The sequence below is a fragment of the Eublepharis macularius genome, chromosome 2 (assembly GCF_028583425.1).
Source record: "Eublepharis macularius isolate TG4126 chromosome 2, MPM_Emac_v1.0, whole genome shotgun sequence".
NCBI classification, from domain to species: domain Eukaryota; kingdom Metazoa; phylum Chordata; class Lepidosauria; order Squamata; family Eublepharidae; genus Eublepharis; species Eublepharis macularius.
In genome coordinates, this window is record NC_072791.1 from 49165273 (window position 1) to 49237361 (window position 72089).

General features: G+C 43.7%; 1 protein-coding gene across 2 annotated transcripts; it reads left to right on the forward strand.

Moving 5' to 3' along the window:
* The first annotated feature begins 23137 nt into the window (after nucleotides 1–23137).
* Nucleotides 23138–56995, forward strand: MBIP (MAP3K12 binding inhibitory protein 1). 2 transcript variants are annotated; one of them, XM_054973007.1, is made up of 9 exons: nucleotides 23138–23296; nucleotides 37021–37137; nucleotides 38819–39040; nucleotides 39139–39235; nucleotides 40031–40096; nucleotides 45990–46142; nucleotides 51869–51966; nucleotides 54021–54059; nucleotides 55413–56995. In XM_054973007.1, the coding sequence occupies exons 1-9, from the start codon at nucleotides 23168–23170 to the stop codon at nucleotides 55515–55517; spliced, it is 1026 nt and encodes a 341-aa protein (XP_054828982.1). In that variant the 5' UTR covers nucleotides 23138–23167; the 3' UTR covers nucleotides 55518–56995. The 2 variants fall into 2 exon arrangements, with proteins under 2 accessions (XP_054828982.1, XP_054828983.1); XM_054973008.1 differs by having other exon boundaries at nucleotides 51869–51970; nucleotides 55413–55514.
* The last annotated feature ends 15094 nt before the right edge of the window (nucleotides 56996–72089 follow it).

Consider the following 72089-nt stretch of genomic DNA (forward strand, 5'->3'; position numbering starts at 1 on the left):
TGACCCAAAGTGATGTCATTGTGCAGTCCTGAGTTCTACCACTGAGTTCCACCACCTCTTTTCCCAGAAAAAAAGCCCTGGACAGGATAAATTAAAAGTAGTTAGAAGAGCATGTGCTTTTAGAGTTGCCAGGGCTGGCAACAGATGGGGGACTTTTCAGGTGCAGGGGCTTGCCTGTAACATCATTATATCACCAGCAATGAGCTGACAATTCACCCAAAAGTTATACCAGTCCATCACCAAGGATGCTCAAGCAGTTCTGTGAGTTTTGCCAAATGTTAGAGCATCTCCGGTGACACACTGACATCACTTTGGGCACATGGAGACTGATGTCAGCACATTAGGATGCTGCCAGTCGCCCCTCCCTTTTCCTACTTATTTGTCTCCTTCTGCCCAGCTGAGCAGCAGTGGGAAGCGCCCAAAGGTGGCAAGGGAGACTCCGCTGCCAGTGGGAACCTGGTGTCATAATGACAGATGTGCTGCAGTGTAGGACCTGAGAGCTCTGAGAACAGAACATGACATGACAGGCCCCCACAACAAACTTATTTAAGTCTAATGATTTCTGTTTCTTAATTTCAGGCCCCTGATGTCAACTTCCTACTTTCACCCTTCTCAGGATAGTGGTTCTTGTCCTCCCCCCTCCTCCATTTTAACCTCACAACAACTACATGAAGTAGATTCAACTGAGGTACAGTGACTGAGCTAAAGTAACCCAATGAGATTTATGGCTGAGTCAATATCAGAACCAGTCCTTGTCCAACAGTCTAGCCAACGCTCCACAAACTCCTCTTTTTTGAGGCTTGAGGTAGGTGATGCCAGTGCTATCTATGTATGTCCTCAACTGGTTGGAATGCAGGCATCAGTCTTCATTACATTTTAAAAAATTAGGCAAAAATCTTAATATTTAAATTCAGCATGAAGTATTGAATAATAGAGGGTTTGGGGGGCATACTTTTAAGCTATAATGAAGTTGTACATGTTTGATACTATGGCTGTTTCCACACGACTCACCTTCAATTGGAACGCCACGGAACATTGAGAACCCCACCCCCCCGGAAGATAGAGAAAACGCTATCTTCCACAATTTTTTCGCAACGTTCCACGGCGGTCCGATTGAAGGTGAGTAGTGTGGAAACGGCCTATGTTATTTAATTATTAGTGAAAATCAGTTTCTACTGAAAATCCAAAAGGGACTGAAAGGAACTCCTGGTTTGTATTCTGAGGTTATGGTTTTGTAATGGTTTTATACCAAAAAGCAAATTCCCAGTGGAAAGGGGGGGTTTGTGGTGAGAGTTTACTGCATTAGAACACAGGCAAAATGTATTCACCATACAAAGCCTTCCTAATTGGAGATCCCTAGGATGACCGGGCTCATTTTATACTTGCAGAGATCTCCTACTGTGCATTATATTCTCTCTTAATAATGTCTGATAGCAACACATTATTACCAAAAGAAATTCCAAGAAGGTAATTAATTTACAGTGGTTTAACAATCATTGCAAGGGAGTCAATAACCATCATTTATTATCACAATGAGTCATCTCATCAGTTAATTGAAATAGGACCTTTCTGCCAGTAGGCCTGTGACATGTTGAATAATATACATATATAGATCAATATCAATTTGCCCTTATGGAAAGGCCAAAGGTCCAGATTCAGCAACAGAGTACTGCCTATAGTATTGCCAAGTAACCAGGAAAAAGCCCAACCAGATCAGTGTTTTGTTTTGATTTTGTTCCCAGGCCAATTACCAAAAAAGTTAAAGTTGTTTGTTTCCTAATTTATTAACTGTACTGAGGTTGCCAGACCACAGCCAGCAACCCTTGGGAGAAATGGAGGGGGAGGGGGTCCGATGTGCCTGCGTTGCACTGGCACACTGATGTCATTAGATGCTCTAGAATTTACAAAAATGCTGTGGTTTTGTAAATTCTAGAGCATCTATGGCGCAATGCCTGAAGTGCCAGCAGGCACAACAGCAGAATGCCAGGAGGTCTCCAACTATAACTGGAGGCCTGGCATCTAGGGTTGCCAGGCTAAGGTTGGCAACCAGCTGGAGACTTGGGGGGGTGTTATGGAGAGCATGACGACCACTGCATCCCTATGTCACTTCTTGGAAAATCCCAGAAGTGACATGGGGTAGTGTGACAATTAGCTCCTGGCCCTATATCGCAACTGTCCTCTCCTACATGGAAATTAGTGGTGGTGATGGAATGCCCTCAACTCAGACTTGACTTATGGCAACCCCTGATGAGATTTTCATGGCAAGAGACTAACAGACGTGGTTTACCATTGCCTGCCTCTGCAACCCTGGTCTTTGTTGGAGGTCTCCCATCCAATACTAACCAAGAGTTGACCCTGCTTAGCTTCTGAGATCTGACGAGATCAGGCTCACCTGGGCTATCCAGGTCAGGGCGTTATCCTCTTATATACTTCTAAATTCACTGAAGTCAATGGCTTTAGGAAGGTATAATTCTGTTTAGGACTGCACAGATAATTTACCTGTTTTGAGACCATTTGATCTTTGTATTGAAAATACTTCATGCCAACATATTTAACAATGTGTTGTTAAATATTATACCAAGCAATATTACAAAAATACATAGTGAATTATTTAAGTACATAGTGACAAAGGTGAGAGTAATATTTGCAGCAAAATGGAAGGCAGAAAGATGTCAAAATCTGAAGGAATGGAAGAACAAATTATATGAATATGCAACAATGGCAAAACTAACATCTTATATACATAATAGACTGATCTCAGAATTTCAAGAAAAATTGAAAGTAGTTTTTGACCATTCACTTAAAAATCAAGAATAAGTAAGAATAAATTTAAGTTTAAATTAGAAGAGAAAGCAAAGAAATCAGCAATATATGTTTGTAATATATGTTTGTAACAAAACCACTATTAGTTATGAAGACAGACGGTAAAGATAGAATAGAGATATTTAAACAGAAGCGAGTTCTATATAGATATGTTTGATTTGAATGATTTTGCTTTATGTTTATGCTTAAATGTATATGTTTAGTTTGTTTTATAGTTTTTTTTGTTGTGTATGTTAGATGACATTTATGTTTTATTTAGATATACGTACTAGTAAATGATAGATATATGATTTAGGTGATTGTATGATCACATTTTTGAGTTTATTAACTGAAATAAAATTTAATTTTTTAAAAAGAAAATACTTCATACCAAATAAAGGAATGTTGATTTTAGATATTTTTATAGATTACAAATATTCTGTGAAGACTGTACAATTAATTTTGTTGCTCACTTAGAAAAAATGCTTTCTACATGTGTTATACGAATGGTATCTAGGCTATCATTTTTTAAAATACGGGGATATATATATTCAGTTTCATCCTGGATAAAAGTTGGAAATCAATCTTTTTTTTAAAAAAACTTGCATTACATAAGAGAGCACAGTGCAGACTGGCATTCCTTGGAATACACATTGTCAAGCCACCTACACCCCAAATTGCAGGAGCCAGTTGGAGAGAGTTTATCCAAGATTCAGCCCAGGTTTTACAAAGTCAATGCATTCAGGAGCGACCTGATGGCTGGAAAGTGGCCAACCTAATGTCATTATTTAAGATAGGATCTGGGAACACTTCAGGAAATTACAGACCATTTAGTTTTGATTCCTTTGTAGCAGGGGGGAAGGTCTTAAAAAGCATTTTAGGAGATTAAATGGAGACATTTAGAAAAGCACAGCTTGATTAAGGGTAGCCAATGCAGTCTCAGGAATGAAGGGGTCATGCTTCACTAACTTCTGGATTTCTTTAAGTGTAAGGGTAAAAAGCGAAATGAAGTAGATTCCATAGACTTAAAAAAAAGTTTCAGAGAACAATAAAGAGATGTAGGATATTTGTGCATTTAAAAGCTACACAGATATGTTTAGAGGGCCATAAGGAATTATATTAAAAAAGAGCAATTTGGTATTCTAGAAAAACAGCCATATATTTTAAAATGATAGCGTTAGAGAATAGAATGTTATTAAGACTGTGTTAGTTGTGTAACTGATGCCTGTATGATTTTAAATTAACCATAATATGTTTAAGGAGCAAAGAATTTTATAATAGATCCTTATTTTATTCAATGTTAGAGTGATTCTGTGTGTAGTTTACAATGTCTGTCACTTATCCAAGGATGTATAGAGATTCTGGGCTAAAATTTGAAATCATAACCCAGTTTAAAAGTCCGTCCAATCCTAAAGTCTGCCACACCTGAAGAATCATGCCATAGTCAAGCAAATTATATGATAAAGGGACACATCTTTAAAAAATCTCATAAACAGCAAAGGAAACCTTGTTTACTGCTAGAAAACCACACTGAAATGTCATTTTAATTGCATTATCACTTTATACCAGTTCTGATTACCTAGAAATGAATCAAGATGGGTAGCCGTGTTAGTCTGTCTGTAGCAGTAGAAAAGAGCAAGAGTCAAGTAGCACCTATAAGACTAACAAAATTTGTGGTAGGGTATGAGATTTCGTGAGTCACAACTCACTTCTTCAGAGACTTCTTCAGATCCAGGGTATTCAATCAGATAGTATCCAGCATGGACATCATTTCCCAAAAGCTTCGATGGATAATGCCCGGGCATTATCCATCAACGCTTTGGGGAGATGACGTCCATGCTAAAGGATCCCCTGAGGAAGCTCTGCAAAACGGGCCACCTGCTAGCAGCCTGTTGGGGCTAACTTTGATTGTCACAGCTTCTTCTGGACCTGGGGTGACTTACAAAAAACAAAATTTATACCCCCTCCCTTTCCCCCCCTTTTGTTGACTTCCAACAGTTTTCCAACCCCTTGTCCTTTTTCCCTTACTCATTTTAAATTTATTCTATCTGTCAAACGTAAACTTTCACTTTCTTCTAAGCTTATCTATATAACACAGTGCTCCTTCTGTCTTCCTACTTACTTTAACAACTAAATAATACATAACTAAATAATACATTCTTGGCATATTTTCTTTTGATAATAATCATTTAGCTAATTTTGGTACTCTGTACTCTATTTTATAATCTCATCTTCAATATGGGACAAACAATTTATCCCTCATTTAGCATAATTTTAGATACTTCTATAAACAGTACATTCAATATAAGTCAACCAATTTAACTTATACTCTATATATTACTTTTTCTACATATCTTATCTTCATACTGTTTTAATTATATAATTGGAAAAATTAAAGGAAACTGATTGTAATGTACAATTTAATGACATCTAATCCAATAAAAAAATTTTATAAAAAAAAAACAAAAAAAAACAACAACAAAATTTATACAATTGTTACCAGGACTCTCTTATATGAAATAGTTACTTTCCTCACCTCAGTTCCAGGCTATAGTGTTGGTAATCTGCAGTTAAAGAACTTTGTTACATTGTACCTCTTTAGGAATATACATTGTAAATAGGATTATAATTATTGTTATTTAATGCTATTTGGTAAATCTTGGCTGTCATTCATCCATGTGATTTATTTATTTATTTAATATGTAATATTTCGATACTGTTTTTTATTGTACTTAGCACTTTGCACTTTAAAAAATTGTTTTCTATATAACAGTGTTATTATTGTATACCATGGGGGTATCCCCTTTGTTTCTGTCATTTAGACTGTGGTAGGTTCTCTTGTTTTGTTTACTAGCCTACCCAGAACAGAACGATAATAAAACAGGGTTTGTTCAGAAGCCCTGGATCCAAAATGGAAACGGAAATTTCTTCAGTGCACACCTTTAATAATAATAATGATAAAAAAAACTCTTAAAGAACCATAGGAACCAAAATGACCCAAATAACTTTTATATGTGTTTTCTGTGTGCTTCCCTAAATGCTGGGAGACAAATCTGTGGGAGGAATTCTTTGAACAAGAAACCACATTTTGGGCGATAAGCGTACTAACAGTGAGAAGAGAGGACTAAAGACAAACACCTTGCACCTCTTTGAGGGTGTTTTTAAGTTTTAACTGTTAACAGCTTTTCTTGTGTTATGTTTTTATAGTTTATTTTGTAAGGTGCCTTGGGCATCTGCTCCGGAAAGTCAGCATAGAAACGTTCTTCATAAACAAAGACACACCTCCAATTCCCACAACCTCTACTACAATTCTGAATGTACTTCTCAGATAACTTGAATTTTACAAGAGGATAAAAGTTTTATCCATAATAGAGAAGTTCAAGAATCTCACATATGGATGACAATTCTCATATTTAGCAACACTCTCTGTGCCTGCCTTGAGGCCTACAAAGAGTGGAGGAATCATGTTTTTACCTTTTCTTCTCTGCAGCATCTTTGGACTAATGTAGAGGGCCACATTAGCCCTCTACCTCACATGCCCAAGGCTTCCAAAACTGGTGAAGTGTGGGAAAAACACTACTCCTTCCCTTTGAACAAAGGATATCTTAAGCAATATTTTTGCCAAGATGTACATGATCATTGATCAACAGGAAAGGGGAGGGGGAGGACATGTGAGAACCAGTGGGCTGCATTAGTCAAGAATACTGAGATTTGGATGGAGGGGAACTCGGTTCAAACATAAAGTTCACTGGGTGATCTGAGGCCAGTTATCGTCTCGCAGCCTAACCTATTTAAAAGAATTGTTATAAGGATAGAATTGAGAGAATTATGCATATAACCCTGAGCTCTTTGGAGAAAGGGTGGGATAAAATTTTAATAGATATCCTCCAGAAGGAGATTAAGAATCACATGACATACAGTGAGATTTTCAACTGAAGGTGCTTTGATGTACCTTTGAAACACAGAATAAACTGTAAGTTTACAGTACATATGATAGCTTTTAAAACAAAGTACATGATTGTATATTATTGTGCTCTTGGGTCAAAGAAAGTCTGAGCATGTGCCTTTTACGCTGTTCACTTAATGAAAATTACTGTGTATTATGCAGGCAGATATAATTTGTTCAGCAATGAATTCTGATTCTTAGATGCCCTTTAAAGTAACCTGTAGTATGTAGGCATTTGGAATACTGCTTGAATGGGAAAAATAGAAGTTCTTTCATGTTATCACAGAATAATCTTGAAATCATGGCTCAGCTCAGAAAATAAAGCCACTGTTTGTTCTTATAAATACGCTCACAAAGTTATTAAAGAATTGGATTGAGATTCACAACATGATATTCTTTCAGTTTGCAACACACATTGCCTATACAGATTCCCTAAATATTACCTATAAAATATTTTTATACATTTCTATAACATTCCCCCCACAAGTGACATGAGACACATGAAATAAAAGAGATAATGATTCATTTTTAAAGTTTGTATATCACCTTTTTGTCTTAATTGGCACTTATGGTGGCTCGGAGTCATGTGATACAACCAAAACAGTAAAAATCAACAATGACATTCAACCACCACAGCAGTAACATTTAAAGACACAGCATAGAATTTAAAGACCACATGTACGTGGAATTAGGCACCATGGAAAGAAAGGAAAGAAAGAACACCAAAGGCTCAAATGTGACAGATTTTTGCTGGGTGCCTAAAAGATGAAAAATACAGTACCAAGTAAATATACCTTGGGAAAGAGTTTCATAAACAAGGAACAGCCACAGAAATGTACCTCTTTCCAACAGATACCACCAGAAGGTAAGAGCATGAGAAAGGTCTTCAATGATGAATTCAATGGATTAGCAGATTTATATAGGAAAAAATAGTCCTACACAACGGTCCCAGACCATTTAGGTCCTTAAAGGTCAACACTAGCATTCTGAATTGTACCCATAAACAAACTGGGAGCCAGTGAAGATCCCTGAACAAGAATCTTCAGTGCACTGTCTCCCTTTTAGCATCATGGCCAGTTTGGTGTAGTGGTTAAGAGCAGCGGGACTCTAATCTGGAGAACCGGTTTGATTCCCTACTCCTGAAGCCAGCTGAGGGACCTTGGGTCAGTCACAGCTCTTCCAGAGCTCTCTCAGTCCCACTCACCTCATAGGGTGATTGTTGTGGTGATAATAATAGCATACTTTGTAAAACACTCTGAGTGGGCGTTAAGTTGTCCTGAAGGGCGGTATATACATCGAATGTTGTTGTTATTATGGCTGGACCAGTTAAATGTTAGCTGAGTGTAAACAGAGCAGAAGTTACGCTGTGCTGATGAAAGAGGCAAAAAGTTTATTTGAGGAAATACATACTTGATAGTGAAGAGGGAGAGATAGGGATAGAGTCCTTGCTATCTGACTACATCTTGCAGAGAGAGTGAATAAAGCAGGAGAGAGAAGAAGCAGGATATTGCCCTGTTTAGCCCAATAGGAGACAAGACACGGAAATGACCCCCAGGAAACGAGATGCTGCTCTCACTATCCTAACTAAGTGTTCCTTGCTGCCCCCTGCATAGAAGGCACTTCCTCCCTTCTTGCTGCTGAGTACACCAGACATTGCTATTTTCAACATTAAACTCTCTTTCTTTTTCTCCAACATGATTTTACTACCCACCCCCTAACACTCACTGACAAATTTTTGATGGGACATGACAAATTTTGGTGGGACACTGCCCCTTTTTGCACCACCATAGCTAAGGGCCTGAGAGGAAGGCAATTGCAAACCTCTGCTTTTCATTTGCCTTGAAAGCCCCTTGGTGTGTGGTGTCAAGTTGTGACTTAAGGCTAAAGTCACAACTTGACAGCACACACATATATAGATCATCTTTTCAAACATGTGCTACCTCAGGCATACGAACCAAAGTTTGTACAAGGAGCTGCAACACGTGGATGCCTCTTGTGTATTAATAGTGCTAAAGATCCAGAGGAGTTGGCCGTATTAGTCTGTAGCAGCAAAATAGTAAAGAGTCCAGTAGCACCTTTAAGACTAACCAACTTTACTGTAGCATATGCTTTTGAGAACCACAGTTTTCTTCATCAGATGCACAGTTTTCTTCATCAGATGCAACTTGACAGCACACACATATATAGATCATCTTTTCAAACATGTGCTACCTCAGGCATACCAACCAAAGTCTGCATCTGATGAAGAGAACTGTGGTTCTCACAAGCTTATGTTACAGTAAGGTTGGTTAGTCTTAAAGGTGCTACTGGACTCTTACTATAAGTGCTAAAGAAACAGCCTGAAATTGCATGGCATTTAATCTGAAGTCCAATTCAGGTAAGATGCAAGCAATTAGATCCACCAAATGTTTAACAGCCATCACACTGGGCTGCTGAGGGCTCTAGATAAATTACATCCATGGGAGCTAGGGGCCTACATCCAAAGGCTTCTTCATCTAACCCAGAAAAGCTATGGTAGATGATACTGAGCAAGTACAACAGTAGGAAAGAAGAAGTATTGAGGTGCTGCACTTTGAACGTAAGATTGTCCAGAAGAGATATGTACATAGCATATCAAGGAAAGGATGACAGAGATAGGTGCTCATCTTACTGGACATTTGGCACCTGATATCCTTCTTGAACTTGTGGACAGAGTCATGCTTTCTGAATTCTTCTAGCAATCTGAAAAACAAGTTTATAGTATGGCTAATTGCTCTGTCTGGCAATGCTGAGAATAAAAGTTTCTTGGACTTCCTGAAACTGCAGAGAGAGAACTTTGTAGGGGAAGAGTCTGGAGAGGATTTAACTATGCTTGAATTATGCCCATAAATTATGTTACCATTCCAATATAATAAATTTTAGAAACAAGTGTTTTTCTTGAGCTCAGTTATTTATGTCAGAGGATGCACTCATCTAAGAGGGTCTCCCCTTCTGCTTGTGCTCTACATCCAGATAACTGAGCATTGGGTGCAGCTGGGCTCTTAGTCCTCCTGAGTCTGACTGCTGTACCCACACCAGAGGGTGATATGCAACAGCACGGTGGTTGTTGCGGGGATAAAATGGAGAAAGAGAAAACAATGTTGTAAGTTGTTTTGGATCCCCAATGGGAATAGAAGCAGGGTATAAATATCCAAATAAATTAAACTGTATGAACATACAGCTGTGCCATAAGGTACAGAGATGTAAGATATATTTAGTTCCTCAATAAATCTTGAATTAGTTTCTTTACACCTTTATGCTGAATATGGAGCTTTCTGCTACCATTCAAGAGCCCCAGGGTCTCATCCTTTACAGCAGGTGTTTTAAGACACCTGGCATTCTACACAGTGAGAGCTGTTCACTGAGCACAGTGCAGTAATTTTGCCACAGTCCCACAAATGCAGCTGAAGGAATTGCTCATTCATAACATCATATGGGGGAGAGAAAAAAACCCTGAAAAGTGTAAAGATCATGAAATTGCTCACTTTCATCAGGAAGGCACACATTCAGCAAATACATTTTCTTTCAGCTTTAAAAACCTCCAAGCAACTGTGCCTGCTCTAACACCAGAAAAGTAGCAAATATGAAACAAAGAGGTAATACTCGAGTTAGCTTCAGCAGCACTTCTGTCATTTGGAAGGTGATCGATTGAACTGGGTACAGAACTTTAAACATCAACACTCTAGGTAATTGAGGATCCTAATACACTGATTGCAAAACACAAAACTGTCTAGTCACCTGCATGCTCTGGAACATATTGTGATATTGGTCTGTTGACTGCTCCATGTTGGACAGCCTCAGCTGATTTTGGCCCTGTTTCTTCCATATTGTAGGAGCTTTGTAGTGCTGCCAACATGTAGTGCTTAGACAAAGATTCCTCTGCCCTCCCACACAAAACCACACAAGATGCTTGATTAGAACTGGGCCCTTTTCACACTGCTTACCTTGACTCGCAACGACGCGGAACATCACGCTAAAAATGCGGAACATCGCATTTTCTCGCATGAGATTTGGTGCGTTGTTACTGTCTCTAACTGCTCATTGCTGAGTGTGCTCCATGGATCCCCCCCCCCCCGGAGGGGGTAATCTAGATCCCTGGAATTTTGTACCCCTAGTCCCTTCCTCTTGTAAGTCCCAAACCTTGGCTCTGTATAGGTCCCATATGATCTGGATGGATGGCAAAGTAGATCAGAACATTAGAACAAGTAGAACATTTGTCCCACTGGATCTCCTTGTCTGTTCAGCAAAGATGTATGAGAAGGTAGTAGTTCCTCCTTCTTAGCAGGAAGTTCCTTGATTATGGTTCTTGAAAGGATGACTAATAGATAGTTACCATAATTCCAAGGTCTTTTGGTTCCATCCCATTCCAGAAGCTGGTGGATATGATTGTGCGGATTGCACTGATCTTTGTCTCCTGTCTCTAACAACCCAGATTCCTTAGCTTTGGTGCTTACTTGGTTTCCAGCTAAGATTAGGTAGTTAAAGCTACATATATCCAAGGCTGAGATAAAGCCATCTGGAGGCTTAATGACCTGTAGGTTACTACATATTATATATCTAATTGCAAAGTGCTTAGTGCTCCCCACATGCTTAAACTGTATTTGGGAACAAAAGACGTTTCTCTGCAACCTCCCCTAGGGTTGCAGAAAAATCTCAGACCCTGGAAAAAAATCTTGGGGGCTTTAAACTTGCGCCCCTCCCCAATCATTCACTCAATACATGGACAAATGGAGGCAATCAGCAGCACCACTGGCACCCGGCGGGGCGGGGGGATGCCATGTTGGCAGCAACAGGGAGCAAGTGCTGCACCCCTCCCCTCTGTGGACAACTAGACAGCCCCACACACAAACTGCGCAGGGGGCTCCAAATGACCAGGCCAGGTTGCAAGTCACATGGAAGGCTGTTTGGGAAGGGGGAAAGGTTTGGGGGAGGAGCCGCCCTGAGCCCATCTGTGGGGAGGGCAGGGTATAAATCGAATAAAATAAATAAATAACAAGGAATGGTAGGTAGGTGAGGAGGGTAGAGAGAAAGAGGGAAGGTTGTTTGTAGGGGGTGTGTAGGAAGGGGAGAAGAAGAGGCAGGTGATCTAGAGCAGCACCCTGATTTTGCATCCCGGGGTCAAGAGTGACAGCTCAATCCTAGTTAAAAGACTGTCAAGGGAAAGAGAAAGGGACAGTATTGGCCTCCCTGGGCCCACAGTGGCTCCATCCTCCTAGGGAATATATCGGTTCCTCTTTGGCTGGCTGGCTGTAAATGCATCCTGGCCAGGCCTTGATGACTGCCTGGGCCACAGCTAGATCGAGCCCAAATTCCCTACTCTTCTGGCCTAGTCCTCGGTTTTTCTGCCTGCCATTCCAGACTGGGACTCCTACAGACTCTGGTCTCGTTCTGCTAGGAGGCATGCCTCTAGCAGCCTGCTCTCCCCCTGCCTACACATGCCCTAGCACTCCCACCAAAAGCAGAGCGTACAGAGGAATTCAATGAGCGGCTTTTAACACTAATGCATTGCTAGCTGTGAGGGTCCCATTCCTGGCTGACAGGCTGGCATTGGGCCCCTACCCCTGGTGTGAGGAGCAGTCTGACTTGCTGGTGCTGCCCTCCAGTATGGGAAGACCAAAGTGCTTTCCTTGGCTTTCCTCTGCACCTTGTGTGACTGTCAGAAGGCAGCACAGTAACTTGAAGATGGCTCGTCTCAGGTCCTTACTGGTTAGGGTATAAATGATGGGATTCAGTAAAGAGTTCATCATAGCCAAGCCCAGGAAATAATCTGCCTTGTATAACAGGCTGCAACCTTGGGTCTGGCATGCTACATCCAGCAGTAGGAGAAGAAACAGGGGGAGCCAGCAGGCAATGAATGTGCCCACCACCACGGTCACCGTTTTCAACACAGGGAACAGTGACAATGGCGAGGAAGCCAGTGAACCCACCAAGCCTTTCCAGAATGCTCGCCCCCCACCATGAATTTCATGCTCCCCCCCCTCCTGTAAACATATGAAGCTGCTTTATACTAACTCAGGCTGCATCCACATAGGTGATTTTTCTGGCTGTTGGAAGTGGGATATTTTCCAGCTCTCCCACAGCACTGGGGTGCTTCTGCGTACCACTCAGGTTTCTCTTGACTTTCTGTGATCTTTCCCAAACTTGCTTTGCTGAATGAAGGCTCTCAGCAAAGACAGTGAGCAGGAAGGACTGCATTTTCCCAGTCCTGTCCACACAGCAGCAATTTCCCCCCTTTTAAAGTTTAAAAAATATATATCAGCAATTAGCATATGGATAGCAGTATTACTGGTTTTAAAAAAACTTTGAACCCTCCCCCCACGCCTCCCACCCCCGCCCACACACACATAGCACAGGAGAAGGGAGAAATAGTCACCATGGGGACTAGGGCAGAAAAAGTGTGGTGAAAGCCTCCATCTGGAGGCCCTATTGCCCTTGCATTGCATCTAGAGTTGCCAGCTTCCAGGTGGACCTGGAGATCTCCAGACTACACGGACTAGCTCCCCTGAAGAAAATGGCTGTTTTGCAGGTTGGATTCTATGGCATTATATCCTGCTGAGGTCTCTCACCCCAAACCCCGACCTCCCCAAGCTCCATCCTCAAATCTCCAGAAATTTCCCCACCCAGAGTTGGCAGCTCATGTGGACAAGAGCTCAGACTTTCGGTCTATCCAGCTCAGCATGGCCTGTTCTAACTGGCTGCAACTTTCTAGGGTTCCAAGCAGCGATCCCTGCCAAATCATGTTAGGAGACTTAGGAGGTTGTAATAACAGACAGAGTGTGTACAGGAAGCATTTCCCTCACTCCAAATGAGCTTCACAATGACTCATTCATTCATTTAAAGATTTATATCCTGCCTTTCAGCCCAATTAGGGCAATGTCACCGATGTCACACTTTGCCCCCTTTTCCCTAGCCCTCCTGCCAGTTGCCAGGTATGGCCTGGCAACCTTAACTTTGATACAGTACCATATTACTCTTTTTAAATTAGTAAACACTACTAAGGAGGAACTAACTTCCTGAAGAAGGGCATTTCATAGCCTGAGTTAGGCTTGCCTGGTGCCTGCAAATGGCTGGCAATCTCATGGCAATTTTTGCTTCTGCCCCTTGATCACCAGCTGATTGTTGGGAGGAGACAGCCAAAGAAAATGGGCTCTCACTTGGGGCCCGAGTCGATGACATTACTTCCAGCGTGATCTGGAAGTGACAACATAGCACTAGAGCCAAGTCTTTATCACTTTTTGCTATGTAAGTACCACCCCCCTCGCTCCCACTTGTTTGCCAGGGGAGACCCAACACCAAAAAAGCCCTATCACGCAGAGCCCCCCAATAGAAGGGTAATGCATAAATCAGGTAATACTGGATGATCTCAGAGTCTGGGTAGTTTCATATTTTATAGGGCAAGCCTTCTTGGGGGTTGTATCTTCCTGCTCTTTAAATCTAAATATACAGGTTGCCAGATCTCACTGCGGGAAAAATTACCATTGGGCAAATGGCATGGGGTCACTTCTGGTGAAAACCAAGAAGTAACATCAGTTATTTCTAAACCATAGAGTTTTGGGCAATTCCTAGAGAGGTATAATGGCACTGAGAGTGCCTCTCATCATGACATCATAGCACACACAATGCCAGTGTCTTTTTGGCAATAAGGATTGCCAGGAGGAGGCCTAGCAGCCCTAACTTGAACTGCCACCTACACTTGCTATTTAAGGGCAAAAACTCTTACATGATCATTGGTACTTTATTATATAACTTAACTATTTAATTAATAAGGTCAAAGAGAAGATAGGGGATATTAAACAGAGGGAGGAGGCTTTAAGTCATAGACAAATAGATATTTTATTTTCTACCAGAGACTTTTAATTCTCTACTTAAGACGACTTCACGTGGGGACCTGCAAGGACTTATGGGGACCATCTCATTTCCTTGCCCCACCATGTTTCTTTCTGATCCTTGCCCTCCATAGCCTCTCCCCACTTTCCTGTTTCCCTCTCTTCAGCTCACCCACCTTTGTCTGTCCTCCTGTCTTCACCTTCCCCCTCTTCCCTCCCCAGCAGCCTCTCCCCTGTGGCCTAATTGCATGGTGCTGGTTGAGCCAGGCCCAGAGTAAGAACTTGCTGGGGGTACTTCACTTTCCCTTGTATCCAGGATCCCCTGCTCCCAGCCTCCTTCCCCTGCCACCACTCACCTGGCCAGCAGGGGAAAAGGTGTGGAAATGAGCTTCCCATGGTGCGCTCCTGGTGCGGCACAATGTCCCAGGAGTGATAGCCTCCTGCTGGGAGCATAAGGGGACCTGGCAACCCTACCTTTACCCAGGCTATTTCCTCTTTCCCTCCTCTTTGCTGCTTCCATATGCTTACCTTTCTCTATGTCCTTCTGTCCTTCAAACCCATTAAACAACTTACCTTATATCTGCCCCCTATCTTCATCTATGTCTATTTATTTTCTTCATTTATATACTGCCTTTCTCCACAATGGAGACCCAAAGCATCTTACATCATTCTCCTTGCCTCTGTATTATCCTCACAACAACCCTGAGAGGTAGGTTAGGCAGAGAGTGTGTGACCGGATCAAAGTCTCCCAGTAAGCTTCCTTTAGATCATACTCTGCGACTCTAACCACTACACTACACTAGCTTGGGGGAGCTGCTGTTCAACAGTAGCAAGCAGCTTGGCCTGGGTGAGTCAGGCAATTCATGCAGCATCAAGGCACCTGGTGATTGCTTCTGGGCCTGGCTCCGATGAGTCTTCCCTCAAAGGCCCAAACAGCCCTGGAAAAGCCTCCTCCCCTTGGCTTTTACTGACAGAAAGCAAGCCTGGAATACTGGCTGATCTGTCATGGTTGCCTAGCAACAGTCACTGAGGGCATCTGGTTAAAGCTACAGGTACTCTTTTTATCATTTTGTTTTTTTAAAAAAACCATATATATATAATATATGGTTTTTTAAAAAACCATATATATAAATATAAACCACACACACACACTTATTTAAGATTTCAGATTTTTCTGCAAACCTGGGGCATTTTGTAAGTGTGTAGGAAGATCTGTCTTGTCCATTCATGGCTCCAGTCTCCAGATCAGGGCCATTCGACTATTCGTATATAAAATACTTTTTTTTTTATTAGTTATAAAGCATTGTTGCATGCAGTGCAGGATTTATACACCAGCTAAATAAATTACAATTTGGGGATCAGATGAGGAGGGTCCCCCCCCCCTAAATACAAAGAAACCCTTTAAAAAACTAAATCACTATGGGGGGTAATGTTATTGGGCCACTTAAACTTGACATAGTTTGGGGGTCTCAGCATGTCTTAATCCAGCTTTAGTCACTTGCCTGAAACCCATGGAAACAAGACACAGGAAAGTATGAAAGGCCACAGCATTTTACCTCAGCAAACAGATTTCCAGTGTGATGCTTGAAGGGCTCACCAATCAGCTGCAGTGACCCAAAACCACAGCTAGTATAAATGTAGAGTGTGACTGTGAATTGTCTAATAAGCCTTGCCAAATCTCCCAGTAGCCTTCAGTCCCTGTCTCTCATGTTTGGAAGATCCAAGACAATCTTAAAATAGAGGGAACTGCAGATCTTCCACTACGGCCTCTTCAGTTTTTGTTAAGTGAGCTGGAATGGTGCTCACTCTCCTTCTCCAAATAGGCCTATCATCTAAAAGTATTTACATAAGACTCTCTGCATTATATTCCAACCTCTGCAATGCTAGTATTAACTACTAACATCTGCCAAGTCTGACTAGCAAGTGCTTTACAGTGTCAATTCATCCGAAAGCAAAAAAAAAATAAAACTTAGAGCTGCAGCGTCCTTCTTATTGCTCAGGAGAAGTATCAGCACTCGTATGACACCTTACGGAAATTAGTACCCACATTCAAAGAAAAGCTTTTGTTATTTTCCCCCCTGAGTATTATGTGGACTTTATTGAGATGACTGCATCTGACACCTGCTGTAATATAAATGCAGCTATAATTAGCCAACTGATGCTCACTGCAGTTTAGGTCGAATCCCTTCTGTGGGAATTATGCTTTAAAATATTCAGAACTCCAAGTGGCTCTCATTACATTTAATTTTTACTTAGAATTAGGTGGTCCAAGAAAAAAATTTAGGATTGTAATAGCCCCCCGCTGAATGCCACACAGCAAAGTGAAAACCCATAGATTTTTTTCCTCCTGCAAATAAAAAAAAATGAGAACAGCAGACTACACTACAGCCTTCCATTGAAGTCTGGCTTTGCTTAATTGTAGTTTTAGCACTCATCAGTCTCTCCTCTTCAGAGCAGAGCTACAAAAATTGCCTGAATAGCCAAAGAAAAGTTTCCCACAGTCACTGGCCACAGAAAAACACCATTGTCCCTCCTCACAGTTTGATGGACAACATTTCTATAAATGGGTAGTCAGTCCATCAATAGCACCCTTGCTGAAAAGGCAAAAGAAGAGAACAGATTCTGCCAATATCTGACAAAGCATGTTAACACATAATCAGGCATTCACTAGCCAGGCAGCTGCCCCTGGGACCTTCATAACACAGGTGCCTTTAAGCCATTTCCTATTCACATATAAAGGAAACAAGCAGGCGATACCTGGGAAAGGAGCAGTCTATTATGGCCTGTCAGAGGTCCATCTTTTGGGCTGCATGCATAAAAATAAAAAGGATATAAAGGGAACTTCAAATTGAACTGTTGTGCTGTAAAAACGGTATAGCATTCAAAAACCCCATCATAACTTCAACTTATTCTTTTGGAAGGAAAAGTATTTGAGAATCCTAAACTCTCATCCTGAGGAACCAAGCTCTCATTCCAGGAACCACGTTTCTTGGGAGGAAACATATTTGAGCAATCCTAAACTCTCATCCTGACAGTACTGAAGTCAGGTCACTTGATCTGCTTGCACTGTGAAACATTCAACCTGTTTCCAGATTGTAATTTGGCCTTCCTTGGTTTAACCCACTTGAGAAATCAAGACATACCTAACAATTCACAAAACCAGTTCAATATATGCCAACCTGGTAAACAAAACGTCGATGTTGATTGAATTGCACATGTAGAAAATGGTTATCTGAATCATTTTGGCTGGTCCAGTGAAGAACCCAACAGACTTAACTTGCTGCTACAGGAGTCCAGTGGCACTTTACAGACTTAAGTTTTTGGTGAATCTAGAGCTCTCTTTATTAGATGCATGAAGCGTACATCCCTTAAGCAGACACATTTTGGAATTGGATGTCCCCATTAATCCTCAGGGATTAATCTAATGTTATCTGTCATCACTATAAAAGGCCAGAAGCCTGCCATAGAAAATCTGGACATTTTAGTGAGTTAGGATGTACTATACAAATGGGGTCACAGGCATAAACTTACTTAACCTGCTTCATAGGGTTGTGAGGATAGTATGGAGACTGAGAAAAAAAATCAGGTCTGCATTTCCTTGAAGGAAGAACAGGATAAAGGTATGATAAACAAACAGATTATGACCCGCCCCCCTCAACCTTCTCCACAAGGAACCTGATCTGATGCATATTCACTCAGAACTGCAATATGTTCAATAAGTGTATTCCAAACTACAGGTGCACATAGGGGTTGCAAACAACCATGCAACATATAGGAGGTGAAAGGCCAGAATGAAACAACATGCACAAATAGGGTTGCCAGCTCCAGCCACCTGCTGAGGGCAGGGAATATACTCAAATATATCTGAGGGCAGATGTATTCGAGTATATCTGGATGTATCTGTCTTATTCAGATATATTCAAATAAACTGGTATTTACATTCCTGAACAATCCATATATTCCAGAATATCTGGGAACTGCATTTTAAAAGTTGTTGCCGCAGAGTGTTTCTCGCCTTCGCAGATTCCCCAGTTGGCAGGAGGAGGGGGGAGAGGCAGCACCACAATAGGTGAATCTCTGCCAGTGTTGTTTGCCTGCCATATGCCATTGCCAGGTCTGGCTGGCTGCCTTGGCACTACTGGCTTGCCAGGTTGGGTGCTGGGATTTTCTGGGTTGATGTTGGTTCTGTTGGGCTTGCAGTGGCCTGAGTTCCACCTGACATATGTGAATGACACTGGTTCTGTTGGGTCTTCTTTAGTTTGGGTCTGAGTCATGGGGCCCAGTGAGGCTGAGGTCTCCTCGGAGGAAGAGGAGCCTTGTGTAACCAGCCAAGCCAGCCCTGATGCAGCTGAAGCCGGTAATCAGGAGGAACAGCTGCTGGCAGATCAAAGTCCAAGGCCAGCAGCTGAGCCAGCAGCCCCAACACCCTGCAGCCAAAACACCACTGGTGACGCCCAGCCAGCAGTTACCCAAAGCCCTCAGTCAGCAGCTGAGCCAGCAGCACCCATGCCCTCCTGTTCCACCACCACTAGTGAAGCACTGCCAAGGACGTCCAAACCTCCAGCTTCACCCAGAGAGCTCCGTAGACAAAAGCAGCGGGGGGAGCTGCAAGAGAGGCGGCACAGTGCACGCCTCCTGGCCAGACACCAGCTGCTTGTGGAGAGCGATGAAGAAGTAAGCACAGGATAGCTCCCAAGCAGCTGGCTGTCAGCCCAGCCTGTCTATAAAACCCTGCCACAGACAACCAGGAGGTGTGGAAGCAACATGTTGGACACCTGTTCCTGCTGTGACCATGCTGCTGAACTGTGCTCTGCCCTTGTCTTGCTGTGTGACCACCAGACTGTGCCTTGACCCTGCTTCTGGATAGCTCTTGCTCTGACTGGTAACTGACCTACGGACCTCTTGACCTGCTTCTGGATTCTGGACTTGAAACTCTCACCTGGCTTTGAACTCGTGCACTGACCTTGGACTGGACTTGGACTATCCTGCCTGTGCTGACCGGGCCCACAACAGTCTGCTAGTATTCTCTGGGTTGATGTTGGTTCTGTTGAGCTTAGTTGGTTTTGTTTACATTGGGAGGCTTTTGGTCAGTGGTTGTTGCTGTGTGTTTCTATAAGGCTTCCTGCATCCCGGAGAAAGCCTTGGATTCTCCCCCCACCTCCCATATACTAGTATTTTTGGACCTGAATATACAGAATACCAAATATATATATTCTGGATACTGGAATCTGAAAAATGCATTTTTTAAATGTACACAGCTTAGTAACCATGTATACTTTTACTGAGCTACACCCTCTCCCAAACTACCCCAGGCAGCAGAAAGACATGCATGTATACAGTGACTCCCCCACCTTCAACAACTTCCTAGATCTGGTTATGAAAACCTTTAATGTTCATAAATGGTTTACAATGTGGTAACAATGGAATTGTGGTCGCTCTGTCAGGAATCCATTTGTGTGGACAAGGTTGTCATTTCTGGGTTGGAGAATTCCTAGGGATTTGTGGGCAGAGCCTGGGGAGGGTGGAGCTTTTTGAGAGGATGGAGCTAAACAGGAATTTGATGCCATGGTGTCAGGCATGCCAAGCTGCTGCCTGGCACCCTAAGGAGAATTTGGGAGGTGGGGACAGGAATGCTGATGTCACAGTGGCACGACATCGTGTCCAGCAAAAAACCAAAAGAGACATCATGATGTCAGAGAGACACTAGAATTCAGAAACACTTTATAGCTGCCAATTTTTCCACGGCCAGCCTTTGAGGCACTGGTAGATAAGAGGGGCTGCCCAGCAGATTTCCTGCCATCACAGGTAGTCTCCTGTCCACTCTCCAAAGCTGCCATTTTCTCCATAATTGTTCTCTGTGGTCTGGAAGTTGGCAATCCTATGTGTGGACGTAGAATAGGGATGTCCATTCTATTTCTGAATTGAAACAGTGCTCAAAATTCCCAGTTTAGTTTCAGAAGAGATATTTTAGTTTAGTTTCAGATTAGGATCTGAAACCAAACAGGACATTTTGGATGCTGTTTCAAATTGGAAATATCCAAATGTACAACCTAGAACAGAGGTCTTCAACATGGGTATCATGGCACTTGCCAACTCCTTTCCTGGCATCTGCCAAATATTTTTAGAAAGTGGGCAAGGCCAAGAGGCACTTTTGCCCAGCAGAGTTTCTGGTTAGCCACTGCAGATCTGATTGGCTATGGAGATTTTTTTTAAGTTGGTTTGGCAGCTGGTGCCACCATAGTACTTGAATACAATAAGTTGTTTATGTAAGAAAATATTTTTAAACAATATGTTCACTTTAAAAGGCATCCTGTTAAACAGAGCTTCTTACTGAAATGTTGAAGAGTTAGAGCTATTAGAGTTATGCATAATCTCACTCCTTGTCATTTTGTGGTTGGTGCCATCTCCTGCAGTACACTTTTTTTGTTTGTGTCCACCACCCTGTAAAGGTGCCCACAGACTCAAAAAGGTTGCAGCTCCTTGCCCAACCAGTGGGAGCTTTGGGGGTGGGGACATGGGGTGTGTGGGGTATTGATGATGACATTGGCAACATCGGTGTAGTCATGTCACTTCTGGATACATGGAAGTGGCAATGGGTTCTAGGAGTCTCTAGAAACTCTATGGTAAAAATACAGCTACCAGTTTTGGGTTGTACCTGGAGGTGACATACCAGCACAGAGGCCAGCAGCATTGTTATTTTTATTTTTCTCCTGCTACTGCTTAGAATGGTGGCAGGCTACAGCAGCAATCAGCAGATGGCCTGGCAACCCTACTTACATAAATTGAAATCAACAGAGAAAGACAAGTTAAGTTTGATTCTAAACATGTTTACTTGAAAACAAATGTTGCTGAGCTCCTTGGAGGAGAAGAATAAGGTAAAAATACAACAGATACACAGATAGTATATAGGCACTTTCTTGCTAATATGTAGGCATAGGATTTTTTGTTTTGTTTTAAAAATTCAAAATAAAGTGCTTCCTCTAAATTTTTTTGCGTTCATGCTGCTGAGAGCTGTTTTTTTCATTTGCCTCTGCTTCTGGCATAAGGATAAAAAGATGAGTCATTCGATAAAGTACTGTACATACTTCCAATAAATCAGTACATGCAGCAGACAAACAATAAGTAGGGACTCAAAGAAGTTCTAATGTCTGTCTGAAGAAAAAACAGGACTGCATCTTTCCTGAATGTCAAATATCCTCACCAGAGAGCAATTAAAGGATGTTTATTTCTCTAACTTCTTGCCGCTATTTTGATTGATAATGTTATTAGTTTTAAGAGAGATTTTAAGACTGCATTTTATTTTTAATTTAAGGGTAATTTAAGATTAGAAGCTTGTCAGGAGTGTGTGCTGTGTTGTGTACACTTAGCATTTTACGAGTATTCATCACTACACTTCTCATCACTACATGATGATACAAATTCTGAGAAATCTCCAAGTGCCTGCATCTGACAAAGAGAGCTGTGGTTCTCAAAAGCTTATGCTACAGTAGAGTCGGTTAGTCTTAAAGGTGCTACTGGACTCTTTACCATGGTGCAAAAATATCCAAGGCACAGATTGTCATGTTCTTGTCTGTGAATGGAGAGTATCAAATCTGTTAGATAGAAACAACTAATTTTTTTTACGTGGAATCCCATGTAACAATCCAGAGGATCCATCAGGATCTGTGCCTTTTAGTTCCATGTTTTTGCACCATGGTGATGCCATGGCATGATGGATCCATGATTTTTATAGTGCTCTCTATCAACTATAAGAGCTCGAGTTTCATGGCGGATTGGTTTGAGAAGTAACAAATCATATGAATTCTTGAAGGTCCTTGACTTGGTGCCATGTTTTTGTACCACTGGAGGGTCACAAAGTGCTTGACCTATTTTTTTATGGTTCAATATATGGACCTGGCTGTCGTGTGCAATTTGATACTGGATTTGAGGGCACTTTAAAAAAAAAAAAGTGGAGGATCACAGTAGATGCCTTATTCCGCCGTCCTGCCCTTAAATACAGGTTTCTCTATCGCTGGATTGTATCGCCTTAATCGATGTCCATATACTGTTGATTTTATTGCGTGTATAGTGATTGTTTTATAAATGTTGCTTGCTAAGGCTTTGAGACAATGCAGTACATTTTATGATTATGATTTCATTGCACGATTTGCATGTATTAGTTTTGTCCTATAAACCATAGGATGAAACTTGTTCGAAGACAGCGGGACATAAATGTTTACATTAAGTAAGATGGGGGAAACAAACGTGTAGAGGCGACAACACCATATTCGACCATGCTTTCCTCTGCTCGATGCTGTTCCACACCCTCAAATCTCGAAAGCCGGCCAAGTTGCCCCTGGACATGCAGTCCGGTCGACTTCCCGCAGCAAAGCGCTCGATCAGAAAAGGCCGTTCAGAAGTCCCACCCCCTTCGGCCCGTAGGCCGGGCAGGCTGCAGCAGATTGGCCACTTCCACCGTCAGTCTTCCTTGTGAACGGGAAGGACGACGCGTCTCCGAACGCGTCATCTTCAGACGACGAGGCCGAGGGGCGGGGGCGTGGTCCAGGCGAGCGGGAATAGGTCCTGGTTGGCTGTCATGGCCTCCGTCGCCGGCGCGGGAGAGCTTGGCTCGGCTGCGCCGATCGTGTCGGGGGACCCTACGGAAAAAGCGACCCTCGATATCTTGGAAGGCTCCCTTCGATCGCTGCCCAGATTGGTGGGGCAGGTCAGTGAGAGACGAGGGAAGTCGGCTCCTTGGGGAAGAAGCAGCTGTATGGGTCGCGGAGGAAGCCTCGGCAGTGGCGGGGAAGATAGGAAGAGGGGGTTTGGGGCAGGCGCCCGCGGTCAGAGGAGGGAGCGGGCCCAGGTTCTTTCCAGCGAGGAGGCACCGGGATAAGGGCAATTATCGGGAAAGTTTTTCATTCCCACTTCGTTGACCAAAGACCGTACAGTGTTTCAAATGCCTCTTCTGTTTGCTGCCTCACGCTCTGGCTGGATTTCGGAGTCTTGTGTAAATAGTCTGAAATGTAAATTTTGTTTTAAAAAAGCGCACAAATAAACACATCCCAGTAAATCTGGCTTCGAGGTACCACAGGGCTCTTTTGCTCTTCTTTGTTTAGCTGCAACTTGACTATCGCTATCACCTTCTGAGTAAACAAAATGTAAATGCCTACTGCGATTACCTGGCATCTAACTTTCGATTCTAAGCGTGCATCTTGGAAGCCACTACCATTGCTGTCAGTGGCAATGACATCGGAAGTTCACAGGTTAATAGTATCATTCAAAACAAAGTTAGGCACTTCTAAAGCTGTTGACTTCAGTGGATTTAGAAGAATGCAACACTGCTTAGGACAACACTGTAAATGAAAGTTCTGTGAAAATCCAGGGGATTCATTTTCAAGGAAGGTGATTTGCATTTGAGTGTTAACTCTGTGCTGTTTCATGTTTGGTTTAGGCCAGTGATACTCAGTGCCTCTAGAACCACATGTACCTCTTTGACATGCCACCTGTGGCTCTTCTAAGCACCATTCCCCAATGTGGAGTCTAACCTATGTTTCAGGAAAGTAGTCTCTTGCCTAGTGAGGAATGTGGTTGGCAGTTGGTTCCCACCTTGAAGCAGCTGCTGTGAGAGGAACAGAAAAGCTACAAGCCTCCCTGAGGTGCAGATCTCATGCTAGGCAGGGATGTAAATGTGGGGATTTGAGTTGACAGTAATTGAGTGTGGCTCTCTGTGTCTAGCAGAGTGAGTACTACTGGTTTAGGCTTTTATACCATAGTTTTGACAGGTGCATTTGCTACCTTGTTCTTTTTGTGTTAAACTTATTCCCACATATTCCCAAATGTCCCACATATTCCCACATACTCCCAAATGTGTGAAAATAATAAAGAGCTATTATTCCACCCTTGGTCTCTTAACCTTGTGGTTATCATGGGCATTGGGGCTGTCAAATACACAATGCTTTAATGTATTGTCGAAGGCTTTCACGGCCGGAGAACGATGGTTGTTGTGGGTTTTCCGGGCTGTATTGCCATGGTCTTGGCATTGTAGTTCCTGACGTTTCGCCAGCAGCTGTGGCTGGCATCTTCAGAGGTGTAGCACCAAAAGACAGAGATCTCTCAGAGAGATCTCACTGAGAGATCTCTGTCTTTTGGTGCTACACCTCTGAAGATGCCAGCCACAGCTGCTGGCGAAACGTCAGGAACTACATGCCAAGACTACGGCAATACAGCCCGGAAAACCCACAACAACCAACACAATGCTTTATCAGAATATAAAGCAATAGCTAGCTGAAATTTTTTGCAGGCTGTAATTAAGGAAGAAAAATTCCACGCAGATCTAAACATAACATTTATACAAATGTTTCAAGATTTGTCTGTTAATATACTTGAAAGTATACAGCTTGCCTTTGGAAAGGGCTAAGAATCATTTACGTTAAGGATTAGAGTATGATGGCACTCTACAAAATAACAATACCGTTAAACTTGGCAAAGTGTGATAAAGATGGTTCCATCCCCAGTTTTCCAGTGTATCTTCAAGCCTATACATGTCTTTCAATTAAAGATAAGCACATATTGATCTAGGAGTATGTTTGTCTCTAGCGACATTGCTGCTAAAATATGAGAGCTGATAAAGTATATACACTCTATAAGCTCTTGTCCAAACTTTAAAAACTAAGTTGAAAAGTCAGAGAGGACGGGAACAGAAGATTAAACCCTTTACAGTGTGGAAAAGATTACTTTCAGTGACAGATAATTACAAGAGTGTGTAGTTTTGAGAAGTGGTCTGATCAAGGAACTTTGAGGAGACAGCATTGGTCACGGTGATAAACAATATGATGTTTGCCAGGCACATCTAGTGGGTTGGCATCAGACAAATGAAAACTAGTGCAGTTAGTACCAGTGATAGAACTCCAATGGATAAAAGTTTAAATTTAGATCTAGGAACTCAAGTCCTCATCTCTACCTTGGATTTTTTGTGTCGCTGGCTATGTTATACAGAGAGCAATCCTAAACAGGTCTATTCAAAAGTAGGTCCCATTTTAGGCAGTGGGGCTTAATCTGAGGAGTGTTCCTAGAACTTCACCCACTGTCTTCCATGTCTAAAATGGCATTACTAAATCTTGTGTAAACTGTAAAATTACTCCATAAAATATTTGTCCACAACAAGAAGAAAAATAATTTAGAGCAGGCCTTGAAGAATTTTCTTTGCCTCTAGGAACCAGGTCAAAATTTTAGGAACCAGTCTAATTTTTCATCCTTAAAGGTTTTGTATTTTTATGAATAAATTTTCTAATTATTACTACCATAAAGCTTAATCATAAACTCTTCACAGTTTGTCATTATTTTATTAAAGCTATGACAAAAGTGATCTAGTATAAGGTTAATCCTGGTTGTTACCACCATGACAATATCATTGAATATTGGAGCCAGTATAGAAAGCACCTGGTTAAGAGGTGAACTCATCTACCCTGACTGACTGGTGTAAAGTTAAGCTTACATATAAACTCGCAATGGAATGAACTTTTTACACATTTGGTTGGTTCTGTGTCATGCTATAAAACATTTTGATGAAAAATAAACGGTTGGGTTCAGCCAATCTTTTCTATCAATCTCAGCCAATTCCTCTACTTATTACAGCCCCCATTCCACATGACTTTGGTCCATGTATTCCCAAACATAGCCTTTTTGGTGGTCAAAGGGAATCGCTTCCCTTTTTCACCAATGGAAAAACATGCTAGATTTAACCTTTCGTACTTTCACAGATATTGCTGAGAGATGCTACAGTAAAATCATTGCTGATAATACCAGGCACCACAGTGAAATGTCTAAACACCATGATAACCTGGGATTTGTCAAGCCCAGATTTAGAGAAACATTTATAGTAATGTAGTTCTGGGTCTGGAAGATGTGCCTGTTTAAATTTGACAGTATCCGAAACCTAACTTAATATATTGTGTAGATATACCTTGGTTGCATACTATATAACCTGAACTGATTTAGGGTGAAGAAAAATCTTAATATATATAGATATTGTTTTCATTTAGATTTTTAAATATATATATAATACATGTAGCAAATAGATAGTATGTCCTGTACCCAGTGCCCATAGCCCCTTTCCTTTTATAAAGTGCCTTCCTAAACCATTCTGTATAGTATAGTCTTGTTTTAAAAAACCTAATGACTCTGTTTTACATAGTTTGCAATATGATAGAAGTGTGGGAGCTGCCCTGTCCTCCTTCAGCAGGCCATTCCACAAGGTGGGGGCCACAACAGAAAATGCACGTGTATGGGTTGCTGTTGACCTTGCTGGTTTGCTGGATGGCTTCTGCAGAAGGCCCTGAACAGATGAGTGAAGCTGTCATAGAACATAGAGAGGTGATCCTGCAGATTTTTTAAAAAATTCTTCCTTGGGGCCCAAGGTGGCTTATATCATTCTCCTCTATCATCACAACAACCCTGTGAGATAGGTTAGGGTGAGAGTGTGTGACTGGCCCAAGATCATCCAGCAAGTTTCCGTGGCCAAGTGGGGGTTCAAAGCAGGTTCTCTCAGTTCCAGTCCAACACTCTAACCACTAAACCACACTGGCTCCAAGTCCATGTGGGGCTTTGTATGTGATAGCGAGTACTTTGAAATGAACCCAGTAACTGAGGGTCAGCCAATGGAGTGACTGCAGAATGGATATAATGCATTCTCTGCCTAGCTCTTGATAACTGAGCCATTGGAGTCTCTGAGTTGACTTCAAAAGCAGACCTATGTATAGTGCATCACAATAGTCACTGTGTTTCTATGGCATGGATCCAGTTGCATTTGATTTAGGGCCAACTCGAAGCCTCCACAATCTGTTCAATACCTCTGGTTAGCCCCTACCAGAAGTGCACACAGAGTATCTTCTCTCAAGCTCTCAGTAAATAACTGAGAATTTGAAGGAAATCTTGTTTGTCCTGCTTTCAAGTAGGCAAAACTACTGTTTACTCCAAACTTCAGTTTGACATGGGTCCTCTCTTCTCTATCCACAAGTCAAGGACTTACGGGGAGGGTCAGGAAAGTCTCTGGCTGAGATGAAGTAGGCAGGAATGGCATGGAGACTCCTACTACTTCTGTTCATTCCACAGTACATGATATAGGACACATTGTCCACGGCTTCTGAGTGTGCTAGATAGCTCAGTGGAAGGGAATAATGGCTTCCTCAAACTAAATGGTTAAGCCAAACTAAAATCTGTGGATTCCTGGCCAAAACTTTTATCTCTGTCTTGATGGAGCGTGAATAGGACCTGTAACAATATTAAGATCATGCTTATATAAGTACACCCCAATCTTAATGCATTTTGGAAGCTGTAGGTTGTATCCAGTGAACAGATTTTTCCTGCTCTAGCCCTCCATGCCCCCCATCCCCCCAAAAACTGGCTCAGGAGATCCCCAGGAATAGCCCTGGGGAGGACGTAACGGCTTGCCTTGAGAAGGGTGAAATTGGTGACGATCCTCTTCTGCTCTCCACCAGAAGTACAGTCCCGCTGGCAGAAACAGATGTTGAATACAGCTCCATGTTTTTTTTTTTAAAAATGGGACCTTTGAGTCTGTTTACTTGGAAGCAAGTCTAATTAAACTCAGTTCCTATTCAGAGAGAGTGGGACAGCATCCACTTGACATGCAAAAAGTTCCGGGATCAATCTTTGGCATCTCCATTTCAAAGGATCAGATAGCTGGAGATGTGAATGGTGATGTGAGACTTTGGCTAGCCACTACAAGTCTGAGTGGACATTATGGGTTAGATCAATAATTTGATTCTGTATAAGGCAGTTTCTTGTGTGTCCATGTGTATTTGGAAAAGCGTATTGGAGGATTGCAGTGTGGCTGATGCAGAAAGCTGCCACTCTGCATACCAGGCTTCAAATGAGCTGAGCAAAAGCATCTCTGTTTGTTTCAGTGTTGACAGATTTTTGATTACAGAAGTTTTCGAGATTGTAAAAGAATGAACATTCACACTAAAGCCCCTGCATCTATACCAGCATCTTAACCTATTTTTGATCTTTCTTAGTATAATGGAGGCTTTCTTTAAAAGCTACAAACATAGAATGGGAGACAGATCTGGAATACCTATAATCTTCTATTCTGTATTCAGTCAGTATTGCAGAATATATTGCACACATTACCATGGCCGTTCATGCTGGATGCAGGACAAGGGTGTACACTCTTGAACCATCTTTGTGGGAGGTACATCAGGATTGAAAACTAAACTGTGAAAACAAATAATTATTTTAACTCAGTGGACTACTGTAAGTTCCCTTACACTTCTTTTCTATTAAATGCAATAATTTTGGGCTTATAAAATTGATTTCTGCAATGAAAAGGGGAGAAATCATAGAATCATAGAGTTGGAAGGGGCCATACAGACCATCTAGTCCAACCCCCTGCCCAGTGCAGGATCAGCCTAAAGCATCTCTGACAAGTATTCATCCAGCCTCATCTTGAAAACTGCCAGTGAGGGGGAGCTCACCACCTCCCTAGGCAGCTGATTCCACTTTTGAACTACTCTGACGGTGAAAAAGTTTTTCCTAATATCCAGTCGGTACCTTTGTGCATGTAGTTTTAGCCCATTGCTTCGCGTCCTACCCTCTGCTGCCAACTGGAACAGCTCTTTGCCCTCCTCCAAATGACAGCCTTTCAAATATTTAAAGAGAGCAATCATGTCCCCCCTCAACCTCCTCTTCTCCAAACTAAACATTCCCAAGGCCCTCAGCCTTTCCTCGTAGGGCTCAGTCTCCAGACCCCTGATCATCCTCGTCGCTCTCCTCTGCACCCTCTCAATTTTGTCCACATCCTTTTTGAAGTGAGGCCTCCAGAACTGCACACAATACTCCAGGTGTGGCCTGACCAAGGCAGTATAGAGAGGGGCTATGACCTCCTGCGATTTCGATGCTATGGCCCCTTTGATACAACCCAGGATTGAATTAGCCTTTTTTGCCACTGCATCACACTGACTGCTCATATTCAGTTTACAGTCCACTCTTACCCCAAGATCGCTTTCACATATACTACTGCCCAGAAGTATATCCCCCATCCAGTATTTGTGCTTCTCATTTTTGTGGCCCAGATGTAATACTGTGCACTTGTCTTTGTTGAATTGCATCCTATTCACAGCTGCCCACTTCTCCAGTGTATTCAGGTCTTGTTGAATTTTAATTCTATCTTCTTGGGTGTTTGCTACCCCTCCCAATTTGGTATCATCAGCAAATTTAATGAGCAGCCCTTCCACTCCTTCATCCAGATCATTGATAAAAATATTGAAAAGTACCGGGCCCAAAACCGAGCCCTGCGGCACCCCACTGGACACCTCCCTCCAATCTGATGAAACGCCATTGACCACCACTCTTTGAGTGCGGTCCTCCAACCAGTTCCCTATCCACCGAACTGTTCTACAGTCTACTCCACAGTCTTCCAGTTTGCCCATCAGAATGTCATGGGGGACCTTATCAAAAGCTTTACTGAAATCCAGATCAAAAAGAGTCCAGTAGCACCTTTAAGACTAACCAATTTTATTTTAGCATAAGCTTTCGAGAATCAAGTTCTCTTCGTCAGATGCCTGATACAGAGACTGTATCAGGCATCTGACGAAGAGAACTTGATTCTCGAAAGCTTATGCTAAAATAAAATTGGTTAGTCTTAAAGGTGCTACTGGACTCTTTTTGATTTTGCTACCACAGACTAACACGGCTAACTTCTCTGCATCTATGAAATCCAGATAAATCACATCAACAGAGTTCCCCTGATCCAGTAAGCTGGTCACTCGATCAAAGAAGGAAACCACGTTGGTCTGGCAGGATCTGTTAGGAACAAAACCATGCTGACTTCCCCGGATCACTGAGCAGTCCTTCAGATGCTTACAGATTGATCCCTTTAAAATCTGTTCTAATATCTTCCCAGCAACAGACGTCAGACTGACCGGCCTGTAGTTTCCCGGGTCATCCTTCCTCCCTTTCTTAAAGATTGGGATAACATTCGCTCTTCTCCAATCTTGTGGCACATCCCCAGTCCTCCAGGAGGCCTTGAAGATGATGGACAGGGGTTCTGCAAGTTCTCTGGAAAGTTCTTTCAGCACTCTTGGGTGCACCCTATCCGGCCCAGGGGATTTGTATTCATCCAGTGCAGCCAGATGCCTCTCCACTACCTCTCTGTCAATGTCAATTAGCCACTCAGGTGTCCTGCCACATTTTCTACTATCTCTAGATGTGCCTGAGTTCTTCAGGGAGAAAACAGAGGCAAAAAAGTCATTAAGCCTGTCTGCTTTTTCTCTGTCCTGCATCAGAATTTCTCCATCTACTCCCAACAGTGGTCCAATTGCCTCTTTTACCTTGCATTTGCTTCTCTCATATCTGTAGAAGTTTTTCTTGTTGTAGCGAGCCCTCCTGGCCAGACCCAGCTCGTACTGAGCTTTGGCCTCTCTGATGGCTGATCTGCAGTACCTAGTAACCCTCATATACTCCTCTTTAGAGGTCTGTCCTTCTCTCCATTTCCTGAACATTTCCTTTTTCTCCCTTAGCTTATTCTGGAGCTCTCTGTGCATCCACATCGGTTTCTTGGAGCCCTTACCATGTTTCCGTCTTGCTGGGATAGTGAAGGCTTGAGCTTGCAAAAGCTCATGTTTGAGAATGGCCCACCCTTCACTCGCTCCTTTTCCTTCCAGCACACTCCCCCACGGAATGACTCTCATCAAGCCTCTGAGTTCATCGAAGTTGGCCCTACGAAAATCTAACCTACGAGTCTGGCTACGAACTTCCTTGGCTCCCCACAGCAACTGGAATTCAAGAAAGACATGGTCACTTCCCCCTAAGGTCCTCACCACCTTCACCTCATCTACTAATTCTTCCCTGTTGGTTAATATCAAGTCTAGTATAGCCGAATCCCTTGTAGCTTCCTCCACCTTTTGAAAAAGGAAGTTATCGGCCAGGCAGGTCAGGAAATTGCATGATTCATGATGCTTTGCTGAGCCTGTCTCCCAGCACACATCGGGGAAGTTGAAGTCATCCATAATTACAAGGTTCTGATGTCTGGATACTCTGCCAATTTGTTCAAAGAGGGCAGCATCCATTTCTTCTCGCTGGTCGGGTGGTCTGTAGCAGACTCCAACAACAATACCCTTTGTCCTTCCTCCCCTTATTTCTACCCATATACTTTCCACCGGGCTGTCCGCCCCATTCTCCATAACTTCTTGACAATCAAGCCCTCTCCTCACATACAACGCCACTCCACCTCCTCTTCTACTCTTCCGGTTTTTCTTGAACAACTCATACCCATCCACTAGCACATTCCAGTCATGGGAATCATCCCACCAACTCTCAGTAATTCCTACTATATCATAGCCCTCTGTTTGCAATAGAAGCTCAAGCTCTTCTTTCTTATTGCCCATACTTTGGGCATTGGTATATAAACACTTGTAGCCTTGTACCTTTGTTTGACCTTTCCTACCCAGGTGGGTCCCCACTGTGTTCACTTCATCATTGAAGTCACCATGTCGATCGTCCCCTGCCCCTTGCGGCATCAGTTTAAAGCTCTCCTGATGAAGTTCTCCAGGTTCGTTCCAAATGTTTTCTTCCCTGCCCTTGAGAGGTGAAGCCCATCATGTGCTAGAAGGCCTTCTCTAAGAAAACCTATCCCATGGTCCCAGAACCCAAAGCGCTCCTGCCGGCACCACCATCTCAGCCAGCGATTCACCTCAAGTATGGTCCGCTCCTGGCGTGCTCCTCTTCCTGTGACTGGAAGGATAGAAGAGAATACCACCTGAGCCCCCAATGTCTTCAACTGCCTTCCAAGGGCTTCGTAATCCTCTTTAATTCTTGCAATAGTATTCGAAGCTGTGTCGTTCGTTCCCACATGAATCAGCACAAACGGGTACTTATCAGCAGGCTTGATGAGTTTTGGCAGCCGGTCGGTAATATCCTGAATTCTGGCTCCCGGCAAGCAAGACATCTCTCGAAATAGGGGATCTGGCCCAGAGACATGGCGTTCCATACCCCTGAGTAAGGAGTCCCTGACGACTACCACCTTCCGTTTTTTTCCACTTCCATGAGGCCCCATGTCTTCTGCACTCCCTCTTCCAGATCTTTGCGGTTCTCCTTCCACTGTCACCTCTGTCACCATCCCTAGCACTTCAAAGCGATTCTTGAGCTCAAGTGGACCAGAGCATCTTCTTCGTTGACGCCTTCGGGTTTGTACTGTAGATCTGAGAGGAGGCTCAGAAGGGAGATCGTCTCTTTCCCCTCCTCCTTGACTTTCCTCTTCTTGGCTGTGCGGAGCCCCCAGGCTGTTGTCAATAAAATTGTCTCCCTCCTTGATCTCCTGAAGGGTGGTGATCCTTTCCTCCAGGCTCTGAACCTTTTCTTCCAAAACTCTGACCAGCTTACACTTCTGGCAAGTGAACTCTGTCTTCTCCTCTGGGAGGAAAACAAACATGGCACACTCCATGCAGGTGACTGCAAAGGGGGCTTCAGTAGACATGATTGCCTTCCAAATGTACCTAGAGTACTAGCAGAACCAGTATACTAGCAGAGTTTCAGGTCCCCCAGGCAGATCCCCAGGCTAAGAGCCCTTTAGCTCTTGCCCTTCGGCTCGCACCTCTGGCAAGGAGGAGCCTTTTGTTTCAAAAGGTGCCTTCCTGCCTAGCCCAGCAGGGCCCCAGGACACTAGGGGGGCGGGGCTTGTAACCACGGGCAACAGCAACCAGCTGCAAACAACAGCAATTCACTCAGCCCCAACAGACTCACAACAGCAATTCACTCAGCCCCCAACAGCCTCACACAGAACTTAACCAGAACCACTCTCTAGCAAGCTACTGAGAACCACTCACCCTCAGCTTCTCACACAGTAGCTAGGAAAGGCAAAAGGCAGAAAGACAACAAACCCTTACCTTCTAGCTTCAGCTCTCCACCAAGTGCTCTTGCCTCAGCTCAGGTGCTTCTGCTCTGCCTCTGGCGAGGAGGAGCCTTTTGTTTCAAAAGGTGCCTTCCTGCCTAGCCCAGCAGGGCCCCAGGACACTAGGGGGTGGGGCTTGTAACCACGAGCAACAGCAACCAGCTGCAAACAACAGCAATTCACTCAGCCCCCAACAGCCTCACAACAGCAATTCACTCAGCCCCCAACAGCCTCACACAGAACTTAACCAGAACCACTCTCTAGCAAGCTACCCAGAACCACTCACCCTCAGCTCCTCACACAGTAGCTAGGAAAGGCAAAAGGCAGAAAGACAACAAACCCTTACCTTCTAGCTTCAGCTCTCCACCATGTGCTCTTGAGAAAAGTTCTGGTACTGAAAAGTGCTCTGCATGTGCTCATGGTTCTGGCTTACCTGTCTTTGGAATTGATTCAAGAGTCATTAGTTCTTTCTTTTTGCATGTTCGGGAAGCCCTGATTGTGGCGATAATGGGAAAATTAACTGTAGGTTGCACTGTGATTCTTTTGCAATCTGCAGGATTCAGTGCTTTGAACTGTCACAGTAACATGTGCGCCCACAACTTGGGGGACAAATTAGAGTAGGTCATGGGGGTGTTGTCGGTTGCCAAGAAGTTTTTGAGCTAACTGTGATTTTTAAGCATAAATACTTGCAAGTAAATTCTGTTGCAATCAATTGTTCCTTTGGCTTTGTAGGTTTAAATGAGATCTGCGACTGAAGGTTGCACATACTTTTAAAAGGAGTTGCAGATAGTTTATTCTACAAAGAAAATGTGTGATGTGCAGAAACTGTCTCTTTTTTTTGGTCAATTTTTGTAGAACCCATAGAGTTGAAAGAATCCAATGGATCGTTTAGGCTAGTCCTTTCCAGATCCCCAAGTGGTCACATAGGATGACGGAGCTGTAAGAACTTGACAGGAAGAGGGGAATTTATGCCTTTATTGGTGTCAAACAGTGGACTAAGAGATCCAAGGGCAGGAAATACAAACAAGAATGTGAGGAAGAAGCCAAGGGTAGAATCATGGAGGAATTCTCTCCACCAGAGATTGATCTCACCTGCTGCTCCTCTTGGTGTGCTCCTTTGCGCTCTCCTGCACATGAGGAGCAGGTCCTTCAAACAATATGAAGCAGAAAAATATGGTAGCTCTATATTGTAGTAGCAGAAAAATATGGTAGCTCTGTAAGTGTTCGCAACCCAGCAGGTTAGGATTCCTGACTACCTCACCAGTGGACTGAAGACTACTGGTCTAAGTGATCTAGTGGTCATCTAGCCCTAAAACAGGTTATCTTATCCTTAGACAAATTGTTTACAGCCAAAAGTGAAAGCCAAGAACACAAACCATGTGGACTCTTTATTAGGATCTGTGAACTGTCATTGGATTGCTTCTGATAAAAGATATTAGATGGATTGTGTATTTTATTCCTAAACATGCTCAATAGAGTAATATTCTTAAACAGACATTTCTTGAAAATGTCTAAAGATGGGATTAGTATAATATCACAGAAAGTTTATTTCAGTTGTTTACTATCCAAAACCCCTTGGGACTCACAAGGGATTTAAAAACTGTTGGGCTATTCTGTGCCTCCTAGAAACCTGACATGTGCTAAACATAATGGAGGACTGACTACATTTGATTTGTAGGGTTAAGTTCAACACAAACTGGGTTGGGGAAACCCAACCCAACTTGCGTTCAACATATGACCCAGGACTCACCTTAAAAATAGTGCACGCGCGCGCGTGTGTGTGTAGCCAAATAGGCTCTCAAGTGCGGTGCGGTGGCAGGAGGGGCTTCAGCATTCCCTTCCTTCCACCCCTTGCGTTTTTGCTACACAAAAATGGCTTTGGGGGCAGGTGGTTTGTCCCACTGCCAGCCCCATGGGCATTTTCTTCAAACAAAAGTACATGAGGTGGAAGAGAGGGGATGCTGAATTCCTCCGCCTGTCACCGTGCACACTCAGGAGAAAATCAGGACATTGCTTTGTGTTTACCCTAAAATGAGGACTTACAATGTATGCTAAATGGTTAAAGCATTGCTATACTAGCTAGAAAATTCAGTACCTCTGTAGCCTAAAGTACCCAGATCTGGAGAAAAGTTTGAAAACTGGGGTGGGTAGGGGCGGGGGGCGGGGCATGCATTAACATTCCAAAGAAAGTATCTGATGTTTACTTCATAATATAAGCCATTTCTCTAATAGAACAAGCCAAGGTGAACGTTATATGAATGTTGTGTGGGAGTTTTTTTGTTCATTAACTCAAGTAAGGTTTGAACTGAGAGACTTACGGTAGCAGCTTGGAATATGCATCTGTGTTTACAGAATTACTAGATTTTGAATTACGGTATTTACTGAAACAAAATGGCGAATGGTTCCACCTTTTGAGTGTTTTTGTGAGCTTATTAGACATGTACCCTTACTAGGGAATCAGGCTGGTCTACACATGGAGCAAAATAAGGTGATCAGATCCTGATGTGAAGTAGACCTTGGAAGCTAAGGATCACATTTTTGCATAAAAGAAACCTCTCTGTGAGTAAAAAGCCTAGGTTTTAGCCCAGATGTTTGGTGTGTTAAACTTTAATGGGCTTAGACTGGAGAAACTTTGCTTAGAATTGCACTGCTAGACTAGGCCAAAGTCTTGTTTAAATCAGTGAGATTTAGTTTTCAGTACACATGTTCAGGAGAGTCCTGTTGAATTAACAAAAATGTTATTATTTAACAGAAAAAACATTCTTTTAATTCATATAGCAGTTATTTTTGTATTCACTCTACGCATCTGAAAGAGAGAGAGGACACAATAATCCAACAGGAAAGTCTCTTGTGGAAGTCTCTTTGGGGTGAATGGGATTTGCACAAGCGCATTTATTTTGTTACAGAATTATCCCTTTTTTTCTAATGGGATGTGTACAAGAGAAGTTCTCAGGCAAAGGTGCCCTTTATTTCTGGCTTTGTAATTAACACAGTTTCTAATGAAGGATTTTAGTATCTGCTAAGAGTATTGCTAAACCTTCAGAGCTCCCATTTAAATGGGTGCTGCAACTTACAATCCTTCATTCTGCAGTTCTTTGACTGAACCATCCTAAGTGATATCACATGTTTATATAGGCTAAGCAAATAATATTTTTAAAAAAGAAAAAGAGCCACTCATTCATGGAAACTATTTTTTAAGATAATCGGGATTATAACCACCCTTTGATTTAAAACAATGCAATGCTCAAAGAAATTTGGTAACAGGAGATAAGTTTGCATATACAAAATGCAGATTGTTATGTAATGAAATCAGTATAATGAACCAGAACCACAAGTTGTTGAGAGAAATAAAACAATGGAAATTGTTAGAGCATATTGCCTAGTAAGAATTGCAATTCTTTCTAGTTCTCTGTGTGTACGTGCATGTGCTTTAACTTTTGACTGAGAGGCGGGTCTCATTTAAGATCTTAGCCTGTTTGTATAGTGGATAAGGTTTCTGTACTGAAGTCCCCTTATGACACTGTTTGTTTACATTTTTGAAGCTTAATCTTGGAGAAGATGTGAAAATTAACATCGACTGGAACAAGTTTCAACATACAGCACCACTCCAGCCCATGTTGCTCTTTAATGCTCTGCAGCAGCATATTTTAGATTTACAGGTAAATGTTTTGTTGTACTCTTTTAAGTAGAAGAACCCAAACTAATCCTTCTGAGCAAGCTTGCGTGCTGCAAAAATCTCAGCTCCTATGGTAGGACTCCTGGATAAGGGTATGGTGTGACTGTATTGCACAGTTCACGTTCTGTTGACTGTCCTAAAGGACTTAAACCTATTATCTAATGCGGTTATTAGAAGAGTTATGGGAATTGCATTGCAGGCAACTGTGGGTAAGTAGACTGTACAAATGCAGTCCTGTTGATTTCTGTGCTTTCATTGTAAATGCAGTACATTTCCATCTGTGGTGGGTTATAATTAAGCAATAACACGGCAGGTGTGTGTCATGCTATGATAATGATTCCATGCGTTGGGTGAGTTCTGCGGTTCGTGGAGTGCTTTCAGTGGATCAAGAAGTGGCATTATCCCAGCATGAAACATCCTGGTATGTCTTTGCAATTAACCATATTTTCAGCACAGTTTTTTTATTTCTAAGTAACTTCTTAGACATTTAATATTTCAGCTCATCATGCAACCAATTGCTGTGTTACATTGTTTTTATTTGACTTTTTAAAACCTTTGTTAATGTTAAGTCATACTTCTTGCCTACTTTAAGCTGTTGTCTTGGTTTGCTGCTAAGCATAAATCTTGCAGCTTCTGCATGGAACCACAAGACAAACATATTTAATGTTGCCTTACTATTGAATTAAGTTGTTGGGAATATCTCCTGTGCAAGGCATACTGGAAAAAGCCAGGATGCTATTACATATCTCCTATTTGTTCTATCAGTGCTTAGATAGCAGAAGTTTCAAAATGATTGTGCCCTCATACAAGTGTCTATGTTGTATCAAAATAAAAATGTAAGAATTTTTTACACTTAACGGGGCTGCAAAGAAAGAAAGTGGATTTTATGTCAGTGTACCAAATAATAGTATAATTTCTTAAATCTCTGTGTTATTCTATTTCAAACTACTTGCTAGTGCCAACTAATACATTCCAGTTAGTAGTGTAAATACAAACTTTTGAAGGAGGGAAGGAACTATAGTTAATATTTCATATATCTTTAATTTTTGCCAGTTTTACAAGTATTAATCATTTGAATGAGATGAGAAAATAAATAGCATTTATTTAGCTTTCTGTGGGATTTCGCCATGTTGAGAAAAGCACACGTCTGGAGCGCAGTGTTTGTATTCTCTCATGCATTTTGGATGGCTGCTGTTTCAAGTGGAGACGTTGCCAATGATGTAGTGTTTAAGGCAAGAGCTTTAACAGAGTGAGAGTCCTGGCTCTCATGTTAAGAAGGAAAAATACTTAAGCCTTAATGTTCTGAGTAAGCAGTTGAATGACATGTAAATTAAGTGGTATTGGTGCCAAAGGCTGTTGCTTTGATTTGGTACAAAACAGATGAGTAACAGGCAGATTTACTCAGATAGTCTGGACCCTCTAGAGAGTGTGGGTTTTTTTCATACATAGATTAGTAAAAGGCAGTGATCAGGAGGGCAGTGACTCTCGGAGATGCTATATTTTAATTCCAGTTTGATTGGATTATGCATATAAAGGTAATAAATAGCGTGTGGCCTCCACAATAATTTTAAGCAGCTTGTTTTAAAATTCCTGTTTTAAAAAAGTATTGTCAGTTTGAGCTTAATCTCTCTTTCTCTCTCTCTCTCTCTCTCTTTCTTGCTTAGCCATTTATAGAAAAACTCCAGTCTTTGATTAAAGAAAGAACCACTATACCCACTGATGATTCTAGTAAGACAGAAGGCAGAAAGTGTGAGACTAATTCAAATGTAACAGAGGGAGACGTGCAGATGGAAGTGAAAGATACAGCCTGTGGTTCTGTAAGCCCGAAAGAGACTTATGTTGATTTAGACCCAGAAGTAGTACAGATAAAAGCTAGAAAAGCTGAAGTAAGTGACTCTGGGGCCGTTCCCTCCCCTAGTCTAACCAATTTCACTTTGAATGGCAATAATGAAATCTAAATACAAGTTGTTCCTGTTACCTGCAGATTGACAGACGAATATCAGCCTTCATGGAAAGGAAACAAGCTGAGATCAATGAAAATAACGTCAGAGAATTTTGCAATGTTATTGATTGTAATCAAGGTAACTATCCGGTCAGGGTTTAATGCTCTTAGTCCTTCAAGCATGATTTTTCACCCCTTAATTGAACATCTCTTTTTTTAAAAAAAACTTTTTGTAAAAAAGCAAAAGTAGATCTTTTTTAAGTACAATGTAAGAGTTATTTGTTAGACAAAATTCAGAGAATATCTTTTAGTTTTTTATAACACCATGATCTTACACTTAGCTGAGTCCCAGTGATTTAAACAAAACTTATTTCCAATTTAAATACTGTCCTTATTTCATATTAGTCCCAATGGGGATTCATGGGGTTCAGCTGTAGAATTGATTTGTATCCCTTTTAGTAAGAATCATATTGAAGAAGAGATATTTAGCTTGTTGGGAAGGACATCCTGAAAATAAATAGGAGGACTTACCCCTTTTCCAGGATATGCTTTGTCATGAACAAAATCCAGCGTGATGTTTTGTTTATTTGTTTCCTACTCATTGAGAAGGATTTTCTGAATCTGGGTGACTCCTCCAATCATCCCCAGAATGCCCTTCCTTGGAGAAAATCTCTACGGTATAACTAATGCTTCTTTCTGAAATATTCTCATACTTTCCCTAGAAGATGTAAGGGCTATTTTCTGTGTAAGTAGTTTGGGGTGAAGTAACTAGAACCCAATGTGAACATTATCTGCGGCGACTCTTCTGCACGCTGTCTGTTCTTTGTTTAGCCTTTGTTTAGCCTTATCTGTTAGCCTTCTCCGTTCAGTCTCTAGAACATGGGATTTAATAAAAATGGCAGTAATGATCACTTATTTTTAAAAACTTCCTTAGAAAACAGCTGTGCTAGAACTGATGCAGTGTTCACACCTTATCCAGGATTCAAAAGTCACATAAAGGGTAAGCAGTACTATTATCATTGCTATCAATATATTAAATGAGGGATTCCTCTAAAATAATTTTTAAAGACAAGATAAAGCACACAGTTAGTATGATAAGAAAGGACTATGTTTTATTAGGTGCTTGAGCCAAGCAGAAATGCTTTATAAGAAATGCTTTATAAATACATTGTTTCACAGTACAACTGAATCTCTCTCTCTCTCTCTCTCTCTCTCTCTCTCTCTCTCTCTCTCTCTCTCTCTCTCTCTCTCTCTCTCTCTCTCAGAAACAGAGTGATGTGACATATGCTTAATCATATGCATGTTTATCACTAAATACATTGGGCTTTATTCATAAATGTTTGCACTAAACTGCTGTTTTAGTTCATTGTATAAGCCAAGAGCAGGCGTCTTATGTGGCTGCATTAGAAATGTTTGCCATTACGTATTCAAAAGTAGCTTTGCTGATATATGTGTGTGTGTGTGCAGTTTTAATTAAAGGAAATTCATCAGCTGTATTTCTATGCCCCATTCAACTCAGTGGGACTTGCTTGAAGTAAATGTGATGGAGGGGGGCAGACTAGATGTGACAATGTCCTTGTGGCTGCCATAAAGATGCCACAGCCATTTTAAAGTCATTTAAAAATGCCAGAAGCAGCACAGCAGGCTGAGGTGTCCCCCCACAGCACTATCAAGTGCTGAAATCCACCCCTTGCATTTTAAACAGACTTTAAAATGATGACACGTTTTGCTTTTGCTTCACATCTGTTTTTAGCAATTTTAAGAGTTTTATCCATCATCCGTCTAGGCTTCTCCTTTATTTTGGCTAAAGGAATAGCTTTTGCACATTCTTCCGTAATAATGTTTTTGGTTTCCGTTCACTATCAGTTCCCTTCCAGTTCCCTAGTTTCGTAAAGCAAACCGGTTCTTTACATGGTCTTCAAATTGTTCAGGATTCTCGTTTAGATTATATTTTGGCTTTGAGGCTAAATGTTCTCTTTAGTTTTATTCTGGTTTTTGATATTAACAGTTGGTGATCTGTACCACAATCATCTCCTAGTCTTAGTAGAGAGAATAAAGCAAAATTATTGGCTTCACAAAAACCTTTGAGTCACTCTCCTGCTTCATTTTGCAGTCCTAATCCAAATTTTCCAACGTTTGATTCTACTTTGTCTCCTACTTTTGTATTCCAGTCACTTGCATTCCAGAGCATCATTTAGATGTATGATCAGTTTCTTCCTGGACACTTGCATAAAAGCTTTCAATGTCTTCCTGTTCTGCATCTATAGTTGGAGCTTAAATTTGAATGGTGGTTATGTTGATAGACCTTCTGTGAAGTCTGACTGATATTATTTGGTCAGACTTTGCATTATAGCTCCTATAGCTTGTGCTATGTCTTGCCTCAATATAAAAGACATGGAGCTGGGGATCCCAGTACTCCGAGGATGAGGGAGGTATGGTGGTGGGACACAGTTTTGGAGGGGAAGGCTAAGGAAATATGGTATGGCTTGGTGTCCTTCCAACCTACATCCTGTCCTGAGGCATGCTAGTTTTGGGGCTAGGATATTGAACAACCCTCCTCCGACACTGATGTTGCACAATGCCAGGTCCATAAACAATAAGACTGGAACACTGCACAATTACTGTGCAGTGAATGATATGGGCCTGGTATGCATGACCAAGACCTGGGTGGGGAATGGTGAGATGATCACCTTGAAAGAACTCACCCCCCCTCCCCGGGTTCTTGGTCCTTCATCAGTCCTGGACAGGTGGCATTACTCATATGAGAGTCTTTCTCCTCCAGGCCACTCCCCACCCCAAAGATTGCTGGTATTGATTGTGTGAGCCTGGCATGGAATGTGGAGGAGAGTTTGGCTGTCTGTTTGGTTTACCAACTGCCTAGTGCACCCAGCAGCAACCCTATCGAGCCTGTTGGAGGTGGTGGGGGGGGGTAGACCTTGAAGTTTCCTAGGCTTTTGGTCTTGGGGAGACTTTAGCATCCCCCCACCATGATACTACCTCCTCACAACAAACCTAGTGTCTTCCATTGTGACACTGGGGCTCTCCCACGTTGTATCAGCTGCCGCGCATCAAGTAGGCCACACACTAGATTTGCTCTTTGGTATGGGGTTTCATGTTGATCTTGTTGAATTAGAAGCAGCGCCATGGTCAGATCACTTTGCCCTGAAGGCTTGTCTGAGTATGCCGTCTCCCCGCCGCGCCCCCCCCCCCCCGCATAGGCGGCAAGCTGATTTATGCTCATCCACAGAGCATAATCACAAACCCAAAGGAAGACTGCACCAAGAAATCCGAATGAGATTGAAACGTGGAAGGGCAGCCATGAAGGAACTAGAAAAGATCCTTAAGGATAAAAATGTGTTGCTGAAGACCAAGATCAAGATAATTCATACTATGGTATTTCCTATTACAATGCTTGGATGTAAAAGTTGGACTGACTGGAAAAAAGTTCTTTCATTTGTAATGTTTAATGGAGGAGAGTTTTACAGGCACCATGCATTGCCAAAAAGACAACTGTATGTTCTAGGTCAAATCAAGCCTGAATTCTTCCTAGAAGCTAAAATGATGAAACGGGGGCTATGTACTTTCGCCACGTCATGAGAAAACAAGACTCTCTGGAAAAGACAACAGTGTTGGGAAAGTTGAAAGTAGTAGGAAAAGAGAAAGCCCCAACAGCACTGAATTGACTCAATAGGAAGCCACAATCTTCAATTTGCTGTCTATAATAGGACGTTTTGGAAGTCATTAATTCACAGGGTCACCACAACTTGGAAGCAACTTGACTGCACATACGTACACAAAATGAAGGCAGTGTCCTTGTAGTTGCCAGAAGGATGTTGTAATGTCTAATTTATCCCTAGGCTTGCTAGCATTCTCACAAACGACTGGGTTGGATCCAGCAATTCATCACTGCAAGCATAGAGGCCTTCGCCTCACGTTGCCTACTAGCACTGGTATTCAGAGGTTGGCTGCCTCTGGATATGAATGTCATCATGCCTGGTAGTCATTGAAAGATCTAGCCTCCATAAGTCTTGTTAACCCCTTTTTAAAGCCATGCATGCTTATGGCCATCAGTACATCTATTGGTAGGGAATTCCACAATTTACTTGTTGAGTAAGTATGTATTTCCATTTGTCTGTTCTGATAAACCATAGTTTGATGATGTACCTGAGCCAGAAAACTAGCTTAACCTCAAAAGTGGAAAACTCTAAATTAGTTGGCCATGCACATGGGGTGGAGAGAAGAATACCAACAAAATTTGAGCTTAAGGATCTCTTCTCCCCCCCACCCTGCACTGTGAAGTTCAAATAGATGTGAACCATGCATATTAGTAGCAGTGAGTACAGTTGGGGTAAAATTGCTTTCCATTTCTAAAACTTGTGGCTGTTTTTTGTGTAGACCCTTCAGAGAGTAACTGTTTTTTATAATCTATTGAGAGTAGTTGGCTAGATAGTAAAATGATTTCTTCTTGGTTAGACTATTTTACCTGGGTGCTTCTTTTACACCATGGCTGCATTCAGTTTACCACAATAAATCACAGTTTACAAAGCATAGCTTGATTAAAATAGTAGGATGGAATTGTTTTAGGGGATCAAACTAACAAGCACAACATCAAGGTTTTGGTCTTAACTTATAAAGTCCTAAACGGACTGGGACCAGCATACCTGAGGGACCGCCTCTCCCCGTAGGTATCCTGGAGAGCGCTTAGATCAGCAGGTAAACCTACTGGTGGTCCCTGGCCCCAGGGAGGCTCGACTGGCCTTGACCAAGCCAGGGCATTTTCGATCGTGGCCCCAACCTGCTGGAACTCTCCGTTGGAGGACACTCGGGCCCACCAAGATCTTGCATCCTTTCGGCAGGCCTGGAAGACAGAGATGTTCTGTCAGGCATATAGTTGAAGCCAGCATTAGATCCACTAAATAAGCCTCCCTGTTGGTCTCCTACCAGCAGGGGTGCCACATGGCCATCTGCCACATATGCATGAGTAGTTACAGAATACTAACTCAGAACTCCAACCTTTTCTTGTATATGGTGCGCAGTGAAGGATGAAGGGGGCCCCATCTTGGGATACTGGAATTTATGCCTGTCAGCTTTTGACTTGCTGAAATATTATGTTTGTGAGATTTTACTGTTTTTATCATTGTATTTTTATTTATTGCTGTAACCCGCCCTGAGCCTGCTTGTGGGGAGGGCAGGCTACAAATTGAATTAATAATAATAATAATCTGAATGCAGGCTGCCCAACAAACTGTAGTTTGCAGGTAGGCACTAAACTGGATGTGTAAAGAATGGTCGCATGGGATACTTATGTGGAATTTTTTTCTAGCATCATGTTTCCAAAGAACAGGAGTAATGACAATAACAACAACATTCGATTTATGTACTACCCTTCAGGACAACTTAATGCCACTCTCAGAGCGGTTTACAAAGTATGTTGTTATTATCTTCATGACAATCACCCTGTGAGGTGGGTAAGGCTGAGAGAGCTGTGACTGATCCAAGGTCACCCAGTTGGCTTCAAGTGGAGGAGTCAGGAATCAAACTCAGTTTTCTAGATTAGAGTCCTGCCACTCTTAACCACTACACCAAACTGCCTCTCAAGTCAATAATAAAAATTAGCAACACAAAAGTGAAGTATATAATGCAGTATGACAGCTGCTGCTGGAATAGAAAGTGGTGTGGGTATAGACTAGCTACCAACAAACTTGGTTCCAGCATACTGCATTTATTATCAGATGTCCAGAGCTACATGTGTGGACTGCAAAGAGCATCTCAGAAATACAAATTATGCAGAAATGGTAAATTTGGGTTCTATGGAATGGATTGCTTACAAAAGAAGAAAAACTTTATGAATGCTGAAAAAAAATCTAGAACCTGTTTTTTAAATGCTTTAACTTAAAATTTGCTGCTTGGCCACCAGGGCTCGGTTCTGTTTGTAGTTATTCTTTCCTTCTTTGTGTATTATTTCCCCTTCCTCCTTTTTTGTTTAAAATTATGCATCAGTGATTCCAGTCATGCTGCTGCAGTAAAGACAGTTGAGGATGAATGATCAGAATACAATGTGAATGGACTTTATATTTACAGGGAAATTGCGGATATCTTTATAATGGGGGTGTTGCTTATTTTATGTATTTAGCTTATTTATAGCCTGCCTTTCTCACTAAGACTTGGCAGATTAGAGTACAGAAAGAAGAGAAAATGTAATCATATAGCAGGACACTAGAAATGCAAAATTAAATGACAATGTGAACAGCAAACTGCCCAGGCTGACGTAGTGTTAGTGATGCAGAATGTGGGTTTACCAATGCAGTACTCATTCCACACTCCTGTATGAAGGCACCCTTCAGAACCATTCTGTCCCACTGCAGTTCTTATTCCGTTGCAAGAAATGCCCTCCTGAACATTTTTGCTTTGCACATTTTGAGGAATGATAGTACTGTGGGAACCTTCTTGACCTCCTCAGGCAGACTGTTTTGCAAGATGGGAGCCCCCACGGAGAATGCATGTGAGTGTGCAGTTGCTGATCTTACCAGTTTGCAAGGAGAAGCCTTTAGAAGGTTTGGCTTAGATATCAAAGCTGCCATGTGGAGAAAGAGTCCCACAGGTATGCAGCCATGAAGGGCTTCGTAGATGATAACTAGCACCTGGAATTGAGCCTGGTAACTGATCGGTAGCCAATGGTGTGACAGCAGGATGGGTGTGACACGCATGTTTAGCCTGATACTACTTCTCAATTAATACAGGAAAGGTGGAATTTGGAATAGCGATTGCAGTTTATGGCAGATATTATATGGTTGGGGATGAGAAAGCTTTATATTCTGTCACTATATGGTGGTATGTATGACTTCTTTTCTTGGTGTGTAAAGTTTAATCCTTTCCGTCCTTTTTAATTCTAGTTTCTCGAGTTGTAAATACCTACGGCCCTCAAACTAGAAATGAAGTTGCTCATGGGTCCAGTCATAAAGCTAACACCCTCCTTCGTGACTGTGGGAATCAAGCCATAGAAGAGCGACTGCAAAATATTGAAGCTCATTTAAGGTTACATATGGGTTAGTAGAGAGGCTTTTTATATTTTGGACTCCGTACATTGTGATTCTTTCAGAAACAGGCAAAAATGTAAATTCATAGCATAATCGTACAAAAGGCTACACTTGTCTCCCATATGCTGTACCACTTAGTTTTTGGATTCCAAAATTACGGTGAGAAATGGATTAAAGTAGCTGATTCTGGTAGGCCTAAATTGTACAATAAGTACTGTAAATTGCACTGTCTTCTCAACTCCCACGTCCTCCTTAGGAATCATTTCTCTGCAAGTATTCACAATCACTTTCGGCTAGCTGAAAAGTGGCATACTGCTCTGTAATGGTGGCTTAGGATCTTTTTATATATGGTAATAGTAAAAGCCTCTTTTAATTACCTCACATCACAGCCATTGTTACGCTTTTGTATTCTGCTATAATCTCTTGAAGACTGACTTTTTTCAGTTAGTCACTTGGGGTGATCAGCCTGTCCATGGAAAGAGGATTCTATATCCCTTCCCATTGCTTATGGCCCATCCATTGTTCTGTTTTTGTTAAGGGGAAGGTGTCATTGAGGGTGTGTGATAGGGGCTTGATTTGTGGAGACGTGCTGCATGTATATTCCACTTTAGGCTCTGAAGAGATTGTACATGACTACTTAAACTTACAGTGAAATCCTAAGCAGAGTTACTCCAGTCTAAGCCCAGTGGGCTTAGACTGGAGTAACTCTGCTTAGGATTTCACTGTTGATCATCTCCCAGAAAAGCTGAGAGGACAGAGCTGCTATTACAGTTTAACAGACTAATTAACAACCAATCATTACATCACAAACTTTAACAAGAGTGACCTTAATTAATGTCACCATTCATCCATTTTGTAAATTGCTTTGAAGCCTTTATTTAAGTGAAAAACCCACTAACACATGAACCTGCTGGGCAGCCTTGCCAGGTCACTACCACCTTCAGTTTGCTATCTGTAAAATGGAAATAACATATAACTTGCAAGGTTGTTTTGAAAATGAAGATTAGGTGGAATAGTGTTTCCTATCCTAGGTCCAGGATACAGACTAATTGTAAATCTGAAGTACCAACTTTAATTTTGTCTACTGATCATGTTTTGTTTTCAGTACAGTGCACTTACAAAAGGTGACATAGAAAGTATATAAATATAGGTGTTCAAAAGAAGAAAGACTGTAACTATAATAACAAGATGTAGTTAATAATAAATAAATGGAATGAATGCCACTATACAGGCCACACAAACAATGTGAACAAGCTATTAATTCTATTAATTCTTGGTAAATAGAGTGGCATAAATGATATTTTCTGAGGACCAGAGAAATGGAAAAAGGGTCTTTGCCACCCCAGACGGAATGAAGAGGCAGACGCAAATGTTGGGTACTAAAGGCCATTTATTTGACAACAGCATAATAATAACGGCAAGGGCTAAGCTAAGCGGTACAGGTCAAGCCCTGGGGTCATCCATAGACCTCCGCCCTGACCCGTCTGGGCGAGCTCCTCTGCCCCGGACACAAGCCATCCAAGGTATGGCTGGCACTCGGCTGGCCAGGCGTATGGAACCAGCCTAATAACCCCCTGCCGTCAAACATGAGGGGCCGTACTTGTATGGGAGGCCCCATGCGGCAGTCTGCTCTCTCTGCTGGCAGCCGTCAAACAATACCAGTGATCCTGACAGACCCCGCTTCCCTCACAAATGGGGACGTGCCAAGGGTGCTCACCGGCCCACTGATTTTTTCCAAACTCTATCCTGCCAATGCCAGGGCCAAGCCTCTGCTTATGCCCTTGTGCCCCGCAGGTGGTCTACCACCAAACTAAGCCCTTGTCACAAGTCATTAAGGAAAATGCCATTGCCCTTCACTGAAAGGTGAACCTCATCCCTTCAGTAGAGGTCCGCAAATTCAGCCTGAATTTGCGGATGGGGCAAATAAATCCCTAAACCGCCCTCCATTGCTCTGAAAAAGGCTCTGTTGGCTTTCCGCCTAGCCCGTTCAATCAACTTCCGATCCAAAGCCTCCCGCCACACACAACATGGAAGCATTGCGGACCACACAATCATTACTCCTGGCCAGCGCTGGCTGACCACCCGCAAATCGGCCTCTGCTTGGATAGATAGGGCTCTTCCTTCCATTAAACCAAGGTCATTCCCAGCCAGGTGAATGACTAACACTCGGGGTGGAGGACAAGTCCTCCCTTCGAACAAAAGTGGAAGCAGGCCCGGCCACCTAAGGCCGCGACGACCCTGCCATTCCACTATGGCACGATCACTCAAACCCAGCTGGGTCCCTACCACCGTTCTTTTAGCCTGGTGGGCCGCCCAGAACACCATGCTGTGCCCAACGATGAGGATCCTCAGCCTCTTGTGGCGCAGCACAGTTTCTGCAAAGAAACCAAACACAATTTACATTCCTGACGGGGCGAACATACGTACGATAAGCGGAGGACTGCCACCTGCCCACCTTCTGAATGGCTGACTCAGGGTAACCCATAGCTGCGGCTGTAGAGGCTGTCCCGATTCTAAATGAGTGGGTTCCAAATTTCACACCAGACAGGCCCAATTTGGCCAGCGTGCGTCCGGTGACCTCCCAGAACTGATATTTTGTGAGGGGTTTTCCATCACAATGACTGAACAACACCCCAACCTCATCCCCTCGTGTTGTCATGTACTGCCACAAGGCGGCAACAGGGCAAATCTCCTTATTACCACAACTCCCCAGCACAATAGCCGATCCCCTCCTTGACTGATCAGTCTTTGAGCAACGCACGGTAATTGTGAGCTTGTGCCCCGAAAACTTAACATCTTGGGCCAGCAGAGCCTTACCTGATTCATCCTTCAGGGATGAAGCCACTAACTCACTTACCCGAAGGGCACTGAAAAATGCAGTTAAAGAGACTGCATGGAACAGCTTCTCCTCAAATCCAGAACTGTAAATGCAACCCCAAAAAGAATTCAGTCCCAACAAGACAGTAGGGGAAATAAGTTGCCTGTCATCTCTTTGATGCCCGGCCTCCCGGGACCAACCCTCAAACATCTTATTCGAAAATCACCTGTAGCTTCACTGAGGCCCTGAGCTTTACTGGCAAAGGCCAAGGCAGACAAATGTGTCCTAATAGACTATTGTTAATCCCTTACCTCTTTGATTGACACAGAACTGCATCAGATGTTCCACAGGAACTGGCCATACCTGATGCAGCCCTGCCGCCTAAACCCTACAAACTGGCATAACGACCTACCATAAGCCCTCTGCGTGCTGGGTGCCATAGCTAGGTGAATTGCCCTGTATGCCTCCATCTTCCAAACTCCCACAGGCCCTGGGGCATCCGAGCTGGCAGTGAGTCGGCCTTGGGGGGCAAACTGCTGAAAACGCTCCAGCTGCAAGCGAGAGAGGGCATCTGCCACACCATTGTCCAAGCCAGGGACATGCCTGGCCAAGAACAGAATGTTCAATTGCAAGAAGCGGAGCGTAAGCGGCCGCGCTAATCTCATGGCTGTGGGAGATTTAGATGTAAGGGAATTCAATACATGAACAACTAGGTTATCACACCAGAAATGAACGATGTGATTAGACAGGTCCTTGCCCCAAAGGTAGACAGCCACCAAAATCGGAAATAGCTCTAAAAAGGTCAAGTCCCGATTAAGGCCCCTCTCCAACCAGTCAGCCAGCCAATGATCAGCACACCAATGGCCCCAAAAATATGCCCCCAAAACCCAAGGACCCAGAGGCGTCAGTAGAAACTTGAAGTTCAGCTTCCAAAAGTAAATCCCCTCTCCAGAAAGTCACCCCATTGAAAGAGTCAAGGAACTGCTCCCACACTTCCAAATCCTCCCGCATACCTCTGTTAATCCTCAACCTGTGATGGGGTAAGCGGAGAGCTCCCATAGCGTCACATAGGCAACACAAAAACTCCCTTCCAGGCGCTACCACTCGGCACGCAAAATTCAAGTGGCCCACCAGCTGCTGAAGTTCCAAGAGAGAAACTTTGTTCTGCCCTTTCACTAAGGCCAAATGCTCCCGGAGATCCCTTAGCTTCTCCAGGGGCAGATGAAATGTCTGCCGCACTGTATCCAACTCTATGCCCAGAAATGTCAACACTGTGGTTGGACCCTCAGTCTTTTCATGGGCCAAAGGGACCCTGAGGTCCCTGGTTAAGCTAACAAACCCAGCCAGGAGCCTGGCACATTGTCCAGATCCCGCCATGCCTGAAAAAAGGAAATCATCCAGGTAGTGGACAATGCCCCGGCTGCCCAGCTGGTGACAAATGGCCCACTCAAGGAGCTGAAGCGTTTAAAGGCAGCGCAAGAAACAGAACAGCCCATGGGAAGGGCGCTGTCCATGTAATACTGCCCTTCAAAAGCGAACTACAACAACTCGAAATCCGCTGGATGAACTGGAAGAAGGCAAAATGCAGACTTAATGTCGCATTTGGCCATCTCTGCAGCAACCCCACATTGTCTAACCATTTTTACTGCCTGATCAAACGAAGTGTAACGGACTGAGCACAAATGGTCGGGGATGGCCGCAAAATGGCTGCACCAGTGTAAATGGATGGGCCCAAAATGGCCACCGTCCCAAGTAAGGCAGTTGGCCCAAAATGGCCACCGCCCCCTCCCTACACTACACCCTGCCCTAGCACTCCCTGGGCGGCTGTGGAATATCTGGCCACAGGCTCAAGTACTCTGATGTATGTGCAAGGGGGGAGAACCTACAGCAAGGCCAAGCCACCTAGTGGCTCAGGCCCAACTGCTGTAGCATGAGAGAGACACCAATAACCGAGGGCTCAAAGATCCAAACGGTGTTACTGAAGGCTGCTCACTCCAGTCCCGCCCCGCCGCAAAAACTCGCCCACCAAGGACCTAAATGCTCCCAGCCCGTTGAGGCTAAAGCTGTAACCCTGCAATAGGCTGCCTGAAAACCCAAGAAGACGCCTTGGTAAGGCAAGGAAAGCTGCTCCTCCCAGCCACAGCCTCCCTGCCTCCCCGAATGCCTCTGCTCCACGCTATGCCCTGAAGCAAAGAAAAACCTGCCAGTGCCTGGCGGGCCGACAGAGCCCGCTACTCGCCTCCCCAAAATGCCTCCGCACGTGCTCCCAAGAGCAGTGCTGGCTGCTGCAAGCTCTGCTGCTTCTGCGCTGCACTGAGCACGCCGCCTTGACTCTCACCACTGCTCCGACGCATGCCACCGCAGTAGCCTTCCTTGCTCTCCCTCGCCACTTGGAGGGAACACTCCCATGTCTCTCCTAGCGAACGGCAACTGCTGGGGAGTAACGAACGGAGATGCCCTAAATGGCCTTAGTGCCACCCATCCCCACATACCCGTATGCCCGGGAGAGCAAGCGTTGCCTCTGTCTCTGCTAGGGCGGCAAAGAAATGGCTCCCAGCTTAAGGTAGCAAGCTGTAAGCCGGTAATGCCGCATTATTGTTTGAGGGTTAGACTCCAAAGCAAAACATTAAAACCACTGTCTCTTAATTACATTTGGTACCCTGAGTCAATATTCAGTATTCATGTGTATGCAGGGAAGTTTCCAACTGGGGTCCAGGCTTTTAATTTTGCTAGGAATTCCAGCAGGATACTTCTCACACAATTTCAAATTCATACAGGTTTTCCCTCTCTCTCTCTGTCTCTCACACACACACACACACATTCACATCTTGGGTTGGAAGAGTAATTTTATGGCTTTCTACTCCAGCTAGCTTTTTTGATACTTCTCTTCATTTTTGAAAAAAAAAATTATATCTAGGTGGACCAGTGCCGAAAGACATTTATCAGAGAATTAAAAAACTTGAAGATAAAATTCTTGAATTGGAAGGGATGTCGCCTGAATATTTTCAGTCTGTTGTAAGTAAGTCTTAAATCTCTTGCCCATTCATAGCCATATCCTGATGAGGGGGGTATGCATTTGTATAAAGGAACAAATAGTTGTTCCAGTTCATAAACTTGCTGCAGACCCTTTCAATGCTTTTCATGCTGATTTCATTATTTACTTGAGGTCAGGCTACCTCAAGCAGTTCTGTGGGGCTCTGCACTGGGAAAATTGACTTGTTTTTATTTTATTTATTTTACTTTACTTTATTATTTTATTTTATTACCAGCTACATAAGTGCAAATACTTCTTTTTATAAGAATTGATCTACTTATGTAAGGGGAAAGGATGCTGGTGGGGTTCTCCTGATATCCTTCAGATGGGGGTGGGGTGTGGATCGTGTGAATTCAAAGGTTCCCCTACATGGTTAAAACTAGCACATTAAGAGAAAGCTGAGCCAGAACCCTTTTTTGTTTTTCTGCAGGTGCCCCAATCCAGAGAAAAGTGTAGATCAGTCAGGGGTGCATGCAGAGAGTCCCTTCAAAAAGGTTAAAATCTCACTGATCAGCTGTTAGGGAAGACATGCAACCCACTCACTGTTCCGTTCCCAAAAAGCAGACTGTCAGAATTTTAATCTTGTGCAACTAAAATGGTGCAAAACCAAATTACTCAAAAAGGCTTTTTACTCAGATAGGAAGGTGGTATTGTAGGGAGGAGGTCTCAGATGCTTCACTAATGAGTTGGGGACCATAGACTTCACCACTGTTTCCTTATGTACTATCTGTTGCTTTAAACATGTGCTCCTATGAGCTACCTGTGCTTCATGTTGTCTTATGTTAGTCCTAGAATTGCTTATGCTCTGTTTCAGCATTTCTTCAACTCTGTATTGGATTACTGCTAATGTTATGTCTTTGTAAACGTGTATTTATTTACCGTATGGCATTGTTTATGGAAATGTCCTTAATATTGACTGAACTAATCTCACACTGTGTAATCTGCCCTGAGTCTCAGTGAGAAAGGTGGACTATAAATGACATAAATGAATGAATGAATGAATAAATAAAACTACTGGATTGTGCGGGACAGATGGAAATAAGTGCCCCTATTGCTCTTATACCAATCTAGTTGGATTGGTATAAGAGAGTTTTTTAGAAGGAGAGAATTCAGATACTAGTATTTCCTGGTCATAGAAAATAGACCCCCCCCCCCCCCCGGAAATTTACAGGATTGCCTTCTCCTATATGAACTTGTCCAGATGAAAATCAGCATCAGAGGTTCTTCTTCCAGGTTCTTTCACCTTCAGAATTAAGTCATGGCCTTCTAGTCATGGGACCCTGTTTATGCTGTATTTTCCCTGATAGCTTCTTAAGGCGCCAACATTCTTTTTCACTGAAAGTGCTACATTGAGATGTGTTTGACCTTTAAAGTTTTCAGAATTGATTGGTATTGATTGGGAGCAGGGCTCATTTCGAGGGGGAACATACAGGAACGCAGTTCGGCAGTTCCCCAAAGAGGTCACATGTCAGGTAGCCCTGCCCACCTGACTCCGTGCAATTTTGGGCCTGTTTTGGCCAGGATTGGGGCTGAAACGGCCCAGATCAGGCCTCTGATGGGTGGTGGATCACTTTTCCTCTCATTAGCGGCCTGATCCTGACCATTTTGGGCCCATTTTCAGCCCCTTTTTGCCATTTTGGGCCCAATTTCGGCCCTGAACATCCAGGATTGGGTCCAAAACAGCCGGAATAGGTGATGTCGGGGTGTGGCATATGCAAATCAGTTATACTAATGACACACTTCCAGTGATGGTAAGAGGCGTGGCATATGCTAATGAGTTATGCTAATGAGTTCCTCCAGCTCTTTTTCTACGAAATGACCCCTGATTGGGAACCATCCTAAGCTGCTTTGTTATTTACTCTTAGTTTTAGCTTGATTTTATTGTTTCTCACTTTGGGGACTTTTTAAAGTAGAAAAGTTATTTACCAAGAAGAGATGGGTGAGGATTTCTTATTGTCATAGATAATAATTTATTGTATTTGTTTTACCTATATGTAAAGATTTACTTACATTTCAGTTTGTTGATGTTTTGTAGAATTTATCTGGCAAAAGAAGGAAAAGCCAACCGAATCAAGTGAGTGCAGTTGATTCATGTATCTTCATACCTACAGATTGGGAATTCAAAAACACTCCTTCCCTTTCCATCTCCATGCTCCTCTTTTGCTAGCTTGTGGAGTAAAGTATCCTGCCTCAAGTAGTTTAAATGTTTTTATGCACACACATTGTTTGTCAGTATTCATAGTGTGTGTCCTAGAAAAAACTTAATTTTGTAAGTTTAGAGATGATGTTTGTTCACATGTGATCACTTAGGCTCACCATCAGAAATTCTTCCCTGGGGAAAGGAGTCCAGACAGCTTTGGTAGTGTTTGAATCTGCTTATTATGCTGTCTGTTGGCTTGCATGGGAAGCCATGCTATTGCATCTCCTTGGGACCAGTATTGCTGGCATGTGTGCTTCTTACACAGTATTGCACACCTGCAAGGAATTACACCAAAGGTTTGTCTGGCTCAGTATCTTGTTTTCCACAGTGACCAACTAGATGCCCTGCAAAATCCACAAATAGGAATTGAAGGCAACGACTCGCCCCATTGTTGCTCTCCAGCAACTGATACTCAGTGGTTTGATGTTTTCAGTGTGGAGGTTTCATTTTATCCCTCATGGCTGATAGCCAGTGATAAGTCTGACTTACATGAATGTTTCTTCTCCTCTTTTAAAGCAAAAGTAGTATCCATCATAACCCCAGAATTCTAGTATTTTTGGAATGAGCAGAAAGTTTCTTTCCACTTAACAATTCCTGCTTTCTCTCTCTCTGTTTAATAATCACCTTTCAAACTAAATATTCCAAATACCTTTCACCATTGGGAAAAGCTAGTCCCATTACATGGATTGACTAATTGATATTTGTATTTTGTTAGGTTGTCTTATCTGTTATCTGCCTTGGGTGTTCTTTTCAAACAGAAGGGCAGGATATAAATGGAACAAATTTTCACTATCATCTGACAGTGCTGCCATGGTATAGTGGTTGGAGTGTTGGACTAGGATCTGGGAGACTCAAGTTTAATTCCATATTCTACTGTGGAAGCTTGTTAAGTGGTCTTGGGCCAGCAGACACACTCTCAGTCTAACCTCACAGGGTTGGAGTAAGTATAAAATAAAAGGGAGGAGAGTTATGTAAACTAGTTTGGGTCCCCATGGGGAGAAAAGTGGTATATAAATGAAGTAAATAAATCCCCTAGTAGTACTGGATCTCAGTTATTGAGGGTGGTTGGAACTGAATGTTCTTCTTTCTAGTTCTTCCATCTATCAAGTATTCTTTGTCTAGCAATGAAACATTTGGAGCTAGAGATAGCCTACCACAGTCATAGTCTATTAAAAATATTTGAAGCTGTGCTAAATGTTAAATTCATGTTTCCTTTCTAAATTACAGAACTATTCTTTGGTTGAACTTGATGAGAAGATCAATGCACTTAAACAAACATTACTAAGAAAAACAAATGAAGACAGGCCCAAAGTGGTTGATCAGCTTCTCTGAGACTGATGTGATTTCATTGTACTTTCATGTGTGCTTAATTCTTTTAAGATTGTCTGAGTACTGTTTATGTAGGCATTGTAGAAAGGAAACTAAACAAGTACTACAAACTTGTTTAATTGATACTGGCAACCGAGATCAAGTAAACTTCTTCAGAACGATGAATGCTTTGGGAGTAGCCTTATGACTATCTTGTCCCTTCTGTTTATAAATGGAAGGAATACTTCAGTTTCACTGTGTAAAAGTAACAATATATTTTATATGTGATGTCTGTGAATCAGACAGTGTCTTTGTGACTATTGTTCTATCCAGAGACTATATAATATGAAATGTGGTTTCTTAATTTAACTTATATAGCTTTTTGAAATAAATGAAAGAGAATGATAAAACTTGTGATAACTAGGAAATCAACTGCAGTTTTCATGATGGATTTAATGGGATTAGGATTAATTTAGTGGGTCTTCTGATGGAGGAGGAGAACAGAGGATTCTAACTTCGGTTTGTAAATTGAAGGAAGAGTTACCCACATAGTTTGTACTATTCAGCAATGTTCACTGCTCTGAGTGGGCACTAATCTGGCCAGAAAGGTGGTATATAAGCACACTGTTGTTGTTAATTTTGTTTACTTTGTCTGACAGTGGACCAATGGTCCTTCCCAATCTTTGTTATCTTAAGGACCTTCAGCTACAGATGCCAGAATTGAAGGTGTAAAGTATGCATCTCCAGTAAGCTATAGGAGCTACAAAAGGAAGAAAATAATCTAAACACTCTATACACCCAGCTTTTCAGCAGCACAATACCAGTACTAGACCCACTGCTGTCACACCAAGTTCATTAATAGATAAAAAAATGTAGTTATGGATATTTTCAAGAATATTGCGGACAGTATTATTGGGCAGTAGCAATCATCTACTTGAAGGCTGCTGTGTGGCATTTTGCTCAATGACATGTCCTAGAACCCATCTAAAGGAACCTTATACTGCTTTGCAATTTCTTCCGTATGCATCCTGCCTCCTTTTACAGGGGAATAGGCAGATCAGCAGTTTATATGTCATTGTTGATGTCTGCCACGGGTGTTGAGGCAATCATGCTTATTACCTGTGGGATTTTTAGTTTCAGTGCTAGGGGAAATGAAACAGTGAGCATACAAGCTCCCTGTGAGGTTGTCTGAGCATTTCAAATTCCAGTTAAATGGATAGACCAGAATAAGTGGGGCAATAGGTGCTGCTATAGGTTTGTTAAGAGTACAGACCAATAGGTGTTCCACTTTCCCACATTGAGTGTCACATTGTTTGTATGTCTTTATATGCTTTTATTTCTGGTTTAACTGTTTTAATGATGGGTAGTTGTTGTTTTGGTTAGTTTTAATTATTTTAAAATGTGGTTTTATTATGTATGTTTTAATTTGTTAGCTGCCTTGGTAACCTTTATAAAGGCAGAAAAGTGGGATGTACATTTTGTTAAATAAATAAATAAAATGATCAGACTTGTAACTAAGATTGGAGAGAGAGTTTTACAGAGGTGAGCTCCATTCCTCTCTAATTGAAAGGTGTCTTGCTCTGAACGCACATTAGCCTCAGCCATGCACTCTGGGGCTCACTATAGTGTGTGGATAGAAACTGACCTGTCTTAGAAGGTATATGTTTGGCTATGTTAAAACAAGAGGCGTTATGAGCTGATCTGTTCTCCCTGTCTAACTAAAGCCTTACCAGCCATTACAGTTATCAAAAGCAATGGCAGAGGCAGTGCCTAAATAGTAACAGCCTTGGACTGGAGGGGAGAGGCTAGCCTCTCCGTCTTTTGTGTTCGTATTCATAAACACCCAACTAAACTTTGGGGTATGCTGTGCGCACGGGCTACAGAGGACTATTGTTTCTGAGGAATAGGGGTATTTAACCCTTCTATGTTGCACTATTTCCCCATTCTAAATTGCCTCCCAGAAACCTGGCTAATAGCTTTGGTCAGTGGAGGGCAATTTAGGACATGGAAATAGAACAGGATAAAAAAGTTAAGCTCTTCTCACCCAAGGCCAATTTCCAAGTCTGTTGCAGATGCACTGGGAAATCTGATCACAGATCATTCGTATCATGCATGGTTTGACTCTTAGTGATATATAAATGTGGTTCACACACTGTATGATGGTTTTGCAAAATTACTGATAAGTTGGTGGGATGCTAGTTACCCATGCCATATGTATACTTAGATATATAAGTACATATATGTAAATTCAAGCAACATTTCATATATATTATGGTGCTAGGATGTGTTTGGAAGGCAAATGATACAGTCACCTTGCTAAAGTTAAACTGTTTGGGACCTGGTCCTTGCCTGGATGGAAGACCTTCTGGGAGCTCTATAAGTGCCATGTTGTCTTCCATGATGGAAGAATGGTGGGAATACCTGTTAAATAAATAAATGACCCATGTGATGATATTCTGCAGTTATTACATGAGAGGGATTGATTTCCGAGTTAGTACCTATAAAAGGTGGTTCTATGGATGTCCCACTGAACCAGAATGGATTGGAAAGTTCCTCTCTCTAGATACAAATGTCCAACCTTCTTATTTAAATCCTAGAATTATATCCAGAATGTAGGTGTGAAAAGGGGGCAATAAATTCTTCTCTCTGTGCTTTAGTGTCTGAATTTTGATGGAGTAGTTTTGATTTTTGTAGCAGAATTACAAGAACACTAAAACATCCTGAACTACAGCACGGAGCATTTTACAGATGATTAAAAATAAAGATCTTCTGCAATACGTTTGCCCTGAATGCAGTTTTCTGTTCCTGTTTAGTCATTCGGGCAGTTTTTGCAATAGCTTTTGTTCAGTTAGTGTTAATCTTCACAATAACAAGCACAACTGCACAAATTAAATATCCCACGAGGACTGTTATCCATATTATCCCTAATGTTACACTTGGAAAAACAGCAGCACTGGTTAGTCTTTCCTTTATTGTCTGGTTCTGGAAGGTCTGTTTTTCCTGCAAGTTCTTTTGCGAAGGGAGTGATTCATCTCTAGGAGGCTAATTTCTTACAGCCGAGTGCAAGATTTTAATAAATAAACCAAAAAGTGAAGTGCCCTTTTGAACAGCCCTCACATCAGCGGGAAATATGAGTGGTTCGGGAAACTTGAACCATTCACTATTCTAACATTGTTTAGAACAGTGATAGATTTTTTTCTTAATAAATCATAAGTGATCTCTTTGTTGGTTTTAATTAGAGAATTGCACTACCACTGAGGAGTTTTCACTCCTGAATGCTGAGCAAATAATCTGAAATAAAAATTAAAGGGGGAAGCTGATTGTAAAGCACAATTTTGCAATAGATTTTTAAATGTCCACCTATTAATGCATGTCATCAGCTTCAACCTGACACAGGTGCTATCTTGGAAATTAAGTGAAAAAACAGCAACAACCTGAATTTAACTCCCTTCTGTTCCTTAATATCTTTAATAATTCAATCATTAAAAATAAACTAGTAAATCTTTGGAAATTGCCATTCTGACATATCACTACTTGGCACAGTTGCATGAGGGTAGGAAAAGAAATTAGAAAGGGGAGAGGGTAACCCATAATCTGATAAGGAACTCCTACTAAGAAGAGTTAACCAACTTTCTTGCAAAAGACGTTCTCTGAATATTGTTCGCACCTTTTGCCAGTCATTGCACTGTGGGAACTGTCTGGATTATATAAACATTGGAATTCTGTTTGCTTGCAATTCTCTGTTCTGTATTTGTTTGTCTGCTTGCCTTGGGTAAATGTTTGGTTTGGCACTGCTAGAAGGCCGGTGTTGATGACTGGGGTTAGGAGAAGGCATATGGTTTGATCCTACCTGCTTTTGCAGTTGATTTCTCCTGATTCTTCTCACTGCAGCCCCTGTCCTTTGTTGTTTTGTCCATGCATTGATCTCCCCCACATAGTCTTTCATTGCTCAAAGGAGGCTCCTTCCTTACACTTTCAGTAGCTGAAAAGCTGGTTAGATTTAACCCATTGGCAACATCACTCACAGTATGCAGCATGCCTTCAAGGGACAAGGGCAAACATTTTGCTTGTACTCCCTGGAAGTGAGGCAGTTGCAGGATGGAGGGGAGAGGTAGGCAGAGGCTAAGGCCACACAGTATGCCCCCCCCTCTCTCTGCAATAAGCAACAGACTGGCAGGGAACAGGAGAAAAATATGTTGCTTTCACACTGGAATGCAAGCAGGCTGTAGCAGAGCATACTCGTGGAAAGGGGTGGAGGCAAAGGCTTCCTCCCACCCTATGTAAGGCAATCCCAAACCAAATAAAACTTGGGGAGGGGGGACTTTGAGGGTATCTGATCTCTCTCTCTTCCTCTCTCTCCCCCTCTCTCCCCCCCTCTCTCTGTATCTGTCCCCCCACACAAGAGATCAGCAAAGATTAATTTTCTGAGATTTCTTGAGATCTTTTAATTTCACAAAAAAGCAGCATCAGTTCTCTGACATGGTCCTCCAGCTGCCATTAGCTCTGATGAGAGAAAAGACAAGCTGTCTTCCATTCACATGTCAAGAACATGTATGTGTAGGGGAGGGGGGTGTAAACAAAAACTGTGCCTAGGTAAGAGGAGCTGTGCCTTATTTCAGTTCTTGGATCTTTTTTCTCCTGGCCTCTCTCTGCCCGTGTTGGACCAGGGCCAGTAGAAAAAATGCGAGGGGGCAAGACTTAGCTCTCCTTAATGGTGTGTTCTCCTTTGTATAAAAACCCAACTCTTTCATCCCTTATTCCGTGAAAGGAGGGGGAAAAAACACTAATTTGTACCTCCTGGATGCCCCTGTGCACATAAGAATTTGAATTTCCTATAAAGCAAAGATGACTCCTCCTAACACCTTGAAAATTGGTAGGGAAGGGTCCCTTGGGCAGGGGATATAAATCTTGGGAACTTTTTCCCAATAGTGTGAAAATTTTAAAAAGTTACATTCAAAAACACATTTCTTATTGAAATCAACAAAAACAAAAAGTTTATAATAATTGTAATCAGAATTATCTATAATAATTGTAATCAGAATAAAAGGCATACGAATACTAAAGAACAAACTAAAATGGAAACAACCCAAATAGATTTTCTATACGCACCTCTGTTAGATAAACAAGGCAGCTGTACTAGGGGAGAGGAGAATTGCATCCCAGGTACAATAACAGTGCAATCCTAAAGAGAGTTACAACCTTTTAAGTACATTGCTTGGTGGACTTTGAATGGTATAACTCTTCTTAGGGTCACACTGTAGGAGTCTCACTCAGACACGTTGCCTTTGCTTTCCACCAGATCATGGTAGCTTCCCAGAAGAGAGGGCTGTTGGTTTTTTCTCTGCTCAAGTGCTCAGCAAGATACTCTGGCGGTACAAGATACTAATAGGGCTCCCAATGACTTTAGAAAGCATCTGCCTTGGGCCTAATCCTCAGTCTAATCAACTTATTCTATTTGAGAGAATTTACACGTACATATGAGCCATCCACAGACACTACACAGCGGGCCGTGGTGGAATGGGAACATACATTCTTCCAGAAAAAGTGAAGTGGCACAGAAAATTGCGCAGCAGTACAATACTTTAGTAAGCTAGAGAAACGGAGAAAGAGAAAATGCACAGCAGAGAATGCTAACAAATAGCAAACGATTTTACAAGTCATTTTGAGTCACTCAAATCCACACTACAAAAGATGCCAGTTTTTCTTGTGAATGTTCAGCTTTGCCTGGCAATTTCTTTTTAAATGTTACAACTTGCAATATAGTCAAGGAAGCCTGATGGTGTGAAATTGAACAACCGAATGACAAACTTACTGTCAGGCTAAGTTCTGGTGACCTGATAGCACTGGAGGCAGAATGGAAAGTTATTCCAAGTTCAGTTTCTACAAAAAGTCTGTGCCTTGAGAGAAAGTTTCAGTGAGTTTGGCAATCCATTCATGGAAACTACTCATGATGACTTTGAATTTATAGCTTGCAGTGGTCACTGCAGACAAAGATATCACTGAAACAATAGATTGTGCAGAAAATATTGATGAAAACTTACAAACTCCTTGTTAATAAGAGCTGTGTTGAATTTAAACCACGAATGGGGGTGGGGGGAGATCTAGTACACCAGTCAAGAAGAATAGAAATAAAATTGCTATCCTGATGTAGAAAGTGTAGTGTAGAGGCTGAGCAAATGAAAATTGCGACCATATGGTTCTCCAGTTCAAATTTCATAGCTGCTGCATATTAGGTCGGTTGCATTAGGCAAGCTACTTTCTAAGATTCAGCCACTATCTGTGATATGGGAATAATGGCTTGTTGCATTCAACAAGAACCATGAGTGCAGAGGATCCTGTGGAAGGGGAGTTTCCTGTCCCCATCTTCTGCATAGTTGGCTATCTCTGTCCATCCAAAATGGGTGCCCTGGGGCTTAGAGGACACCCAGGAACAGCACAGGCTACAAAGAGGGGTTCTGCAGCGGGAGGGATGAACTGGCAGAACACCCCCCCCCCTGCCCCTGACATGGGTAATAGTGTCTGTCTGACAGTGGGAAATCATTGTTAGATACCAGCGTATCTTACCAGAGTTTTCCAAAGTTACTGCATGGTAATGTATGTGAGACACCTTAAGTAGTGAAAGCACTATACCTATATGAATAATTTTTATTATTACCATTATGAGACAGATGTTCAATAGTTCTCAAGGCTTTTCACAGTGAGAATTGCAATATGAATATCGAACATTTCTTCAGTGATAAGAATCACCACTTTCCTCCTGCAGTCTCTAACAATGGCCATATACATGCAAATAAGGTCAGAAACACTGGCAACACTTTCTTATGACTTCCCTGTTGCTGAAGTTGCTGTTGAAAACTGCTGATATCTTTCCTGTCACAGACATTTCCTCTGTTCCATATTTTGGGGAAATGGCACCAAAGTGGGCAGTACCTCTTGAAGTACAGAAAACATTCTTCACAGAAGGTACAACTGCATACCTGGAGGAAACAGCAGATATAAGGGGGTTTGAGAAAGCAGAGAGAAACCTCAAAGAAAGCGTGGCAAGACAAAAAAATGGACAACGATGTCATGAGGAAGCTTAGAGAAAAACTGCTGAAGTTAGAAGCATAAGCAGCAGCAAGTCCATGTACAAGTGACCTTAGAGCTGATATCGCTTTCAGATGTGCTGTATTTCCCGGGTTATTCCTATGCCACAGTGAATGTTGGAGCACCATTTGCTATTCTGACACTTAGGACTGTGAAGCCATTTTTCAGAATTGTGGTACATTCAATGCATGCCAATATCACTGTCCTATCAACAGCCTGCTATCGTTTTATGCCAGAAAACAGTGTATATAAATTGTAAATAAACTTTGGAACCATGGCCATAGAGTTGGTGCAGAACCTGAAAATTTTCTGCTGTATTGTTGCTAAAAAAAAATAAAAAGGGACATGAGAAGGAAGTGCTAGGGTCCATTTCTATTGACATGGCTACCTGTTTAGGTTTAGATGCAGAGTGTTGGAATGAGCACAGTATAGAAATACTAAAGCAGGGGACATGGTGCCCATAGACATCTTTCCTGATGCTCAGCAAAAAGTTAGCAGGGCCAGATGGGGCTTTTGCCTAGCAGGACTTCTGACTAGGGGTGTGCAATTCGGTTATCATATAACCGAAAAAATACCGAAACAAATCTGTTTCAGTTTGTCTCAGTATTACCGAAACTTTTCTCGATTACTGAAACGTTTCGGTAATACCGAAACTGATTACCGAAACGTTTCGGTATGTTTCGGTAATCGTTTTGGCTTGCGTGACCGAGACATGGGTGAGGGAGGGCGAGACGGTCGCTTTGAAAGAACTAGCCCCCCCAGGTTATACGGTCCTCCACCAGTCCCGGACAAGTGGTCGGGGGGGAGGCGTGGCTTTGCTCATTCGGGAGTCTTTCTCCTTCAGACCACTCCCCACCCCAAAAATTACTGGCATTGATTGTGTGGGCCTAGCATTGGACGCCGAGGAGAGGTTGGCAATATGCATGGTGTACCGACCGCCTACTGCACCTGCATCTTCCCTGTCTGGTCTCTTGGAGGCGATGGCCAGCTGGGCCTTGGAATTCCCAAAACTTTTGGTTCTCGGGGATTTCAACGTCCATGCTGACGACGATGCCTCCATGCAGGCCATTGACCTGGTGTCCTCCATGGCGGCCCTAGGACTCTCCCAGTTTGTTTCGGCTCCCACGCATCAAGCAGGTCACGCTGGATTTGATTTTTGGGGCAGGGATGATGGTGGTCCTGGATGCCTATGATGCAGTGTCATGGTCAGATCACTTTGTTCTGAAGGCTCGTCTGAGCATGCCGCTCCTTTCCCGGGTGGGCGGTGAGCGGATTTACGCTCGCCCGCGGAGGCTTATGGATCCAATTGGTTTCCAGGCGGCTCTGCGGGATCCGATGCCCCCTGGCAGTACGTTAGATGAGCTGGTGGATGATTGGCATGGCCGTCTTTCCGAAGCCATCGACGCTATTGCCCCCTGCTGTCCTCTCCGAGCCCGCAAACAGGTAGCTCCTTGGTTTACCGAGGAGCTTCGCCAGATGAAGCGGTCTCGGAGACGACTAGAGCGAGTGTGGAGGCGGAGGCGCGACGAAGAGGCAAGAACATCTTATAGGATGTTTATGAAAGCCTATGAGGTGGCAGTGAAAGCAGCAAAGAGGGATTTCTTTGCTGCTTCCATTGCGTCCGCTAGCTCACGCCCGGCTCAATTATTTCGAACAGTTCGGTCCTTGGTCTCCCTCTCTCAGGGACACCACCAAATTCTTAATTCAACTATTGGCTGCGAGGCTTTTGCGAGCTATTTTGCGGGTAAAATCTTGTCCCTTCGCCGTGGCCTGCCACCCACTGTTGATACAGTAAGGGAACTGGAGACCCCTTGGCCGTCTTCTGGGTCCGTATTAGACCATTTCAGGCTGCTCTCTCAGGACGATGTTGACAGGATCCTGCAGGGGATGAGGTCAACCACCTGTCCTCTGGACCCCTGCCCATCCTGGCTGGTGAAGGCCAGCTCAGAGGGGCTACGGGACCATTTGGAGGCCATTGTTAACATCTCCCTGAGCTCTGGGGTTTTTCCAGGAGTGTTAAAGGAGGCGGTAGTGCGGCCCCTCCTGAAAAAAACATCTTTGGACCCCACCAACCCATCCAGTTACCGCCCAGTGTCGAAACTCCCGTTCCTGGGCAAGGTGATTGAGCGGGCGGTGGCGGTACAACTGCAGGAATTCCTGAATGATGCTCTAGTCCTGGACCCATTCCAGTCTGGCTTCCATCCTGGCCATGGGACGGAGACAGCCTTGGTTGCCCTCACAGACGACCTTCGCTGGCATCTGGATCAAGGCGGGTCAGCGCTACTTGTGTTACTTGATCTCACAGCAGCGTTTGACATGGTTGACTATGATTTGTTGGCCAGCCGCCTTGCCGACGTGGGGATTAGGGGGACAGCCTTACAGTGGCTGGTCTCCTTTCTCCAGGGTCGGGGACAGAGGGTGGCGCTCGGGGGAGATCTATCGCCCCGTCACCCTTTGGTGTGTGGGGTTCCCCAAGGGGCGATACTCTCCCCGATGTTATTTAACATCTATATGCGCCCCCTCGCCCAGTTGGTGCGGAGGTTTGGGCTGGGTTGTCATCAATACGCGGATGACACCCAACTTTTTCTGTTGATGGACAGCTGGCCAGACATGGCCCCAGACTATCTGGCCAGAGCTTTGGAGGCTGTGACAGCATTGTTGAAACAGAGCAGGCTGAAATTGAACCCAGTGAAGACGGAGGTCCTGCAGCTGGGACGGGGGCTGCCAGATGTTGGGATCCAGCTCCCTGCCCTGGATGGGACACCACTGGCAACTTTGCCAGTGGTAAAGAGTCTGGGTGTGCTCCTGGATGCCTCCCTATCGATGGAGGCCCAGGTCACGGCGGTTGCCAAGTCTGCATTTTTCCATCTTCGTCAGATCAGGCAACTTGCCCCCTACCTGACGCCCCAGGACCTGGCTACAGTGATCCATGCAATGGTCACCTCCAGGCTAGATTACTGTAACTCACTTTACGCTGGGCTACCCCTGGGCCTGATCCGGAAACTACAACTGGTCCAGAATGCGGCGGCACGGGTCCTGACTGGTATACCTTACCAGTCACACATCACACCTGTCCTGCGCCAGCTGCACTGGCTTCCGGTTGAATTCCGAATCAGGTTCAAAGTGTTGGTTCTTACCTTTAAAGCCCTGAGTGGGTTGGGACCGGCATATCTTCGGGACCGCCTCTCCCTGTACGTTCCCCGGAGATCGCTTCGATCAGCGAATAAATATTTACTTGTGGTCCCCGGCCCTAAGGAAGCCCGCCTCGCTTCAACCAGGGCCAGGGCCTTTTCAGTTCTGGCCCCAGCCTGGTGGAACGCTCTGTCAATGGAAACCCAAGCCCAGCGGGACATATTATCGTTCCGCCGGGCCTGTAAGACAGAGCTATTCCACCAGGCGTTCGGTGGTTGAAGGGGGCGGTGCCATGTTGGCCTCCCACCTTTGGGGTGGGGAAGGTTCTCCCCACCACTGCACCTTGTTAATTTGTTTTATTATTTGTATATTGATTTTAGTTTTTGTTTTTATCGATTTTAACTGTTCACCGCCCAGAGCCCCTGGGGATGGGCGGTATATAAATTGAAAAAAATAAATAAAATAAATAAAATAACCGAGAATCGCCATTTTGATTTTGCTAGCCGTTTGCATTGCATGTGTCTGGCAAAATCCTGCAGGAAGCTACAGCTTCCTGCAGGCTCTTTGAAGAGGGGAGGGGGGGGAGAAGGAGTGAGTGACTCACTACCTTCTTTCACCCCTCACCCCTCTTGCAAAGGAGGGAATCCTTTTGCTTTGCAAATGCAAGGTGCTTGATTACTTGCTAGCATTGCACTTTGCATTTGAAAAGCAATGGAAGCAAGCAGATTCCCGCCAAAATTCCTAGGTAGGGGAGGGGGAGCAGGAAGGATAGCGTAGGAGTGTGGGGGGGGGGTAAGGCAAGGGAGGGGGGACTTAGGAGTGACCAGTCCCACTGCTGCATCCTTCTTCCAGCCAATAGATTCAAATCTTTGGCAGAAGCTGCATCAGGGGATTTAAATTTGTGGCAGGACTGGGTCAGCCTCTGTTGCTGCTGAGAGAGGAGAGAGACTGCTTCTTTGCTGCCTGCCTTCGTGGACTTCTGGACTGCACCTGGTGGACATCTGCCTGGACTTCTGCCTCTGGAGGATCAACTGTGCTGGACATTCATCAGGAGAGGAGGACTGGTAGGATATTTTTTTTTCTTTAGGGGAATGATGGGAGGAAGGGAAGGCACAGATTTTGTTTAAATTAATTGATGCTGGGCCAATTTGCTGGCCTCTGCTAAAAAATGTTTCAGTTTAGTCTTGTTTTCTTATGGCTTGGCTTGGGTTACTTTTTCAGGTTGAGAAAGAGGATAATTTGGAGGGGGGGGAGTTTCAACACTGCTTGCTTGAATGTTTCCTGCCTTTTAAATCTCTGGCCTGGCTCTTCACTGTGCTGCCTTTGGCCCACAGGCTTGCTCTGCAGGGTGGGCCTTTGTTTTTCCCATGGCTTGGCTTTCTATTCCTGCTTGAGAAACAGGATGATTTGCTTGCTTGAATGTTTCCTGCCTTTTAAATCTCTGGCCTGGCTCCGCACAGTGGCTTTGGCCCTGTGGGCCTGGCTAGGCCGAAACCAGGCCATGCTCTACTCTGCAGGGTAGGCCTCGCTTTTCTTATGGCTTGGATTACTGCTCCCTGTTTCATCTTTCTGGGCAAGCAGTGGAACGAAACTATCTGGGAGCTTGTTTACTGGGGGGGGGGGGGAGGAGAACTGCTTGCATGTCTCCTGACTTTTAACTCTCTGGCCTGGATTTCTACAGTGGCTTTATGCCTGTCCAGGCCCAAAACAGATCTGGGCCTTGACTTTTAGGGGTTGTGCAGTTTGTGACTCTCTGTTAACATCCCACCTTTCTTAACAGCCTCGAGGAGGAGAGGAGGACTAGCTGCACGCCTGTCTGCCTGAACATTGCTGGACTGCAGGACTGGTAAGTGAGTCTGTGGGTTTACATTTGGGTGGGCATAGGGGTGGGTTTTTGCTAGCTTGGGAGGGGGGAGGCACATTTTCAGAACACCACATCCACACCCCACACAGACACACCACAGACATTTTTTTCCTGTTAAATAGTGTCTTAGGGAGGTAGGCCAGTTTGTAGGCGTTCAGTGGCTAATTGCCCTCAACTTAATCAATAGGGAACCAAGCATAGCTTGTTTAAAACAGTAAATAGGGATCAGTAGGACAAGCAGTAGTTAGAGTTAGGTTATATTTGATTTCTATTCATATATATATATACATATTGGTATAGCTGTTAATAGGCTTCCCGTTAGTGCCCCCATAACTAGGGTTCCACTGTCCATCTCTGGCACCTGTGATGGAGCCAGGCTGGCCCGGGCATACTAGTCTTGTAAGTGTCTAAGGCTTTTCACTTTAGGGCCAGCTCAATTCCGGAGGAATTCAGCTGTTTGGCAGGCTCAGGTCCCCCAACATAAATAGGGTTGTTTAAAAAGACATTACATTGACCATCTCCAAGACAAGTTACAGAGCCACAAGAAGAACAGATTTAGAAGTAAGTAGATAGGTCTTGAAAACAAAGTTCACCTTTGTTTTCCCTTGATTACGGAATAGTCAGAGTAGCTTCCACGAGGGGAAAGCATGGCAGAAAGGAAAGCAGAGAGGGGGCCCGGGGGAAAGGTCAGAGATAAATCTAGATGGGAGGAGGGGAGGGAGAGGGGGACTGCTGCGGCAGCCCCCCCATCTGAGCAGAAGAGGCTCTCCCCTGTGCTGCTGCCATTCACCAGCCTGGCTTCTGGTGACAGGAAGAGGGTTCTCAAGGCTCTCTTTCCTGAGGCAGCTGCTGGAGGGCCACCCCCAACCCAGGTGTCTCAGGCAGGGGCTGGCACTGGGCAGGGGCCTGCTGCTGAGGCTCCTCCTCCTCCAGTGGTTGCGAGCCAGCTGCTGGAGGAGGGGCAGCATGTGGTGTCTCCTGGGATGAGCGCGGGGCACATGACTTTCCCTGCGCTCCCGCTCACCCCAGGAACCCGAAGAATGTTGGAGGAACTGCCCGTGAGACCCCCTGTGGGACAGTCCACCCCTGTTTCCTCTGAGGCCAGCAGCAGACCTCTCGCAGCTGTGCAGGAGGAGAGGATGCAGGAGGAAGAGGAAGAGACTGTGGTGGAAGAGCCCACATCTCTGCCCCTTCAGCCTCGTCCATCCCCGACTACCCGGCTGAGAGTGGGACACGGTTTGTCCAGCCAGAGCACCTCACAGGAGGTGTCTCAGGGTGGGCCTGTGAGCGCTTCTTCTGTGAAGCATGGGCAACCCTTCAGCTCCGAACTCTGGAATCACTTCCAGAGAACGGAGGACCCCCGAGTTGTCCAGTGCCTGCATTGTAGGCAGTGCGTCAGCCGTGGCAGAGATGTGAACCATCTCTCCACGTCTGGGATGAGGACCCACATGAAGAGGCACCACCAGGCGGTGCTTCTTCGGGGGGGGAGTTCAAGTGGCACCACACGGCCACCAGCTAGCCAGAAGGAGGCAGGCTCCTCTGGTGCTCTCCCCCCAAGAGTTCCTGTAGGGCAGGGACGCCAAGCCTCTCTGCTGGAGATGCTTGGTAAGCAGGGCCCTAGTGTGCCCAGAGAGGGTATCCAGAGGGCGAGCCGGTGCCTCACGCGCCACATCGTCAATATGGTAGCTGTGGATGGAAAACCGTTCTCCATAGTTGAAGACTTCGGCTTCTCAGGGCTGCTCCACGATTTCTTTCCCTGGCACGCCATTCCTGCTCGCACGACGTTGAGCAGATCGGTGTTGCCCTCGTTTTACAGGGCTGCCAGGGACCATGTGAAGGCACAGCTGTCCCGGGTTGCCAGGAGAACTGTGCACTTCATATCTGACATCTGGACCTGCCCAAGTGTGCAGCAAGCGTACCTGTCGTTTAGTGCTCACTAGTGGGAAACTGAGGCGGTTCTGGGTGGGGGGGAGGTGCTTACAGCTAGCCAGGGAAGGATGGGAGACCACCGGGCCAGCTACTGCAAGGCCTTGCTTCACGCCGAGGTTCTCGACGTGTCGCACACGGCGGAGAACATCGCTGCCACCCTGAGGAGACAGTTGGAGGAGTGGATAGGCCAGGGACCCGCCACTGTGGGATGCATGGTGACAGACGGTGGCAGCAACATGAGGGCAGCAGCGCAACTAGTGAGCCAAGAGCGCATTTACTGTGCAGCCCACAAGCTTCACCTAGTGGTGAGAGATGTGCTTGGGGTAGGCTCCTCGAAGGAACCCTGTGATCCCCGGACTCATGACTTCCAGTTACTGTTCCAGAAATGTTGGAGGCTCACAAGTCACTTGTCGTGCAGCGTGACAGCCACTCACGAACTGCGCCAGAAGCAGGTCAGGACAGGCGTGCCGGAGCACGCACTGATCGCTGACATCAGCACTCACTGGAACTCCACCTGTGCCATGCTTGAGCGCTTGGTGGAGCAGTAGGCCGCACTCCACGCGTGGCTCTCCGAGAGCCACGGTGCGAGTCAGGTGGATGAGTTTAGCCGGGAGGATTGGCTCACCATCACCCAGACAGTGGAGGTCCTAAAGCCCTTCAAGTTCACTGTGGCGGTCTCGTCAGACACGGCGACCCTGGGTCTGGTCATTCCCCTGGTGCACACACTCCAGAGGAATCTGTCCATCCTTGTAGACCCAGACGCACCTCGTGCTGACCTCGTTCCAGCGGTGCGCGCACTGGTGAGAAGGCTGCAGCGTGGCATATTTGCCAGGCTAACTCCTCTCAGAACGAGTCATACATGTTGGCGACCATGTGTGACCCGCGCATTAAGGGCACTTTCGCCAAGCGGGACGGGAACCTCACCCAAGCCAGAGACGCCCTCTGCTCTTGGGTGAGACACAGGCAGGCCGCGAGGGGACACCTGTCGACAGAGGGGACGCGACACCCCCCCCGCGACCACCACTGGAGTGCTGATGGAGATGGAAATGCTCCGCTGGGCCCTCGGCCCCTCTGGGATCATGAGGAATGTGAGAAAGGATTCGGTGGAGGCAGTGGTCAGGGACTACCTTGTGGAGCCCTGCAAGTTGCTTGTTGCAATGGTTTCCCCCAATTAAGTTTGGTTTTGGAGGGATGGGAGATGGCCTCACGCACCAAGAATTAAAGCGATTTTGAAAAAAAAATAGTGTGTGGGTGGTTTTTTTAATCTGTCCTTGTTTTCTGCAATGGAGGATGTGTTATCTAGAGGGGTTAAGCAAATAAGCTGTTTTTTTCAGGTATTGTGTTGTGCCTGCTTGATGTCAACTGAGTTGTGTTATTTTCTGGCTAGGATAATGCTGGCATGCCTGTTGGTCTGACCTACTACTGTGCTACCTAAATCTTTTCAATAAATAAAGTGTTTTTGAAAGGAATTGTATTTTTGGTGATTCTATGATCTGAAGTGAGTTGTGTTACTTTTGTCGGGTGAAATGCTTTCATGCCCTTTTGTGCCCTCCTGCTATGTAACCCACATCTTTTCCATAAATTAAGTGTTTATAGCGGTTATTGTGTTTTTGGTGATTGTCTGATATTGAGTTGTGTTATTTTAATGTAATGAGCTGCTATCATGCCCTTTTGTGCCCTACAGCTGTGTAAATCAAAGCAGTTCAAGAAGTAAAGTGTTTTTGGAAAGGTCTTGTAGTTTTGGTGATGCTCTGATTTGAAGTTCGTTGTTTTAAATCTGTCTAGAATTCTGTCTAGAATGCTTTTTTCATGCCCTGTTGTGCCCTCCTACTGTGTAACCTAAAGCAGTTCCAAAAATTAAGTGTTTATAAAAGTGTATTTTTTAAAAGATTATTTGATGTGAAGTGAATTGTGTTATCCTTTTGTGTGGGGCACTGCTAATGTGATGTGCCATGATGCTTTGCCCAATTGTACTTTGCAAGTGAGAAAATAAATTGTTTAAAACTTGATTCAGTGTGTGTTCATGGTTCATTCTTTTTTGTGAGGTTGGCTCCCAGAACAATGGGGCAGGCTGGCCAGCCATCTCTGTAGGTGGTGGGGGTGTCAGGGGTGTATCAGGTGCTCTTTCACAGGGACAAGCTGGCACTCAGAAGTGTGCCCACCATTGTAGCACCCCTGGGCTGTGCAGAATTGCCCTGGGAAAGAGAGTTTAAAAGTTCCCAGCATAGGGAACAAAGGGGGAGGGCTGGCCAGCCTGTTCCTGGGGTTATGATGGGTGTGGGGCTGCTGGGGATGGATTTGGGTCTGTGAGGGGCTAATGTGGGGATTTTGGTCTGTGTGTGGCTGCTGGGGGGGAATTGGGTATGTGTGGGGCTGTAGCGGGTGGATTTTGGGGGCTGAGAGCACCTACTTTGGGAGGCCATAAAATGCCTCACTAAGTGGGAGCAGGTTGAGACTTGGTGGGGGGTGGGAGGAAAGGTAGGAGAAGGGCCCCTGAGGGTTGGGGGCATTTTGCATGCAAAATGCCACCCCTAGCAAGACAAGCCTGTGTTATTTCCCACCTTGGAAATAGTGGAGAAAGGGGG

Bases quoted from the DNA above. Each gene is read 5' to 3' on its own strand.
- MBIP (XM_054973007.1), top strand. From the start codon at position 23,168: ATGGCCTCCGTCGCCGGCGCGGGAGAGCTTGGCTCGGCTGCGCCGATC. The intron at 39,236-40,030 runs GTAACTATCCGG...AAACTTCCTTAG, and splicing joins TGTTATTGATTGTAATCAAG to AAAACAGCTGTGCTAGAACT. The intron at 54,060-55,412 runs GTGAGTGCAGTT...TCTAAATTACAG, and splicing joins GGAAAAGCCAACCGAATCAA to AACTATTCTTTGGTTGAACT.